The sequence below is a fragment of the Osmerus mordax genome, chromosome 27, assembly GCF_038355195.1.
Source record: "Osmerus mordax isolate fOsmMor3 chromosome 27, fOsmMor3.pri, whole genome shotgun sequence".
Taxonomy (NCBI): Eukaryota; Metazoa; Chordata; class Actinopteri; order Osmeriformes; family Osmeridae; genus Osmerus; species Osmerus mordax.
In genome coordinates, this window is record NC_090076.1 from 6,770,201 (window position 1) to 6,842,289 (window position 72,089).

Here is a 72,089-nt window from a genome sequence, read left to right on the forward strand (position 1 = left end):
TCCTACCACCGCGGTCATATGCATTTTAAAATGCTATCAAGCCATAAATAATTGTTCGAACAGTAGTTTGATTCATTGTGTCGACGTAACGTAGCGCTGCTGTGAGACATTCCACGCAGGAAGGGCCGTATTATGACTCGAGCTCGGAAACCCAAGTTCAGGGAGCGTGTGGAGAGAGAGCTCGTAACAGCCTGCGTTTACTGCCGAGTAGGAGAGTCGACTGTGCTCTGTCTCTCCATCACTCAAACCTTCGGGAGAGCTTTTCCCTCTGCATCAAAACCAACAAATTGGCTCTCCTCAAATCTGCACAACACGAAGACAATCAGAGCATTGAGATGCGTGCCAATCAAGTGAGCTTTCACGGGCAGGGGGAAAATCGATGGGAGCTAACCTGTGAGAGCAGAGAGGCTGACAGGCAGACATAATCTCTGCAGGAGTCTAGGCTTTGTGAGGATGAGAGGGGGTGAGGGTGGAGGGTTGAGTGAGGGTGTGCGTGTGTGTGTGGAAGGGGTGGGGGGGGGGTAACGTTGGTGGTTGGGGTGGGAGGAAGGTGAAGGGTGGAATGGGGGGTGTGTTAAAAGCTCTTAAGTTCTCAAGCTCTGCCCCTCCCTCCCCTCTCTCTCCCTCCCTCCCTCCTTCCCTTCCTCCCTCTCGCTTGCCTTTATTCCACGTGTCACCAGCCTGGTGTTTGTACAAAGCTGCTTTCATCTCATTTTAGTACGTGCGTGATTGTGAGTGACAAGGTGTGACTGCGGTATTCTGTGGTTCTCTTTGGTGAGGCACCGAGGCTGAGACAAAAAGCAGACAGGTGAGGCCGCCTCTTCCAAACGATCTTGTGATCGCACACTGACACACACTACAGATACACACACACTACTCACACCAACACAAACACAGAGTGCCGATGCACGCACACACAGACACACACACATTCACTCCTCAGATAAGACAGCGCTGCATCAGGGATCTGTGCTCACAAGACTGAGACCAGTCAAATCCTTTCAGAAACCCCACTGCTATTGATGCCAGCGGGAATCCAGCGAATGGCTGCTTGGATGTCTATACTGTATGTCTGATAGAACAACCAGGGCCTGTCACCGGTGATAAGGAGGGGTGTTTTATCTCCTCCCCAGGCCTTATCCTGATGAAAAGTAGTGATCTGGGGGAGCATGGTGACATTTCATAGACAGCCCCTGCTTAAGTTTCGGGCTCTATCTCTGGGCCCGTCGCCGTTTCACAGTTGGCCCTGGGTTTGTCCATTTCTCCCTCAGCTCGCGATGAATCCGATGACCTGAGAGGCGTCTTATAACTCTCCCATCCGAGCTCACTGGACAGACGCATGGGGTTCCTAATATCGGATTGGGTGAAATGAGGATTTGTGCGTACGTTGAGTGGAAGAGTTTAGCGTTTTTCGTGTTCCAAAACGGCAAGCCTTGCTCAAGGCTTGGCTGCATGCCAGCGTCGCTAGCTATCCGTCTTGTCATTCTCTGGTCCAGGGTTGTAGCGCGCGTGCGGGATCTTTGTCGTTCCTCACAGGCTACTTCCTGGATGGATCCATGAGGGAGTCTGATTTCAATTGGAGTGACACTTCATTTTCAAGCGTTGATTATAAAACATTTGCTTGTATTACTCAGAGAACCTAAAAGGTCTCCCACCAACATGAACGTGTTGATGTTCCTGTTCATGTTAAAAGAAGTTGTGTTTGGAGACTGAAAGGTTATCCTGTCTTTTCAATGATTCAGAAGATTCCTCGATGCTCTAAATAAACGCTCCCATCTGGCAAATGAAAGATAGAGACAGGGAGAGTGAGAGAGAGTTCAACAGAGAGAAATAGAGGGATAGGGGGAAATAGTTCAACAGAGAGAGAGAGGGAGAGGGGGAGAGCAACGACCTCTCTCCTCAGTTCCCCAGACACATGACCAAGCACAGCTGTAGCAATCAGGGGAGTTTGAAAATGTAATTTCTGGAAATAATGAACCAATTAAAATGAAATGCCACTCATAAAACAGACTTATCTTCCGGGCATTGGTTTTTGTAGTTTATTGTTTAAAAAACAGCCCTCTTCTGTAATTAAGGGTCTTAAACACACAGGGAAGAGGTCACACCCAAACTCAGAATCTCATCAGACTTTCGGAAACTCAATTAGGTCCAAGACCACACCCTGGTTCGTTGGCTGAACTCATCAGTATGAATACCACCCATTCGACTTTTCTTTCTTTCTTTGGCGTAGCTGGCAATGGGATGTTTAGGAAACGTGGCCATTGCCTGTGTCAGGGAAGTCAGAGGATGCTATTTCACACCCTGGAGGGAAGAGGGGAGGGAAGAGACAATGTGGAAATCCCTGTGACACCAGTTCAGAACTCCACCCTAGTTTTCACCTTGTCCGATTCAAACACATCTGTTTTGCACACCTGCACACATCTATGAGTTGGCTCACGCTCAAATTACCTCACTGAATCACAAACCGGGCAAATGAACAAGACTAAAGGGTGTTTCCCCTCATTTTTGGGAAGGGCCTCTGAGGTAAACTGCTGTGCAAGGTCCCATACGTTTGCACTGGCGTTTATGCCGAGATTGCAGCTTCCCATAGTACACAGTGTGTCTGCAAGTTCTGTCTGAGTCCATGCCCATAACACCATACACAAGTAAATCACACAGACTGTATAATAGCTTCTTACCGTCATCGTCCTACGGTGTTCCCGAACCTGAGCGGGAGGCCAGGAGTGCTTCTAAGGGAGTTTAAATTATTGAGTAGTAAAGAAAAAAAAAATCTAATTCAGAGTGATAAATGAAATTACATTAGGTTGGCGTCCTGGCCCCTGGTAGCTGGGCCTCGAAGGGGGTTCCACCAACAACAGCTCATCTGGCTGGGAAGTGTGATGAAAGTGTGTGCGTGTGTGTGTGTGTGTAGGAGGGGTACTTGTGAAGAGCCGGTCTTTGTACAGTATTTTGTTCTGTGTGTGTTTGTGTGAAGTGCCTGGATAGTGTGTGCATGTGTGTGCATGTGTGTGCATGTGCTCGGATGTGCACAAAATTCAATGTGTCTTCATCCAGTGTGTTGAAAATGCAGTAGTGTGTTTCCTGTGTCAACACAGTTCTTTTTTCATTCCATGTTTTGTAAATAAAATAAAAAACAAACAAAGTATGAGTTGGTAAAAAAAACACAACAACAGCACAACAAAGAATTGCAAAAATGATTCTTTAGTTGTTTTTTTCAGTTCTCTTTCGAATTCCTCAATGCCTAAAACCGTGGTTTAATTAAACCACACTGTTGTCACGCGGAACACAGATTACAGGGCTACATGATGACTGAGCCAGAATCCTCCTAAGCCTGTGCGTCTGAACCTCCGGGCCTTGTGGCAGAAACACCCCCCGCTCGCCTGCCCAAACCAGGCCTTCCCTCTCCTCTCTGAGGGGAACGCGTTTCTGTCAAACGACCTGTGATTTCAGCCCATTACAAATGGGCTGAAATCACAGGTTGTACTCACACAGACTAGAGGTTCCAAGTGCCATATTCACATCTGTACGCTTTCCCTATGTGTGTGTGTGTGTGTTTCTGTACCTGTCAGTGAGTGTATGTGTCGTGTGTGCGTGCGACCACTTACACAGTGTGTTGCAGAGGCCTCATCTTGTCCACCAGCGTGGGGTCTGTCCGCCTGCCCCTCAGAAAGCGCCGGAACACCGAGCCACTGCCTCCATCCATTATTCATCTCCTCACTTAGCTGTGGCGGCGAGGTTCATTTGCCCACCACTGGTTTGTTCAAAGAGAGGAGTTGTAAGGGGTTAATAAGACGATCTAATTGGATTCCTGAAGATGCGGGATCGGATTTACAGGGACGAGTCTGGCTGTGTAAACACAGTGCGCCCTGGTTGCAGATAAAAGATGTCCATCGCGCTTTCAACCACAATAGAGCGTGCGGCCCGAGCCAAGTCGCGTGTCGACGCCTGCCTCTTATATTAGAGTCAGTCCTGCCTCATTCACACACGGAGGCAGCTCTCCCTTTATAGTATGCCTTCATCTATCTATCCATCCATCCATCCCTTCATTTATGTATCAATCAATCCCTCCCTCCATCCATCTATCTTCCTTCAAACCCATATGTTTGCCTTGTTTTCCTTTTGTTAAACCTGTTGACTTACCAGAGTGCATGTTAACCCCTGGTCGTTGAGGATCTGCATAATAGCCTTGTTAGAGGATGCAGACAGAGACCGGGGCTGACAGTCTTAGACAGGCCAGGTCCTGGGCCGTGTGGCTCTAAAGAGCCATGTGTTATTAGAACGCCTTCCTGACGATAATCCCTGGTGCATCGCGCATTCGCCAAGCGGTTAGTGCTCAACTTTTTAAGCCCTAATTAAAAAAAGAGAAGACAAACTCATTCAGTGCCTCTACCCCCCAGGGAAGAGATCTGTCTTCTGTACCATTGTACATTGAACACACCTTGCAGCTCACTGTTGAATAATCTGGAATTAGAGGACGAATCCAGCAACTGTGAAGAGTGATAGTGATGCATTGCCTTTTCCATTCGGAGTTTATAAAGCTCTCTTTGAGGAGCTTGCGAGGTTGCTTCCATCTCAGACTATGAGGATTTATAAGAAAACCCAGGGAAGTGGAGTTACGGTAGGTAAGGTTGTTTTTCATTTTGAAAGTTTTTATTGTATTTGATGTTTTTTTCTGCCTTTCATTTCAGTCCAACCGGGTGACGCCACACATCTTTGGAATTGAAGCAACTAAACAGGCAGAGTGGTACTCAGCTCATACATTTGGCGGTGACATAACATGACCTGCGTTGTGCGAGAGAGAGGCAAGAGAGTGAGCGGAGAGGGAGAAAAGGAGAGGGAGAGAGAGAGGGGAAAAGAGTGAGAGAGAGAGAGAGTAGGAGAGGAGAGGAGGAGAGAGTGAGAGGGTAGAAGAAAGAGAGTGAGAGAGTGAGAGTGAGAGTGAGAGTGAGAGAGAGAGAGAGAGAGTGAGAGAGAGAGAGTGAGAGTGAGAGAGAGAGAGAAAGAGAGAGAGAGAGAATGAATATATATATATATATATATATATAGAGAGAGAGAGAGCTATATATATAGAGAGAGAGAGTAAAACAGAAGTTTTTTTTTTTTGTACCTAATCGAATTCTCGGCCACTGGCTTCAGCGGTGTTGTGTGTTTCAGAGGGACAACGAGCAGCTAACACGTTCTCAGTGATCTACACCTCACCCAGTCCTGTTCAGAACAGAAGGAAACAGTACGGGATTGTCACATTACCACTGGTGTTGCTCACAGTGCACCCAAGGCATCGCACTCGATGGCGACACCAAGCCGTCTGGACGCCCAGCGCTGTTTACCAGCCTTATCTTCCATCCCCAGCCCTCCTGAGAGCCTTATTAGGTATCAACACGGAGGTGACAGACACAGGGGACATGACGGTCACCTTGGCAACCCCATCATTCCGTCCCCAGATGGAGTTGACCCCGGCGGTGACGGCGTTCCTCGCCGTTCCGGATGGCGTCCGTGGAAACAGTGTCGGGACTTTGCTCGAGCGGATTAGGTCCTGGCCTCGGATCGTACGGGTTATTTCTTTAATCCTCGCCCAGCCGCTTGTGTTGCCTTCGTGGCCAGGCAAGCAAGACCACTCCACTACTTTAGGGAGCTGGACCAACTCATCATACAATTGCTTTTGCTAAATTGTTTCGTCACGCCACACGGTGTATATAACGCAATATTCCGGTTGAATAAAGTCCATTGTGTCGCTTTATAAGTAAGAAAGTATACTGCCCAGGAAAGGGTGTTAGAGAGCATACCGATTTCATATTAAACCCATAACTTAAGTTACTTTTTAGTAACAAACTATCTAGGGGAACATTTTACATTAAGTTACATTAACATGTAACCACACAGAAATACCTTTGGAAAAACTGATGTCAATAGGCATTGCTGTGTAGTTAAATCAGTATTAGGGCACAGGGTGGGAAGGGGTTTAGTGGGGTAAGTGGATGTTGTAAAGGGGAAGTTGAAGGTTATTTGACCTCCTGCTTTCGGCATTGCTATAGTTACATGGTAATTAGTTTAACAAAGTCAAATATCGCCCTATTTGGATATAAAGAGCATTATTCAATGTTTCTTTCTAGTTTGTGTGTAAGCCGATCGTACCAGTCATTAGCAATATAAAGCCTTAGTTGATGCTGCCAACCAATTAATGTTTTTGTTCAAACTGCCTTTCAACGATGAAAACCGCTCGTCTGCTGCATTCGATTTTGAATATCTGTTTGAGCCCATGCTTGACTAATGTGATTGTGACGGATGATACTACAGTAACGACCACTCTGTAAATGAACCAGTGCTACTCTCAACTTCTGTTCATTTCTGATCCGGCTCAGTCAGATGGTAGTTTTAGTTTAGGATCCAATCATTCGTGACAACGTTAAATGTGCAATCCGTCCCATAATATAATTAAAATACATATCTGACGTGAATGTGCACTGCACATCTACAAACTGCATTTGCAAGAAGCCCTCTCTCTTTTGTGTGTTGGATTTTTGTTTTTAAAAGTATCCAATATGTTGGTGGTGTAAATCGGACAATTCTCCACGAGTGTTTGTAATGACTGACAGGATTAATTGTCTTTTGTATAATTCATTATGGCTGCCTTCCACATGTCACGATGACTTATTAAAGCATATTTCTTACATGACAATCTCACCCCTGTGTTGCGCATAAGATAAAAATGTATATGTATTTTACTAAATTATTTCAAAGAGAATAGAACACAGAAGCACCAGAAACATACTGTACATTAATTTCTCCAAAGACCGTTTCAACTTGAGACTATCTGATGAGCCTAAAGGTAATTAGGAACTATTTTAATTTCATTTACGACGATATGCTCTGAGAATGGAGACCTGAAATGAACTCTGCACATTGGATGTTCAATGATGTGCCAATTATGCCTGCACTTAGCCTTGATTCATAATTGTGATTCAGTCATTGATGAAGCTGTACAGTCCGAAAACGGCTAATGGGAATGGTCACCATCTCATGAATGACTGTCTGCGTTCATATTCTTCATTATGGAGAGACCTTGTTATTTGGTTGTCATGAGTCATTCGCTAGGCTCCCTTCACACGACAGAAGCGGGCGACACGTTGATCCTACAGTCAAACACAGCGTAGAAAGAAAAAAAAACATGTATTTCACGTTTATGTTTTAGCTTGCATTGCACTTGCAGCTTTGGAGTCATTTTGTAAAACCAGGCAGACACATTAATCTAATCGGTGCAAAACCTCCCCTGTTCCTGCGCCGCACACAAAACAATCTACAATCTGTTCTCCCGATGGTGTCTGGGCCTGACTTATGCAGAACCCGGATCTTGCCAGAGTAATTTATGACTTTCTAGCGAGCTGGATGAATTTCCACCGTTCTGTGGTAAGCAGCAGAGAGAGGCTCTAACGCACCACACGCTTACACACCATTAACACGGCACATTGATGGTCTTGGACGTGCTGGAAGAGAAACGTCCTCAACCGTCACCCTACACTGTTATCTCTGTCTGAGACGGGTTCGAACACTAGGTTGAGCATACGTTTTAAGCCAACAATGTTCCCACAATACAGAAGCTCGGCTTTCATGCCCAGTAGAAGCTTGTCACATACAGCAATAGAACGCCAGCGGTAGCTAATTGTCGCTCCCGAAAACAAACAACATTCACTTAGCCAAAGCAAGCCCCCTTGTTGGTGTAAAGTCTCATGGGTAATTAATTGACATGTCTCTCATCCCTCATATCTTCCTCCCGTCATGTTACAGGGGAAGTCCTCTCGGCTTAGCACAGTTCTGGACACCCCCCAGTCAGAACTGTGTCTGTGGGTTCGTAGCTGTTCCAGGATGGCAGCGTCCCTCCCCTTCACGGTGGCTGAGGAGCAGGCGTCAGGGAAACGTGATTACCAGATGTGTTAACTGGAACTCAGCACAGAGGGGCTCCGAAACTCAGGCATGGTCGGGATTGGATCGGCGCCCAGATTTTCACAACACGGCGCACTGTTTGAAACGGTGGTCACTGACGGGCCAGATCTCAGCTTGTGCAGAGTTGTGTACGAGTCGTCTTTTTCCCTTTACAAGGTCATGCTCACGACCGTGTAACCACATAGCAATACCTGCGGTAACAACATGGTAGTTACGTGGGAACTACTATGTATTTACAAGTCCAAACGAGTGTAGAGGTACACGTTTTTGCACAAGTGAAACGTGGTATGAGGGAGTTTGGGCTCTCCAGGGGGAGGTACATTTTAACATTGATCTTGTTTTGGCGAAACACAACATTAAACTACCCCCATTACAACATTCACCTTCCCCTCACCCTACCCCTTTTATAATAACCCATTAACCCGCTAACACTTAATACTATACATTATATAATATACAAATTCTTATGCATCTACGTTTTGACCATATACTGCATATTGCTATGTGGTTACGTAGTAGTCTTAGAAGAGAGTGTTGCCGAAAACTGCCGACATTCCCTCTGAGATGCGTTACACACTATTTGTGTGATTGATTTGCTGCTGAATTCTGATACAAGACAAGACAAAACGGTTGTCTTGGTATCTTCGGTGATGAGAGCGGGCGAGTGTGAATCCCCCATCCATCACAGTTCATTAGCAATATTCTCTCCCTGTTCGTCCCCATGGACAGCGCATGTCAGAGACATCCCTCTCCACATTCATATTCATACAATTATCCCCTCATCCAAGACAGTACGCAGCAGTCGCTCAGACTGAGCACGCTCTAACTGCAGTAACGCCCCGATCATTCCCACACCCTCTTCCTCCATCTAGCTGTTTGATTTCTGAACGAAGGTCTGGTCCAGAAGAAGACATCATAAATGGTCTCATCAATGACGTTACATCATAGGCTTTGGATTAGTTCATGAGCTCTCTGGTGTAGATTGGTCATTTAGCCTTGAACGTTTGTGGCGCTCACGTTCATTTAGAAGCCAACAAGATCTTACTTTGAATGAAGAACAGTATTTACAGTGAGGCTCTTCGAGATAATGCTGCTATCGGCAGTTGCTGACCACCTGTTTTAGAACCAGCGACAGATGTTGTACAGGGGCCGATCCCGCTGAGGAACACATCAGTAGGCTTATCAAAATCTGCAATGACCTTTTTAACATGAGATGCATCCAGAGATATGCTATTTTCAAGACCGGATGAAAGCAGAGGAAAAGACCTCACGCCTCATATCGGAAATGGTCAATCTCTGCTCGGGCCATCTTGATAGCGACTGGTGCAAGAAAGAGAGGGAAGAGGGAAGGAAGGAAAGAAAGAAGGAAAGAAAGAAAGGAAACCACGAACAGACGGACAGACCCAGGCGAACGGATGGATGGATGGGCGGATATGGAGTGTGGGAGAGCTGGCAGGGTGAGAGAGAGACAGCAGAGAAGCAGGAGCTCTCTCTCTCTCTCGTGCTCCTGTGAACATCCAGATGAACCTGGTCTCGTCTGGCTGCGACAGGATTGGTAATAACAGGCACACTGAGGATCTCTGGGACGGCGAAGCAATAATAGCTATAGTAGAGACGGAGAGGGGGGAAAAAACCTTCACTTTGCACATTCTTTTTAATGGAGTTTACTCAAGTTACATCCCTTCCTGCACTGTAAGCAATTTCGCCGAGTCGATAAAAGCCAGAGTAAATTGTTTACTCGTCTTGCAGGTAAATCATTTCAGAATTGGCTTGGTATTAAGCCCTATCCCTAGGAGTCTGTAGTCGTGTTCTGGGTGATTACAGAACAAACCGCTACAACTCCTGGGCAGCATAAGGACCCTTATTACTTACACTAATTGACCCCTCTCTTACCCCCAGGACGGGCAATACCAGGATGAATGGGATTATGTTTTTGGATTACCCCCTTTTGCTAGTGCACAGGAGTACGATTGATCTATTTACAGGATGTGGCAAGCAGACAGACAGGCAGACAGACAGGCAGGCAGGCAGGCAGGCAGGAGTGCAGGCCGATGAAGGATATTCAGGACCTGAAGCATTGGGATGACTTTGTGTGTGGTCTGCTTACAGAAGGAAGGTCTCCTTTACAATGCCCAAACTGCTTTCAGTTACAGATGCAGAACAGGACAGGGACTGTAGAAGAGACCGTTCCATTCTGGAGAAGACACACTCAGCCTTGTGGACTCCTAGTGTGAGATGCCATGCTTCACCTCAGTAATGCCCAAAAATACACCGACATTCGCTTTAAAGTAGCCTTTTTCTCCTGCTCAATCTTGGTTTCCAACCTACGGTAGAAAAAACAACCTATTTTTCTCATTTCGATGTGTTATGATGTGATTGAGCGATAGCAGCGGTATTCAGAGGCTAAGGATGGGGGGTTGGGTAGGACAGAACTGGTTATCAGGCCATACATTCCTGCCCTGGATAAACATTTGTCTCGCTAGCTGTCCGTTAATAACAAACTGGGCTTGGTGAGCACTTTATCAGCCCAACGCCGAGGTCTTTATTCATGTGTCATCACTCCCCCACCTCGACGCACGCTGCTTCCTCCACCGCCCCCGGACTAAATCACCCTGTAAGTCACCAGGAGAGAGTGGAGCTCCACGGTAACATGTCCCCTTATAGAGGGAAAAAATTAATAAACAAAACACATGAGGAAGAAATGTGTGTGCATTACTCAACGAGGCACTCGTGCAACACAGAGACACACCAGAAAGGCCTTCTGTACGTGTTCTGCGTAAAACGCCACAGGCCCCCCTCAAAATAATTGCGACGCGGTGTCCATCGGTGCGAAGTGTTACACGAGTCGAGATGGAAATCAGCCGCGAACTGATAATTATTTAATCAGGATGCCTTGTTTTGCTCCTCCATCTTTAATGGTTCTGGGTGCTTGTTGTTGGCTGCTCGTCATGACAACTCAATCTCATCAGAGCGTGTGCGACTGAGGAATTACCTCAGAAATAAAAACACACACACGCGCGCTGCAGGGGCAACTGCATATGTCAATGCCTGTCTTCTCCTAGCTACCGAGACCACTGTTGCCTGACACACGGGCGTTCAGTGCTGGCGGAGGAACAGTATATGTTTGAGAGGAGGCTGTAGGAGGGCCAAAGGCGTCCTCAAAGCCTCCATGAGTCAAGCTGGTGAGCTGACTTCCCCCGGGGCACGTGACATCAACATTTCCCCCTGACATCCTGTTCATGGACAGGCTTGGACTTGGCCCCAACTTTAAATCTCTGGCAGCCAAACACTAAATGCTCAAGCAGGTGCTTGGGGGAATGGTAACTGACGAGTGTTCACGCTCACCAGCCCAACCTCTGGAGTGTTTTTAGCTCTATCGTTTGCAGTACTTGAGAAAGTGTTAATAGCGAGGACTGTCAGACTGTCTCTTCATATATATCTCTTCGTCCCTGTTTTGTCTATCATGTCATCCTCCGTCTTCAGTTTTTTAAATAAACTCTTTTTTACCTCAAAGTAACTTGAACGATAGACTGTAAATGATTTTCCTTGGCGAGAGACTGTTCTGGATTCCAAACACGGCACACTGTGTTATCATGGAGGACGAGATGCACAGTAAGTAATTAAGTCTTGAACCTCACAACACTGCACAAAGGATATCGAATGAAAATAAGAAAAAAAAAATATTCTTCAGAAAGCTGTTGCTTTATGAAAGTTCTTTCTTGACAGATATAAGTAGTAGGCCTACGTTTTCTAAAGGGAATGAAAATAAAACATGAAAAAGTGACCCAAACTGCTGATGCAAAGCACTTTTCCCCATCTGTCTTTCTTGAAATTGACAACTTCACAAACTTGCCACAGGAGCAAAACCTTTGACATTAGATTTCATTGCAAAGATTAATAACTTTTTAACTTGAACAAATAAAACCCAACAGTTTGCCAGTAAATGGAAAACAATACAAAATATTGTTCCCTGGCCACTGTCCAGAAAACCAAACATTATTTCTGTGTTTATTTAATACAGTGTATTATAGCTTCACAGGTTCTGTGTGGGTGCAGTACTCAATGGAAATGATGTCTGTGTTTCAGGAAACACACAAGCCAAGAGCAAAGACCAAGTAGAGGACACAGTTTGCCCACCTATCTATTTCTGCAGTTTTATATAGGTCTTGTAGTTGGTAATGTCAAACCACTGGAGGATAGAATGTCAGGCACAGTATATGAGCTGGAATCTTGCCGAAGGGGCCTGACGACTAATAAGGTCAGGAATAGCATCTGTATTGTGAAAATCAAATGCTACTTCGAAGGACATTTGCCAAACAAAAGCATAATACTTATTCTTTCTCGTTCCTCAAATGGCTGAAGATGACCAGCGCACTCAAAGGCAGCAGCCTTCACGAGAACGTCGGTTTTCGGTCCAAAGCCGAGGTTTCCATACCTTGACCTGTGAGCGATGTCATTGTCTCCCAAGCTACGACGAACGCTTTTTCCAGAGAGGATTCCTGCAGATAGCCGAGAGCTCACGGAGCTGCTCGTTACCGTAGAGATGTCAGGAGACGTCCCACACAGTCGGGGAGTCAGAGGGGTGTCCGGGGGTGGCACTGGGACATATTGGACTGGCCACCCCAAGGGCCACCCCAATATTGAATACACTTTCCCTGCTTTTTTCAGCCATGTGACTGGGAGGTCACATATTCTGACGACAGCTATCGAACTATGTACCCAGGTCCAGCTGTTAACCAGATGGGTGATCGTCTTTAGGCGATAAATAGCAAGGACAGATGAGTCACTTGAGATGATTTGGTTGGTGTGTCCGCTATCCCTGCTTTTTTCAACACGTCACATATTCTGACGACAGCCATCAAAATATGTGACTTCCTGTGCCCCCGTCGAGATGTGGACCAGATCGGTGACTGTCTTTCGTTTACACCTTGGACGATAAGCTAGACTACACCGTTCTTGTTTTATATAATGCTCACAAGAAAACAATTTCTTTCGTTGTCTTTGAGCTTTACAAATCCCCAAATGAGCGACGGTAAAAAAAACCTCCTTGACATTCAAGGAACAATAGGAGTACACCTCTTTTGAATGGACTGGGCCAGCCAGCCAGATAACAAAATACCACGCATAGCAAATCGGTGTGAAAAGGACTGTCCAGGCTAGTTCACAATGAAGAGAACAGGCCTCCTGCATCCCACCCCAGGGGACCGAATAACATTCCCATTAAGGATGCATCCCTGCTCGCACAGATAACTGTGGGCATATTTCCTGGTCGTCCTCGGGTCTTGTGGGGAAGAGAAGAAAACTGCATGTTCCTTCCTACTGATTAGCCCGAGACGCCCAGTGTAAAAAGGCTGTGCATATTATTCATACCATTTTACACCACACGTCATCCCAAATAACTGCTGCCCAGAGCGAGCTCCGCTGCTCGGCGCGTCGAGCCCCTCAGTGCAAACCTCTCTATCTCTCTCTGAATTTATTTGGTGGATTCTCTCCATTCGTATTATTGCGTTCTCTCTTTGTCTCTCTGTCTCTTTCCTTCTCGTTCTCTCTTTGTACCTCTCCGCCTCTCTCTCCTCCTCCCCTTTCCCCTCTCTATCTCTCTCTCTCTCACTCGCTCCTTTTCTCTTGTTTTCTTATTCATCTTTTTTTTCCCTCCCTTGCCTGCTATCCCTCTCCCACCCACGCAACAGCTTTCTGACATAACGTACATGCCGAGGCTGGGCTGTGCATACACACACATGCACAAACACACGCATGCGTGCAAACGCACACACACACACGCATGCGTGCAAACGCACACACACACACACACGCTTGCACAGACACGTAAACGATATCTCAATGTATTCACATAATGCACATACACGTTATGCTCCTGCATTACACGCAACATACTGTAGACATCGTACATCCCGTGATTGTGTACACGACAAAAACTTTTGTGAATGAGTCACCGTCCCCGGAAGGTTTGTATCATAACGAGTTCCGCAGGAAACCTGAAATACAGCTTAAAAACTGCTAGGTGTTCTGGGATCATTTTCCATTTTCGGCTTTCGAGCAACTCTTGAACCTGGCATTTCTGTGCCTCACCTGCAGAAGCTGTTGGTTGCAATTACACAGCAAACACAGGACGACAACGGAAAAAGCCGCCTGGTGACGGTGAATAAATAGATTTCTGTCACCTTGGTGAGCATTGTATCCCTGTGTCTGTCCTGTTGGCTTTAGCACAACATTTCCGAGCCCCAGACTAATCTAGGAGAAGGAACTCGATGAGCCTTTCTCCCTAAAGTATCTCCCACAAACCTGTCGCCTTCAAGGCTTTTCATCAGTCTCTTAGCATGTCTGGCACCATCCATCACCCGTTTGACCAAGACGCGAGAATAGCTCTGGCTGGCTAGAGGAATAGAGACAAAGTGCTCTTGTGTACAACAGTGTCGGTGTTGGAATTGTGCAATGCACTTGAGGATACAGTTATGGACTTTTTTTTGGGGACAAAACATTGTATTGATCTTGAGACACCCCAGGCTGTTTTTTCATGCGGTACTCCTGACAGAGAGGAAAGGAAGAAGCTGTGTTTGGTGGAGGAGTGGCAGGAGGCACGCAGAGACTTGACAGAACACAGCCACACGATCGAGAGGATGGCGTGAAGCAGATCACCTCTTTTTTCACCCTTTAACTTACGACACCGACACCATTTTTTCTTTAAACAAACTTTTCTTTTCTCCTACAGGAGTTTGAAACATAACAGGTCTCCAGCTCAAAACGCTTTCGCAAAACGCTCCCGTCAGTTTGAACAAACGAAAAGATATGCGGCGACGGTCAGTAAGTTTGTGTTGGTCGTGCTTAGTTTAGGGGTAGATTGTGGCGATTGTTTTCGTGCCTGAGAGTCCGGCACGTTCAGAAACTCTCTGACTTAGCAGTCTGCTCACACAGGCACAGGGCTCTCTTTAGGACAAACAGAGCAGTCTCTTTACTGATGGGAGCAGAGTCTAAGTGCATCCAATGTTTACGGCCCCTTAAATATTTCTCTCCTCGCACCAAAGCCCTCTCCTGCCCCACACTGGCATCTCTGTTTGGACCCTTTGTGTGCAATATTTGCACCTGTTCCAGCTCTCCTCTGGCTCTCTCTCTCGCTCTCTCTGCGACTCGTTCTCTTTTGCTCACTTTTTTCCTCTTTTTGGGGGCGTTCCTTCACCCTGCTTCTAGGTGCCTTTGAGAAAATCCACTGGCGACTCTGGTTATGCAAATTCCCCCAACAATTGTTTGTGCGAGGAGAGAACATATTGCTTGTTGTAGTGAGGAAGTGTTTGTTTCGTTCCCCTTGTTTCGTTCCCCTCTCTCTCTTTCTCTCTTTCTCTCTCTCTCTCTCTGGCTCTCTCTCTGTCCCTTTCTCTCTTTCTCTCTCTCTCTCCCCTCCTCTCTCTCTCTCTCTCTCTTCCCTCCTCTCTCGCTCTCTCTCTCTCACTCTCTCTCCCTCTGTCTGTATGTAAATGTATTCTGGTGCTCCCACAGGTTCAGCTGACTTTGTGTTTAGTATGGCTCTTATGATGCTATGTTAGGAGCAGCATCTGTTCTCTAGGGACCACTCCCAGTGGTTTGAACCTCCCTGGCATCTTTGCTGAGATTGGTGAAAATAAAGATACGGTTGCACTGCAGCGGGGAGACGAGAAAGTCCTGATCCAGAACCAGGGAAGACGATCAAATAAGAGAAGACAGGACAGTGGAGCTCAAAGCCTGGAAGCTGGAAGCTGGAATCTGAAGTGTGGATTCTGCCTCTCACAGCTTCTTATGGAAGGAGTCGACAGAAAAACTGGGAGACACAGAGCGAGCCAGAGATGCCACTAAAGAGTGTCAATAGATCATAACAATTGAATTAAAATGTCATTAGGGAAATCAGTACCTGCCACTTCTGCAGTGGGATTTGGTTAATTTACTGAATAACCATTCACTGAACGGTTTTCTGAAACTGTCTTCGAGGACGTTTTTTCAAGGATGGTTGGCTTTCTCTATGGGAACGAGGACAACTTCATAACACACTCTCCAGAACTAAAGCCTGAATTCAATTAACTCGGTCTTAGCAATATTGATATAGTGTACTGGACTGCTAAAGCAAACACTTCTGCATCTTCCTACCTTTGATATTGTACAATGGAGGGGACATCACATGGGAACTAATAAATAACAGGAAGTAGTACACTGTGTGTACTTTATTCATTCTTGTAGAGAAATTGCAGCCTTTGTCATTTAGAGGCCGATTGCTCCTTTACATTGTTCCGGAAGAGTTCAGACTATTCCTAAGGTTCCATGAACTATTCCTGTGCCATGAGACAGACAGTAAAAAAAAAAAAACATAATAAAAGATGGCATTGATGAGAACCCTAGCCTCTAAATAAGAACACACAGTACGGTACAAAGGGTCTTTAAGACGCAAAAAGAAACAAACCATAATAAAAGATGGCATTGATGAGAACCCTAGCCTGTAAATAAGAACACACAGTACGGTACAAAGGGTCTTTAAGATGCAAATGACTCTTCATATCTGAAACGTCACATCTTCATGTCCCATCCGCAAACCCACACCACCACCTGTCTGACCTGTCAGGATGACGCGATTCCTTCAGCACCAATGGGACGTTCCGTATCGGCTCAACACTCACCGCTCCCCTTTGGGCCCCTCCCGTCACAGAGTTGGCGAGAGCCGATGGCTCGGGATGGCACCCCATCCCGGGTATCTGCTGGGAGAGCATGTGTGGTGTCAAAACAACATGCTGCCCTGCGGGGCTGCCCTTTGAGACAGATGCAGCACACCCCATCTGGTCTGGTCAAAATCATATCAGGATCTCTTTGTCCGTCTGTGCTCTGTCTCCAGCAGTACTCCACCCCCACCCCCATCCCCCCAAGGTAATCAGTGTTTGAGTCACAACAACTCCATAACAACCCCAGCATGTTGTCTGCCTCAACAACAAAAAAAATCTGAAAAATGGCAGTACTCAGAGCAGCACTGTATTTACATCAAACCAATCGTTTGAGGAATCTGATATCATTGGGGGAGTCTCTGAAAAGGCTTGCTCAGTAGAAAGAAAAGTGTGCCTTATACGGAGGCCATCTTGCACAGAGATTCAGGAAATGGGAGTCAGGTGGCTGAGCGGTGAGGGAATCGGGCTAGTAATCCAAAGGTTGCCAGTTCGATTCCCGGTCATGCCAACTGACGTTGTGTCCTTGGGCAAGACACTTCACCCTGCTTGCCTCGGGGGAATGTCCCTGTATTTACTGTAAGTCGCTCTGGATAAGAGCGTCTGCTAAATGACTAAATGTAAATGGGACACCCTTACAATAACATTGACTCGCACTCACACATAAAAACATGATCATCGGTGACACCCTCCCCAACACTCACACCCCCCCCCCCCCACACACACACACACACCCTCAGAACGCACTTATTCAGCTTCATTACCAACATGTTGAACATTGTGAATGCCATGATGAGGTATTTCAGTCTTTGAGCCCACACAGAGATGTGATGTGGTGCACAGCAGCACTGTTGCAGCGAGCTGCCTGCATAGCCACAATAATGATGATCCCTGTATGACAGACCTGCAGTTCGCTGCCATAAGCAGCTCATTCTGCAATAAGATAATGGTGTCTGTGGAACGCAGAAGAGACTGAAGCAGACCTCTCCGATAGGACCAGAGGAGCGTCCGACAAGCCAGCAGATTTGGGGTCAAAGTCGTTTATCAGCTGCCTTCCGGCCGACCGACGCTCAACATTTCCTGTCAATGACCTATACAGCCCATTAACCCCAACGAAGGATTCCACAACGTCCTCCTGAAAACTGTTCTGTAACAGTGGCATGTTGGAACTGTTGTTTTGGTGCCATCTGTCCTTGACTTCTGCGGCGTTGTACATGAAAGAGAATCATGGTTTACATAGGCAACGCTTGTAAAGTATGGCTTCTGACCAAACTGGATTTTGCTGGCATATTAACATTCTCCTTAAACATGCACATGAACTTTTTAATCACTCAAGGAATAGCTATGCCCAGTTAATTGGTTTTCTAACAAGACTGGACACATTTGATATTGCTACAATTTTATTACCACAAATGAATTCAGTTCCCGCAAGGACAACTGTCTCGTAGCCAGAATTCTTCTGCTAAACTGCCTCATTTGGTTTGCCCAGTTTTCGCCCAGCAATATTACTCAACCAATCCCCTTCTCTGATGAACCAAGTCTCTGATGGCCACCGGTCATTTTAAGTATGCTTATTCCCATCTGACGTTTATCCTGTTTTAACTGGTAATAGGCAATCCAGGGGTAGGCATGTGGTCCTAATACTAATTCGCTGAGAGAATAGGGATTTCCAACGTGTCCAAAACCTCGCTTCTGATTGGCTAATCAAGACGTCTCCCGCGAATGCTTTAACACCGTTATCAGAAGCCGATCCTCAAAACCCCGAACTGAGAGCCTCTGCCAAGTCTTCCATGTTACTTTAATCACTCCTTTGCAAACACTGTGGATTCATAATTAACAAGGTGAAAGTCGTTTGGTTCATGAGGTTGAACATATGACTCATTTAGTTCCTTTAACCCAGAACATTAATTATCCTCTATTACAATTCAATGAATCACTTTGCTTAATTGACCGGAAAAGAAATGTTTTACAAATTATCGTTTGGTTCTGCTGAGTCAAAGTTGTATGCTTGGCCCACCCCAGTGTAACCTTTTCCAGTCAATAGACCATCCAGATTTTAACGGTTTCAAAGGGAAGTCGAATGTGGAAAAAACTGCACTTCAGCTCAACGTAGGCTGCAATCAATGAGCTTGTCTGCTTTCAAACAGTCTTATAGTTATCGGCGCAGAGTGCATTCTCACTAAGCACCCTTTCTGCGCATGAGAACATCATGTCACCCGCAGCAAAACGACCACAAACCGCACTTCACAACTGAACGACTCTCCTTAATTAGACTGCTGGTGCATTGTGTTCACACCATGGACCCCGGATTGCTCTGGGTCCTGGCTCGTTAACAGAGACAGTGGATAACCATATGGCCTAAATCAATTTGGCTTAGTTTTACCGTGGCCAGGCGCAAACCAAGTCAATAGAGTATTTATAAGACCTGAATGAAGAGCTTTCCATTGACATGGTCGTTAAGAGTGGCCGTTCTCCTGAGAGAGAGGTGTGGACTCACAATGTCTGATTCAGTAGTTAGCTAGTCGTAATGGTCCGGACTGTTTCAGACTGCTCTAGGATGACCTCTGGTAAAGACGAATCGAGACAAGGTAATTGTTTAATGTAATGACTCCCCAATGGTCCTAAAGTGGTCTGTTTTGTACCTCCTCCCCCACACATCGGTTTGATTGGTCCCTGGAATTACTGGGAACATTGATTCAGAGCAGAAACCAAACCCTAACCCACAACTCCTCAGCTTGAAGCAAATGAATCTTGGTGGTACTTCATTTCCGTTTTAGCACCCGGCTCATTACAGTTATTTTATTCTAATAACTCTAGTCCAAATATACCAAACAAGTCCAAATATCCCAAACTATCTTCCCAAATACGTTTTTTTCTGTTGTCAAAGCTGGCTCTGTTGTCAAACCTGCCTCAACATAGTTTTTGCTGCAGACTGACAAGTTTTAGACAGGAAACTAGGAAAAGTAGCACCCCATTTTTTTTGCTCATGTCAAAACAACCATAGACCTATCATTAAACCAAGAGCATTCCGGGTCACTCTACTGCGCATGACCAGACGACCCAGAAGTCCAACATGGCGCTGACCATATCTCGGTTTTGAGAGCTTCAATGCACATTTGAGCACTAACCATAGAAATGAAAGGAACGCCATCTTTAAACAGCTGTGATGCTCGGTCAACTTAATAATGGGTCTGTGGGATAAACAGAAACCAGACATAGCCTACCTGTCTGCTAGGGCATAGCGTTCCACCTTGTGCCTCACGCCACGGAAACAAAGATGACTGACTGATGAGCCAAATCTATCAGATCTGCTGGCTCGTTCAAACATCAGCTGTCGCTCCGTTCACAAGAAAGAGCCGTCGAACAGACTCTCTGCCCGAGGTTCATCGTCTCTCATGGCAATCTGTCTCAAACCAGGGAAAGGCTCCAGACATTCTCTCCCTGCTTCACTCATATTTACTTGCTTGGCTAAATCAACTTTACTTACTCCACACAGGCTCTCAGAGAAAAGGCTTGAACAAACAATTTGTCCATGATATTACGCAGAAATGATATGGACCAGCTTTCCAGACAAGGATTAAGCTTAGTCCTAAACTAGAAACTTTTTCAAGGGAGATCTTCAGAGAATGTTACTCTTACTTTAGGACTCAGCTTAATCCATATATGGGAAACTGGGCCATACAGCTGTTGTCTATTAATTACCATCCTCATCGGTTTTGCGGCATCTTACGAGTACCTTGCACTGGAGTTCTCTGCATGGTTTAAGTCTGCTAAATGTTGGAAGGTTTTTCAAAGCAAGCCTTCAGAGGTGTTATGCATGCACCCAGGCAAGGTACAGCCCCCAACCCTCCAGGCACCCTGACAACTGCTCATTATTCTGTTCAGCTATCATGCCCCAGACACCAAATGTGCTGCCCTGCCACTGTAATGAACCCTCTCGCACGATTTTCTTTCAATTTCAATTTTCTTTTCCATTCCTTTCAATTGCCTGATATCTGCGTCCACTGATTAAAGGCAATAACATGCCAACTTGTCAGGCCTTGTTTGTAAACCCACACACATTGCACACCTTCTGTACAGTACATGTTAGACTCGGCTGGCTATGTGTGAGGTGATGTCCGTGTCGACATACATGCAAACACAGGTGCACACACACAACCACACACACAAACAGGCACACACACACACAGGCACACACACACACAGACTCCTGGCCATTCATGAAACACACCATGTATATATATATATATCTGTCTGGTTTTCTTATCATGGCGTCGGTGCGTCTGGGCGGTGGTCAGCGACTGAGGGATCAGCGGGCACACAGATAGCGACGTTTTAAGGCCGCGACGATTGAGACGTCCTGGAACAGCGCCGAGTCGGCATGGTTCGCGCCCCCGAGGCCGGGACGCGAGAGACCGTGTCAAATCGGGTCTTTCACTTCAGGTTCTGAGAGGCGGTGTCGCGGGATTTCAGCGTTATCCGTTTTGAGAAGCAGAGAGCGCGTCTCTGGTGACTCAATGGGAGCTCATTTCTCTAATCCAATCCTCATAAACCCTCTCTTTGAAAGGCTACAAAACCTGCCCTTGTCTCCCTCCCCCCCCCCCCCCCCCCCCCCCCCTTGGCTGTTCCACCCCCCAGAGACACAGGATGGAGCGATGGGAACTAAGCGGCCATCTGTTTGAACCAAAGTTGTAAGGTTGGGGGGGGGGGGTCAATATGATTTGGATGACCACAACGACTTGGTTCAATGCTTCTCTTCTTCATAACCATTATTATTATATGGGATTTGAGACTAAATGTAAATCAAATAACTAAAATAATTCCCCAGTGTGTGAAGATAAATGAATATAGGCATAAATATTTTATTCTTTTCTTTTTTCCCCCTTTTTCTTTCAGTAGCCTGCTGACAGAGATGAACACACCGCGGTAAGCATGCCTTTTGACCATCCAATCACCCCAGCCCTCCTTAAGCCCCCCCCCCCCCCCCTATTCTCTCATCCCGACCAATGGGAAGTGGAATGGGCACGGCTCTGGAATGAATTGTCGTTTTGTCTGTAGACAGCAAAAGCGTGAAGCGACCTCACACATGCCGTTACAGTGGAATACAAGACGCATCTCCTGGCGCTCAGGACGCAGAAAGTAGAAGTGCGTTCGAATTCAATACAGAAACCAATCCGTGAGCAGATACAACGTCCAGCTATTTGACTGTCATCGGTTGCATCGAAAGACTTCATACAACTTATTTTTTTCCTGGGAAAAAAAGGATTCATCTGGAAGGTGGTCTACTGTATAAATGCCAGTTGTTCCAGCTCATTTGGATGGGCTGTGCGCATTTACCTGAATATACTGGATCTTACATCATAAAAGTCCTTTTCTGGTAGGAGCCTACGCGACGGAGTCGGTGAACCGGCCAGGTGGACGTCAGCAGCGGTTTCTCCAAGTTGCGGTGTGCGTAATTTATGACCGTATGCAAACCTTTTCTCACAGAACGATTTTCATCTCTTGCAAGTTTCCATAAATTATCCTCATTGAATATAACTTGACGGTCGTTAACCGGGACTGATGCCCGCAACTTCAGCATTGAGCTTAATTCTTCACTGCCTGCCGAATAAGGTGAAGTTTAATCAAATATAGGCTTTGTGGTCGCCGGTTATGGAATGCTTTACACGAATGAAAATAAATATTGATAATTACCAACACTTCTGTCTTTAATTTAGATGTATTTTATATAATTAGATACAATAATATTATTTATAACCTCAGTGGCAATTTAAAACATGTGCGCTAGAGATGTTTTTGTTTCTTTCTTTTCTTATTTTTTGCAGATCTGCAACATTTAATTAATGAGGAATTACCACGTTCCTAGTTGAGTAAAGAAATTAACACAGAGAACCCCCCAACATACACATACACACACACACACGCGCGCTTTTAAAAGGCTGCGTTCTCACCGTTCCGTGCATCTCTCCTATCCAGGGCTCGTCCAGAGTGCGGGGAGAATGAGGAGTCGTCGGGGCGGGGGGAAGCATGAGAGGCCGGTGTATCCCTGTTAGACTGGCGCCCCTCATGTTTCTATGGAATTGCGTAGCTCTAAGCCTCCTCCGGATCTGGGTGTTCGCCGCGCCCGGCCAGACGGCCGCCGGGCCTGGCTTCAGCGATGCCCTGGGACCCTACAGCTGGCTCCTCTCCGACAAAGGCCCCTTCCACCACTCGCAAGAGTTCGTGGACTTCACGGAACGCTACCAGCAAGGGTTCAGCACCAAGTATAAGATATACAGGTAAGTTAGGCAGCAGGGCAGGGCTGACCGGTCGTGGATGTGGTGGTGAGGCAGGGCTGTCTAAGCGTTGTGTGCCTTCAATAGGCACTGAGCCAGCACTACAGTGTGTTTGTGTGTGTGTATGCTACTGTGTGTGTGTGTATGCAAGCAAGTGCACTACTGTGTCTGTGTGCTACGTACGTGCGCTACAGTGTGTGTGTGTGTGTGTGTGTGTGTATGCTACTGTGTGTGTGTGTGTGTGTGTATGCAATCAAGTGCACTACTGTATCTGTGTGCTACGTACGTGCGCTACAGTGTGTGTGTGTGTGTGTATGCTACTGTGTGTGTGTGTGTGTGTGTGTACGCAAGCAAATGCACTTCTGTGTCTGTGTGTGCTACGTATGTGCGCCACAGTGTGTGTGTGTGTTTGCGCTACAGGGAGTGTATGTGCCACGTGAGTGTGCGCGTCATGTGCTGCAGGTGTGCGTTTTGACGCTGCGTTGCGAGGGTCATGTTCTGATGGCAGGGTGGCAGCTCTGAGGGGTTGTGACGGCCGCCTGGCTCTTGGCAGACGGTGGCGGGGACGCCGCCAGGGCCCCAGATGGAGAATGTTCTGCCTCTCTGGTCCCTCAGACATCACACCTCTTTCTCTCTCTCTCTTTCTGTCACCCTCGCTCCCTCTCGCTCTCCGTCTCTCGCTCTCCGTCTCTCGCTGTCTCACTCTGGCTCTCTCGCTCCCTCGATTTTTCTGTCTATCTCTTTATGTCCCTCCCTCCCTCTCCCTTTCCATCTCTCCACCCCTCTCCGTGTCAATCGACATCCCTCTCTCTACCCCTCTTTCCCCCTCTTCCTTTCTGTCTACCTCCCCCCCCCCCCCCCCCCCCCCCCACCACCTCTCTCTCACCCCGTCATGTTCTGCAGTGCTCTGGGAATGACCAGGGAAAGGGAGGGAATCAGAGACCAGACGAGCAGGAGAAGACGACCCAGGTTGCTACCTCAGTGTTTTAACCCCCCCTACTGGTGACATGCAGCAGAGCGCTCCCCCCCCCCCCTTCACCTCCCCTCCCCCCCACGCCCCCTCCCCTCGACCCCTCCGCCCGGCCCTGTGGAAGTCAAACCCCTGGTCCTTGTAGGACAATGTCTTTAACGTACCCCCACTGTGGCTGTTACCCGTGCCAGCCTCTCCATGCCTGTTTTCACAGTCGATGAGCGAAAAGAATTGCACCGCACATTGTTTTAGTCATCCTGCGACAGGAAATTTCGAGTAAATCCTCGTTCCCCCCCCTGTTTTCCCACTCGATTTTTTTGTTATGAGCTGTGTGGTGCAGGATGTTTCTGTTAGTCACTCAGCCGAGATCAGGTTCTGCTCTAGCCTGGGGAGGGATTGTTTGCTGTTAACAAGCCAAAACTCCTCAGTGCTGCATGAGGGACAGTTAAGGTGTTTTCGAATGGAATAACCCCACGGAACCCGTCCTACTAGACCGACGCAGAGACAGGGAATCGACCCCACGACCTCTCGATCCAGAGGCAAATGCTTCCAGCCGCTGAGCTACGCCCACGCGTGTGTTCGAGTCGGCGCCTGGATGTCCTCCGCAGCTCGTTGGCACAGGGCGTGCCTGGGTCGGCCTCTCCCCCAGGCAAGAGGGGGAAAGGCCCTCCAGGACGGTGTCAGCGGGGGCCCTGCCTCCAGCACTGTTGTCAGGGAGCTCATAGACCAGAGGGCTTATGCTTCCTGACAAGTGTGTGATAGGGTGTTATGTAGAGCTGAGGTCCATGGCAGGGTGTCCTCCAGAGTGGTGTGTGTGTGTGTGTGTGCGCGTGCCTGTGAGTGTGTGTTGGCTTGTACCATGCGTGCGTATGTGTGTGTGCTCCGTGTGGGCTCCGTGTGCCTATGTGCTCTGTGTGTGTGCTCTGTGTGTGTGTGTGCTCTGTGTGTGTGTGTTCTTTGTGTGTGTGTGACTTCCAGCAGCCCCATGCAGAGGTCTCTACTGGAGGATGCACTCAGTGTGGGGCAGGAAAGAAGCTCTTCAATAAGGAGATTGACGGCTCCAGAGCAGTGGCTGTTTGTGAGACCCGTGAGTGCGGCACGAATTAGCCGTGTGTGTGTGTGCGCGCGTGTGTTCACGCACGTGTGTGTACATGTTTGGGCATTCGTCCGTGCGTGTTTGTGTGTGTGTGTGTGTGTGTGGGGGGGGGGGGGGGATTAATATATATATTGATATATTGAATGTGTGGGACGAGAATTAATCTATTGACCGGATCAATTAGAAGGTTCTGCAGTATAACCAGCAGTTGATCTGTGATTCTATCGGCCACTAATATCGAATTGAGCCCGACTAGAAGTAGTTTGTGTCGACCTGGTCAATGAAAGTATGTGAAGCGTATACATCCTGAAGTGAGACTTGCTTTAAACCTCTGTACTGTGTTCTGATGAATTAAAATATGGTTCTAATGGTGTCGCTGGCCTAGTTCTAATAGGATCACACTCACTTCAATATTTGAACTAACAGATCCCTAACTTTGTCTCATTCCTCCCTCTCCCCCCCCCCCCCCTTTCCTCCCTTGCTCGTTCTGTGCCTCCCTCTTCTCAAACAGGATCCGAACTTGCTCAATTAGAAAAGTTGACATGTGATCTTTTGAATATGCAGTTCCTCTCGCTCCAAGCTGGCGTGGGTGAACGTATGCTGGTTGCTGTTTACTTCGCTTCTTTGAAGTAGTCCCAATCAAAATACTTTTTTTTCCGTTTGTGGCTGCAACATTTCAAATTCATCTGATGGCTCGTACTCATTCAGATGAGTCACCGTCACGTTAAATTACACTCCGGCAGAAAAAGAAGAGAGGCCAATGAAGACCTTCCTCCATAAAAAAAAAAGGCTGTTTACTGTACCGCTAGCTGGCAAGGTCTCGCAAATAAACGTTGTCAAGCAGGATGGAGCGAAGCATGAAGGTGTATACTCCACTCTATGGATCTCATGTAGAGAGGTCCTTGAAGTAACTTTGATCCAAACAAACTGTTTGTTATTTTGGTATCTGGGGTAAACCAGCCTACCAGATTGCTCTCATTCCTCCCGCGCCCCATGTGTTGGTTGTTGCTTGCCGACTGTGAGCCCTGAAAATCTTCTTTATACAACTGCACGATAGAGAGATTTTGAACCGGGCAAAAAAAAGAAATAAGGAATCCTTCCAACTCATGCTACATTAAACCCAAACGTGGTGGAGATAGCCATGCTGAACTGATTGTCACGGTCCTCACCTCGGTGGTGATCACGAGGTCGAACCTTCGAGGCACGGGAGTGGTGTGAGATCATGGAGGTGGTTGTTTTCACCTGGGGCTGAGTGCTGACTTGTTATGGAGGGTTTCTGCTCGGTAGCTGGGCTCCTCAGAGAGAGGCTGTTTGACGGACAGAGAGGGGCCCAGGCCTGGTTGCTGATTGCCCCCCGTAGCTGGTTCCTCCTCCGTGATTCAATGTTGGCCCCTCAGGCCTGGTAGGGGGCCTGACAGGTAGCTGTACAAGGGACCCCTGCTGCTCCGCGCAGCGCCTCGCCTCAGAGAGGAAGGCCAGGGGTGGATCACACCGGCAACTGTGCTAGCCGACCCTGTTCTGCTTGTGTGCGTGTGTGTGTGTGTGTGTGTGTGTGGGGGGGGGTGTTAGTTGGGTGTGTGTAGTTGTGGGTGTGTATGTGAGGTTAGGTGTGTGTGTTATGGTTGTGTGTGCGTGAGTTTGGTTGTGTGTGTTGTAGTTACCGGCGGCTCCATCCATAACTGTCCATCAGCGGCACCCGGCGAGGCTGAGTCCGTCACAGTTAAGCTCTCTCTCTCTCTCTCTCTCTCTCTCTCTCTCTCTCCTTTCCTCTCTCTCTCTGCCTCTCTTTTTTTTGCTCTCTCTCTCCCCCTCTCTCTATCTCTATCTCTACCTCCCGCTCGTCCTCTCACGCTCTGTCCTCATGGCAGGGGAAACACTAATGGTCCCTCGTTACGGTGGAACGCCAACATGAAACGGGCCCTAATGAGCTGAATCCTGCAAGGGGATTTCAGTTTTGTTTTTTCTCAGGGGGGTGTTCTCATTGGTGGGAGTTTGATTGACAGCGAGTCTGGACTCGGGGGGAGGAAGTTGTACCGGGGCTAGGGCAACAACACAATTAGTGTTTGCTGCGTGTGTAGTTTCTGTGTTTTTATTTTTTCCCCCCCGCTTGTTCACCCGTGGGTGTGTACGTGCCTGGCTCTGAAAAACCAGCCTTATTGCCTGCCTTTCGAGATTTCAAACACATGCAACGTCCACCTTCTAATGTACTCATATACCAGGTGGAGAGGCTCCTACTGACCCCCACGTCTCCATAACAGGTTTGGCCTCGGGCCCTTAGCTCTTGGCCCCTGGCTCCTCCTCGTTATACATTTACATAGTCATTTAGCAGACGCTCTTATCCAGAGCGACTTACAGTAAGTACAGGGACATTCCCCCGAGGCAAGTAGGGTGAAGTGCCTTGCCCAAGGACACAACGTCAGTTGGCATGACTGGGAATCGAACTGGATTACTGGCCCGATTCCCTAACCGCTCAGCCACCTGACTCCTGTCGTTATAGTCCTTATCTGGGCCGGGCGATCTACGCATCGGATCCGCAGCAGAGACCGTGTGCGTGGAGCAGATAAAGACAGCTGGCGTGCGGCGACACCAGGCTGAATATCAAGCACCTTTATCAGAGACCTTTCCCTTTCAGCTGCTAGGAACCAGCGGGCCCCCAGCCATGATTACAGACCGTCCGTCCGCCAGCAAGTCAAAGTGTCTCCAAATAACCCCAGATTGCACCATTATGTAAAATGGGGGGGGGGGGGGAGGGAAGGAAAAGGCAATGTTTCTGTTGGATTCGTTTCTGTTTTTTTTTGGTGAAATATTTTTTATTCTTCAGCAGCACGGGCGCAATTCTCCCAGCTTGGAAGAAGCAGCATGAGAGCGTTCATCTTTTTGAAAACGGTGCGGAACATTCCGATAAGACAGGAGAGGTGGTGCAGTCGGGGTACTTTCCACCCAGCGTGGACTGAATGTGCAGACGGCTCTCATCAGGAGAGGCAAGCCCCGGCCGGTCCACTTTTCGATTGGAACAATAAGACCCAATTTCGTACTTTTTCAAAACACGGAACCCAGTAGGGACATGGAAAACGTACACAGTTATGCTAGATGCTACAATCCTCGGGAAGTCTATTATTGCAATTCTTCTTATGCTATTCACACCAAGGAAACATTACTGCAGCTGCATGTTGTGAGGACAGCATGTCGTGTTTTTCACATGGATAAGAAAACTGCTCTGCCTTTCATCTGCATTTATTTTGTCAGTAGCTAAAGCTACTGTGCCAGAGGTAGTTTGGCTAGCTCGCTTGCTAACTGGGGTTGGTGTCTTACAGCGAGTGACCTGCTGTGTGTTGAAACAACCTCCCAAGCCCCCGTCCTCCTCTCCTCTCTCTGACTAAGATGGAGGTGTTTCCTAATGGAGGCTTACCTTTATTCCCTGTGTGTGTGATTGTGTGTGTGCGTGTGCGTGTGTGTGTGACTTTGCAGGGAGTTTGGACGCTGGAAGGTGAACAGCCTGGCTCTGGAGAGGCAGGAGAACAATGGTCTGGCGCTGCCCTTGGACCCAGAGTTCCTCCACACCATCAGGCAGCTGGGCAGGAGGCCCAGCCTTGCCGCCATCACAGATGCCATCATCAGGAAGTACGGGACCCACTTCCTGCTGTCTGCCACCCTGGGAGGTAGGTTCCAGGGACCCACTTCCTGTCCCAGCTACTCTGGATGTAACTCACTTCCTGTCCCAGCCACCCTGGATAGTACCTCACTTCCTATCCCAGCCACCCTGGATAGTACCTCACTCCCTAAATCTCCCTAAGACTGAACTCACTTCCTGTCTAAACCATCCTGGAAGGTACCTCACTTTATATCTAAACCATCCTGGAAGGTACCTCACTTCCTATCTAAACCATCCTGGAAGGCACCTCACTTCCTGTATAAACCATCCTGGAAGGTACCTCACTTCCTGTCTAAACCATCCTGGAAGGCACCTTACTTCCTATCTAAACCATCCTGGAAGGTACCTCACTTCCTATCTCAGCCAACCTGGATAGTACTTCACTTCCAGTCTAAGTCCCCCTTGGAGGTACCCCACTTCCTGCTATTAGCCACACTGGGAGGTCAATTCCAGCGGTGAATGATTCCTAGGAAGATGGAGCGTTCTGTAGCCCAGGCCTGAATGTGTTCGGCATCCCCCTGTCTGTTCTGTTAGACTCTACACGAGCAACTCTCTGTCTCCACTCTGCTGTTTGTCGCTGGCTAACATCACAGTCCTGGTGCTCACCGTGAACGCTGATCTGTTTGTTTATGTGTGTGTGTGTGTATGTGCGGTGTGCTTGCGTGGGCCCGTACGTACGTGTGCTGCCACGGGTGTGTGCGTGCATGTTTGCGTGTGTGTGTGCGCGTGTGGACCCAGGGGAGGAGTCTCTAATGATCTTCGTGGACAAGCGGAGGTTGAGCAGGACGGCCGAAGTGAGCGAGGCCAACAACACGGCAGTGAGTCTGGAGGCTCTTCACCAGCTGGCGGCCTCCTACTTCATCGACAGGGAGAGCACCCTGCGCAAGCTGCACCACATCCAGATAGCCTCCACCGCCATCAAGGTAAACGACCCCCCCCCCCAACACACTCACACACACACTGGCACACTGACACACCAAGCGTAAACACACGCAGGCGCACCACACCCAAAGTAAACACATCAACCAGATGGAATTGTTGACCGTATAATCAGAAGTACCGAACACACCCCAGCTCCCCCCCCCTTTCTGTAAAGTGCGTGTCTGCTAGCTGGGCGACGAGAGTAGGACTGTTTGCATGAGAGAATAGTCATGTAAATACCCCCCCCCCCCCAATCTCTCATCTCCAGTTCCTCTCCGCTGTGTTCATTCATCACTCTGTCAGCCGCTATCACACGGAAAGGAGTTTTAGCATCTTAGCGTGCCCTTTGCGCCCCCAAGGGCTGCTGTTTTCCTCTGCGGAGGCTGTCTGAGTCTCCCAGAATGAAGGCCATCTCCGGACCTGTCCTAATGACAATATTAACGTTGTGGCATTCAGGTCACGCCGCAGAGCGTGTCTCTTTCGGAAGTGGAGTTTGTGCTGTGCAGAGACCGGCCCGCTGGATGGGGAAAGGCCGTCAGGGTCGTGGACAGCGGTTCGAAAGAGATTCTTTTGATCTCGTGAGAGAGGAGGGTCGAAAATCTCGACGTTGACGAGCTCCTGTTCCGAATGCGGTGGAGAGGGTGGAGCAAGACGGGGAGGACGTTTCTAAAAGGACGGTGAAAAAGTTTGGCGTCCATTTTGATTGTTCTCTCCGATGGCGTGGGTCTTGAGTTATCAACTTTCACTCGCACTTTCCGAGCTGCCCGCTATTTTTCACGGACCTACTGGGCTATCGTCCCAGCTGCGGGCCCTCTGTCGTCCCATAGCACCATATATTCTCTAAAGTGAATTGGCAACAGCACGCGTGGCTCCTTTGGCAGTGTGCTCTAGGCCAAAGTGCTGCTAAAACCGTCCTGATTGAGACGAATAGAGAGACTGTCCTCTCAGTCCTCCTGTTTGTGAGGCAGTTTCAGGTGAATGATGTGAAATATTCACGGCATCAGCAGCCTTTAATTCAGAACATGGATTTTTACCTCACCCCGATGAAGACGGATGTCAAAACAAAGCTGCTCTTAAGAGGAGCCGGTGGACTCCGGGCTTTAAGAGATAACATGTTTTCAAGATGAGAAAAGTGGGTTCGGCACACATAGCAGGGCAGCCCCTGTGACAAATAGGCTAAAGCAAAATGAAGTAGATAAAAAAAAACAGGGGCCGAGGAAGCATGCTGGTAGTAGTATCACACATCAGTGTGATGAATCATCTACTCCATTTCATAATTTTCGTCGAGAGCTCGCCCCATTTGTCAGCCATTTTGGATATGAGTTAAGGTGTCGGGAGCTAATGAAGAGAAGACTTATGAAGCGAACTGGGCCTGCTGTCCCTAATAAACGAGCCTTTAGCCTATCAGGGAGTGCGGAAAGCAGACAGGAAATGCTAAGAGGACATAAATCAGTCTGTGTACCCTTGATTTACAACTCCGACTTATCTGTATGGAGGTTCTGTTACGATTAGCCGGAATAATATCTAGATTCTGGTTGGTAAGGAGCAAAATGAGTAGTTGACCTAATTTGTCGGGCTTAACCAGTGCTCAGCCAGTCATGGCATGGCGATGATTCATTTGTATGAAAACAAAGGATATTTTTTTTTCTTCTCAGCATTAGCATTTTTAAAACAGGGATACGTACAGCGGGGAGAAATGACGAGGGCAAGAGCCTCTGTGCGTATCTGAGACAGGTTTGACTGGATAGAAAAACAAAGCTGTTTCTCTCCTCGGACCCTGTGCCTTGATGAATATTTGAACTTTGGACATATTGTGGCGTCTTCATTATTTAAAAAGGAAGTCGAGCAGCAGCATCACGTTATCTTTGACCTTTGGGTGTGAACTCAAGAGGATGCTCTCATGAAAACTAAAGTATGTATATATATATATATATATATATATATATATATATATATATATATATATATATATATATATATATATATATACACATACACAGCATATATCCAAAAAACGTGTTTGTTGTTGTGGATATACAGGACAAATCCTTCGGGAACTGACCAGGCTGCGTTGTGGTACAGTGTGTAAACAGAGCAGGAGAGAGCTGCAGCTGGACTCTTGTCAGTGAAGCTTCAGTTGAAAGCAGTCTAACCGCTTGGCAGGCCTTACGCCTCCTTTAGCGCTGACCCCGTGCTATCCCACCAACACCGAGCACAGCAAGGAAACCACGGATCAAAGTCTCTCTGCCTTACGCTAGCGGTGGATACATTGGACTGAAGAATACACACACACACACACACATTCCTCTTTGAAAAGACTGAAAACCAGAGCTACATCCATGGAAGGAACTCTCGCGTCTCCTGAAGTTTGCCTTCTGCTCCCCCGTAGTGTTTTGTGGCCGTCCGTTTCCCTTTCGGGGCAATTTAATCTCATTCTGATGCCAGTTGACTCCTTCCTCTTATTATCGTTTTTCTTCTTTTTCTCCTCCTTCTTCTTCTTCAGTGGATAAGCCAGGTCCCAGCTTGGGTTGACATTAGAGTGTAAGCCAGTGCAACAAAGTGGGTTTAAAACATCTGCCGCAATCCTCAAAGAACGTATAAACATTCAGAAGCACATCTCGAATGCAAATATGGATTTGTTCATCGACTGTGCCAATGAGATTTGAAAAAAGAGAGAAAGGGTAAGGAGAAAAAAAAGAAGCATTTTAAATAAGCTCTGATTTCTAAGAAATATTATTGGTGTTCCGTGAATGTTAAAAATGCTTCCAAAGTAGAGCTATGAATACCCGTTGAAATTCAAACGATGCACCACCGTTGGTAAGTTAGTGCCTTCTCTGCTACTTTTGGGGCAAGATATTCGTAAGTGCAGTAAACTGTGTCTGTGCTTCTTAATTAGTGCTAAAGTAAATATATTATTTATATCAAGAGAAGGGAATTTAAATATGATTTAACTTTACAGCAATTTCCATTAATCTGGCTGTGTGAAAAATCTGCTACAGCAGAGCATTTAAAACATTTATGGAATGATCCTTCTCTGTCATTTGAAACCAATACCGTTTAGTTCTAGATTTAAAACAAGAGTAGGCTTTTAAGCCCTTTGGTTTGTTGGGCCTCTCTTAAAAGAACAACATTATTTGCCAGTACTGGATAAACCATGCATACTTTATATGCAGTGAGAGAGTCAGTAAACACATGTACAGTGGAAGCACGGAGGACTGATCTTGCATGCTAGTCACGTCTCATCTCCAACCAATACAAACTGCTTATTTCAGGAGAGCCTTTGAGGGCCATTACCAGTTCCATTAAATGCAGCTGTTGGAGTTTTGGACACAGTCAGCATAATGTAATTGCGCTCCATTATGGCATATTAATACACAGCCCCGTAACCACATCCATCTCATTTACATTTTATGTTTTAGGGTGTCTAGCAGTCTTTTAATGATTTTTCCAAAAGCCTCATCCTAGAAAAAAAAAATACAACTTGTGAGTTTTTTTGTGTTGAGTTTTTTTGTGATTGAAAAGAGTAAGTCAAGGAACCCTGTTTTGCTCCACTGGGCGCTCTTTGCAGATGGGCTCATTGCTATGCATAGAAAACACATCTTTAGATTTGCATTCGGTCAATTTTCCCTTTAAGTTGGACATCTGTCTGGTTTAGAAATTAATCTGCCGATCCCAGTAGGGGCTTCTCAATTTTTAATTAATTGTGTCGACACATCAATACGAATAATAGAAATAAAATTCCTACATTAAGCCCGTCTCTCTCTCTCTCTCTCTCTCTCTCTCAGTCTCTCTTTATGTTGTCTCTTACTCTCTTTCTCCCTGTCTCTCTCTCCACATCTCTCCCTCAAACTTTCTCCCTCTCTCTGTCTTTATCTGTCTCTAATTTTCTTCCCTCCAGCCTCTCATAGCCTTTCTACCCTAACCACCAGCCAATTTCACAGCCACTAAAACCTTGGCATAACTTATGCTCGAAGGATAAAACACCTTATCTTAAAAAAAGTGTGCACACTTAATTATTTGTAAGATATTGTGAAAAACACAGAATAGTCCTGAATAGATTTTCTTTCTTTCTTTCCTGAAGTCACCCTTCATATGACCTCAAACAAAATGTCAAATGCAACTTTTCTGCACACAGTGGGAAGAGCAATTCTGTTTAATGCTGGTTAGAAATCCCAGGTCCCCATTAATCCACTATGGTGATGTGCTAACTTTTATTAGGCCTTTGGGAAAATATTAAAAGAAGCCACTGTGGGGTTTGAAATAATTTCTAAGTGACAGGGAGGGAGATTGTACTGCCTGTGGGCTGGCAGTTTATCTTCGGAGGTGCCAGTGAAGCCTGGATACTCACCGAATCTAAATCAGGCTTTTTGTCAGGGATGATTGAGCGGTGATTGTGAACAATCTAACTGTCCTCTTGAAGAAGAGAGCATAGATCCTCTCCCTGGTTTTGTGTGTCAGCGGGAATTCAGAGAACTGTCTGTGAAAGATTTTTTTTACTACTTGTCACAGAGGACTGTGTTTTAACCCAGCCATTTCCTTACGTTTGTTATTTTTTCATGTTATTCCATCGGCCGACTCTTTCCTGGGTTCGGGTGCGGTTAGTTACCCTGCTATTGTGCTGTATGTCATCATCATCCTGAAAGCCCTTTTGACCCCTAAGCTTCTTACTCTTCTCTTTAGCTCCATGTAGGTCATCTGGCAGATGTTTTGAAATGGAGTTCTTCTGGGAACACAAGACTATAGGATCCATTTGGTAACTGGCAGCACATCCGTGGGTGCTGGCAAAAATAAACCCTGGGTGTGCCAGTCCTTGGTTAATATCTCCCTGTATTGTGGGATTTTGACCTTTTCAGATTCCCCGAGTGGTCAGAGTTTTGTATCCATGGACACCGGAGACATGTTTCTATTAATGAGTCACCTTGTCAATTTCCCCAAGCGTCCAAAAATCTTTAAGGAGTTGCTTTAAAAAAAAAAAAATCAACGGCTAATAACGTCTCAGAACATCCATCACGACCTCGACGTTCCTTCCTCGCCTATCCCTTTTACGGCCTTATTCGCTCAATGGTTTGTACACACGTGCAATAATGTGTGTCATTTTTCTTTTCGTACCCTGGAGATGTAAGGCGGTGAAGCTATTGTTATTTTTGTTTTCATATGACATGCAGACCGTGTTTCTGCAAATTTAATGACTTTAGTGGGGTCCGCTCACAGTGTGAGGATTATTGCCATGTGCCTCTCTCTCTCTCTCCTCTAGGTGACGGAAACAAGGACGGGTCCCCTTGGCTGCAGTAACTATGACAACCTCGACTCTGTCAGTTCTGTTCTGGTTCAGAGCCCCGAAAACAAGATTCATTTGCAAGGTTGGCCATCTATAATTGAACCCTTCCAGAAAATGTGATGGAATTGTCACAGATTTTTTATTCTCTGGCTGGCTCCCTTTAAGGGAGGCAAGAGGATGTCAGAAAGAATTTAGCTTCAATCCGTCTTTCATTGGCTGTTGAACCACAGGGTTCCAAGAGAATCAAAGACAGTGATGTTAAAAAATGTAGAAACCTGTCAGAGGAATGAAATTTACCTCCTGTAGCAATCTGGCCTGTAACAAGGCAGAAACACTGCCAAACTTCATACATATACATTATTGTATTCAACCATCTGTTCCCGCAGCTCAGATGTAGGAATGTATATGTATGCAGAGAACATTGATGCAGTTACCGGAACTCATAGGGTGTACTTCAACACAAAGAGGGTCGTCATGTGTAGTAGAATAGGAATAAATACAATTTGATGTGATGTTATGTCAACCGGAATGGGATTAGTAAGATATCCTTTTCCTGTCTTCCTCCTCCCCTCCCGTCCCATCTCCTCTCCCCCCTCCCATCCCATCTCCTCTCCCCCCTCCCGTCCCATCTCCTCTCCTCCCGTCCCATCCCCTCTCCCCCCTCCCATCTCCTCTCCTCCCGTCCCATCCCCCCTCCCATCCCCTCTCCCCCCTCCCGTCCCATCCCCTCTCCCCCCTCCCATCTCATCTCCTCTCCTCCCGTCCCATCCCCCCTCCCATCCCCTCTCCCCCCTCACGTCCCATCCCCTCTCCCCCCTCCCGTCCCATCCCCTCTCCCCCCTCCCGTCCCATCCCCTCCCATCCCATCCCCTCTCCCCCCTCCCCTCCCATCTCCTCTCCCCCCTCCCGTCCCATCCCATCTCCTCCCCTCCCGTCCCATCTCCTCTCCCCCCTCCCGTCCCGTCCCATCTCCTCTCCCCCCTCCCGTCCCATCCCCTCTCCCCCCTCCCGTCCCATCTCCTCCCCTCCCGTCCCATCCCCTCTCCCCCCTCCCATCTCCTCTCCTCCCGTCCCATCCCCCCTCCCATCCCCTCTCCCCCCTCACGTCCCATCCCCTCTCCCCCCTCCCGTCCCATCCCCTCTCCCCTCTCCTCTCCTCCCCTCCCATCCTCCCCCCTCCCCTCCCATCTCCTCTCCCCCCTCCCGTCCCATCCCATCTCTTCCCGTCCCATCCCCTCTCCCCCCTCCCGTCCCATCCCCTCTCCCCCTCCTCTTCCCAGGCCTGCAGGCCATCCTCCCAGAGTACCTGAGGGCCAGGTTCGTGCAGGCTGCTCTCAGCTACATCGGCTGTAACGAGGAGGGTCAGTTTGTGTGTCGGGACAGTGACTGCTGGTGCCAGTGCAGCCCAGGGTTCCCCCAGTGCAACTGTCCAGACGTGGACCTCCGAGCGATGGAAGCCAGTTTGCTGACAGTGAGGGAAACCTGGAACATGGCCAACAGTGACTTTGAGGAGTCCGGTAAGCTGCCTGACATCACTTCCTGTTCACGACGATAGTTCTTTTTTTTTTTGGTTTAGCTGCAGTTCTATGGGTGTATGTGAAGCCCTCTGTGACTTTGCTTGCAAAGAGAGCTGTCCAAATACAATTAGATTTGATACTCACAACAATGTGTAATGAAAACAACCCCATCTCAGCTGTGATAATTGGATTTGATTGGATATGTGTTTATTTAATTGTTTTCCCCTATAAATGGTGGCTAACCTTCACAGTTTGCTGACATTCAGGCTGGGTTGTTGCCTGGCCTGCGGCCTTCACAGAAGCTCACCTCTCTTTGTTGACACCGGCGACGCAGAGCCGGCCCTCACTCGAGTCGCTTGTCCTAAACGAACCCCCTTGATCCCACCCGACCGCCAGCATTGTTGCTGTGAGCTTCAGTAATTACGTCGCTACGGTAGTTCTTGTCATTCCGCTGGTGAGTGTGGTGCAGGGTCTGGCAGAATGGGTGTATTGCAGTGCAGGAGAGCCATTAAAAGAGAAGCATCGTTGCCCTGTTGTTTTCTGCGGCCGATAAGCCCATAATGGAGGGAAGAGGCCGGGGCTACAGAGATGAGGTGTCATTGTCACGGTGGTGAAATAACGCTCTGGTTCTGGCAGGAGCGGACTGTGTTTCTTTATTTATTTACCATTTTCGTTTTGTTTTAGTTGTTTGTTTTTTTTCTGGGAATTGCGCCAGCCTAAAGGGTCTTGACTCAGGATGCAATGGAGCACTGTAATTCCACCGAACGCAACAGCAGGAGGCTGATTTTGAAAGACGCAAACAATCTTTACCGAGCACATCATGAAATCGAATTATGAAAAGACAACAAACAAGCCCGTGGACACGCGTCAAGGCATATTGATTTATTACTTGGTAAAACAACAAGAAATCCTGCATTAAACATGGTTTATTTTATTCAAGGTTAGCACAGTTCTTGTTTTTATTTTTCCTTGTGTCACCGGTGAATAATGAGAAAATATCACACTTGGTTAGATATTTTAATGCTGGACTGAAATATTAAAGTGCACATTTCATTACTTTCATTAAATGATTGTTTCAGTGTTTTAATTTCCCAGCTGTATGTAATGCACCTTGACAATCTGTCAGGAAACCTATTGACTCTAAATAGGTTTTGAAATCAGAAGTCATCAGTATCACTGTTGTTCATCGTAAACATCACAGTCATGTTGTTATTAAGGAGGAGCTCGTATTGATCACTCTGATATGAGTGTCCTCGCGATAAGATGTTATCGACCGTGGTGAAAACAGATTTGGTTTTATTGCGGTCATGCAAACGAGTCTCATTAGCTCCACTAGCCTTCTGGTAACGGTGTCTTCTCCTTAGTTTGTGTGCCTGGATGATAGGCTGCTCTCACACAGAGAGATGGGCCTCCTCTGCCAAGCTCTGGCTAAGCTCTTGGCATCTCCTGCGACGAACCAACCCAAATTGGGTTCCGCCTCCATCCATTACCATATGCATCACACAATATCACCTCCAACCTGTCCTAAGGGGATGCGGGGCCCAGTCTAGTGTGCTCTCCCTGCAAGGTGATACGAACGTGCTCCGACGCGCTCGGCCAAAAGGAACAGGCGGACGATAGATAACGAAGCGGGCGGTCGGGGATGATGCGGAACCGGGCTTTAACCTCGTCTGCCTTTCCAGATGAGTTCCAGAACTTTGTGCGGAGGCTCCCCACGTTCTACGCCCTCAATTCGTCTGCCGTCCAGTACTTCTGGAAGATGGAGCCGGCCGTCCACCAGCGCTACAGGCAGTTGGAGCTCGCGGCGCGCCAGCTCGTCAGCAAAGCCCGCCGCCTCGTCAACAAACTCTTCACCCTCAGCAAGAGGTGTCGGATGCAGCCCAAAGTCCTGGTGCTGAGAGAGAGGTGAGACTTGTGCCTGTCTGCGCAGCGCTGAACTTCTAAACGCACTCCCGCTTAGCTTCTGTTACTGAGACGAGTCTTCCTGCACGGGTTTAGACAGGGTGGCTTTGAAGGAAGTCGACCTTTCAGGGGTGATTTTATCCGTGATACCTTCCGGGTTATGCCATACCCAAGTAACAAACACCGACCCTCTGGCCGTGGTATCTATGAGAGATATGATTTGAGTAATTGGACCAGTCCTGTGAGTTTGGCTTACATCCCAAAGAAACTTCCTCTAGCAATGCTCTAACTGGTCCAAAATGTGTTGGTCTGACATGTGCACCCCCTCAGGAGGTTATTGGCGGGGAGACAGATAACACTTTCAAAACTCAGCGTTGCTTTTGAATGTTCTTGTTCTGCAGAGTTCAAAGGCTGTCAATCAGAGCACATGAGCGCTGCTCCAATCTCACAAACCCCCTCGTCGAGTTAAAACTGCTGTGCTTGTCATTTCTTAGAATGAAAATAAGTTTGATAAATTGTTACACTTGGTGAAATGAGACCGGATTGTTCGTTGGGGGAAAAACCATCCGACTTTAACAAGCATAGATGTCTGATTAATATGCCTAGACTTCGTTTCGTACATTCGACACACTGAGATCGCCTTCCTTCCATCATTTAATCTGCTTGTGTTTCCCCGGCCCTGTTTTAAAAGGCATGAGCTTGATTTGCATTAACATTGTCAGACACAGTGCACACAGAACAAGAGTTTCAAATGTGTTAGTTTCACACACAGGGAGAAGGCAATCACAGCATGTGATAGGGCAGTACAAGGCAGTGAGACAGGATGTGAACTCAGTACAAGGCAGTGAGGCAGGAAGTGAACTCAGTACATGGCCGTGAGACAGGAAGTGAACTCCTGTGTGTAGTTCCTCTTCCTTAAACTACAGTGGATTTGGCATTCACACACTGTATAGTAAATCTCCAACAGTCAGTGTTGTCTATTTTCCTTTGCAGATTGTATGATGGTAATCTGAACTGACGGATCCCTGCTTTCAGATGCGCTGACATTTTGTATTCAGCTCCCATTTTGAATTACCCTCCCCTATATGCTGTATCAGTGTAATTATTTTTATTACATAGTGAAAATTACTTTCTGAAAACTGGATTCCAGCCACACAGACATCTCTTATGTCTGCCTCTGTGAACCATACAGACAGCGAGACAGCTCCTCTCCCCCTGCCTCTCTTCCCTCCTCTCCCCCTGCCTCTCTTCCCTCTCCCCCCCCTGCCTCTCTTCCCTCTTCTCCTCCTGCCTCACTTCCCTCCTTTTTCTTCAAGCCTCCCCCTCCTCTTCTCCTCTCCTCCTGCCTCTCCCTCCTGCCTCTCTCTCCTCTTCTCCTCTCCTCCTGCCTCTCCCTCCTGCCTCTCTCTCCTCTCCTCCTGCCTCTCCCTCCTGCCTCTCCCTCCTGCCTCTCTCTCCTCCTCTTCTCCTCTCCTGCCTCTCCCTCCTGCCTCTCTCTCCTCTCCTCTTCGCCTCTCCCTCCTGCCTCTCCCTCCTGCCTCTCTCTTTCTCCTCTCCAGGGGAATGTACATATCCTGCCTCTATGGCGTACGCTGAGGTGGTGGGAGAGCGGCTAAGCTGGCGCAGAGCGCTGTTTTCATCGACCAGATGAGAGACGGCCCATGCCCGTGTAGACTCCAGCCCCGAGTCAAGCAGATAGAGATATTTCAGAACCAACAACTTAACCGAGATTAGCATACAGTCCTGTGGATCTTGGTGGTCACGTGTTAATAACAGCCTGCCAGTAAGGAATTGTTTATCTATGATTTTGGCTGTAAGCTGTTTTAACGTCGGGTTCATTCGTGTTTTGGACTTTTCCTGAGCCCCACACATCCACACTGATGAACTGCTGTTTATGTTGCTAACGTGTAGAGATAGGTCTTTCCAAAATTGTGTCCGAATTATTACTATACAGTAAATATGAGAGAGAGTAAAGTCGAGTAGAGTAGAGATGGGGAATATATAAATAAACAGTATTAATATTTTCTGTTCTCTTTGCCACAGGCCTTTCAGCTACTGGCTGAACTACATCCTCTCCATCATGTACTGCAGCGAAAACAACCACATCGGCTCCTACATGGAGGAGACGCGGAGCTGCTCCTGCCCCTTCGACCACCCGTCCTGCCAGGGGGTCCTGCCCTGCTCCGTGGGCGAGGGCACCGCCTGCGCCTCCTGCTCCTACGAGAACCGCTCGCGCTGCGCCACCTGCAACCCCGGCTACATGCTGAGCCAGGGCCTGTGCCGCAACGAGGTGCCCGACTCCACGGACCACTACATCGGCTTCGAGACGGACCTGCAGGACCTGGAGCTGCGCTACCTGCTCCAGAAGAGGGACGGCCGCATCGGCGTCCACGGCATCTTCGTCAGCAACGACGTGCGCCTCAATAGCTGGTTCGATCCGTCGTGGAGGAAGAGGATGCTGCTGACGCTCAAGAGCAACAAGTACAAGTCCAGCCACGTCCACATGCTGCTGGGCGTGTCCATGCAGGTGTGCCTCACCAAGAACAGCACCCTGGAGCCAGTGCTGTCCGTGTACATCAACCCGTTCGGGGGCAGCCACTCGGAGAGCTGGATCATGCCCATAGACCAGGACGACTACCCGGACTGGGAGAGGACTAAACTAGACATTCCCCTGGACTGTTACAACTGGACGTTGACTTTGGGGAACAAGTGGAAGACGTTTTTCGAGACCGTCCACTTTTACCTGCGGAGTCGCATCAAGGCTCCCTCGACCAATGGGAACGGTTCGGTGTACTACGAACCGCTGGAGTTCCTGGAGCCCGGGAGGAACCTGGGCTACATGAAGATCAACAGCATCCAGGTGTTCGGCTACAGCATGCACTTTGACCCGGAAGCCATCCAGGACCTGATCCTGCAGCTGGACTACCCGTACACCCAGGGCTCCCAGGACTCGGCCCTGCTGCAGCTGCTGGAGATCAGGGACCGAGTCAACCGGCTGTCCCCTCCGGGGCCCCAGAGGCTGGACCTGTTCTCCTGCCTCCTGCGGCACAGGCTCAAACTGTCAACCACAGATGTCGTCAGAATCCAGGCAGCTTTGCAGACTTTCAGTGCCAAACAGCCCAACTCAATGGAATATGAGACCACCAAATTATGTAGCTAGTAAGGGGGCCCCGGCGTCCAGCTTCACATGTTTTGGTCGCTCACGCGGACTTGATTCAAGTTGAGAGCGTTTCTGGAGGAGGAGGAGGAGGAAGGGGGGGGTGGCAACTTTGTGCGTTGGGATTCCTGTACAATTAGCTTTCATGCATTTTGTAGAACATGATGAAGTATAAGTGCCGTTCGACGGTCATTTTTGTCTACTCTCTCTAGGTTAATAACACTGATCCTGCACTCAATCCCTGTTATGAACATCAATATTGTATCATCTCGGATACGCTGCCTGTTTCTTGATGAAGTCTCAGCCAGTCTGGAAGAATGACAGCATGTCTTCATCTATAGGTCCACCACTTAGTTTCTTGCATAACATAGAGAATATGCTTTTGTGTTCACCATGTTAATTTAACTGCACTTTTCACGCCATGAATTCGATCAATTGGAAGGTCAAGCTCTCTATTTTTCAGACGTCTGAACTAGCCTATGGATTATTATTTTTTACTTTTTTTGTACAATTAGAGATACTACTTCAATTGTTCAGAAATAGAACAGCGTGATCACAATGGCTATGTACTGGGTCAATTATGTTACATGTGCTTTTATTTTTATAATACAATCGTTTGTGAAAAGTTATAAAACAATGTCTATAAAATGTATATAACAGTGTGAATTTGTAAGATACACTAAATAAAATTCATTTTTATGTGCTGTCTGTAAATATGTAACATAGTCTACTATATAAACACCTTACATGATTTAAAAATAGATTTGAGCTGTTTATTGTCATATCTATATTTAATCATCATGAATATTTCTCAATCTAAACTGAATTAACCTCAAACTAAACTATAGAATGTCTGACAACTCAAATAAATACAGCATTAAAAAGAGATGGTGAGATTTTGGTGAGTGGGTTGAGACAATGGCTTTATGCACAATTAGCTTGCATGCACAAAATGAAATAAGAGATAACAAAAAAAAAAACATTCAAATTCTACCATTAAAGGTATTAAGTCTCTTTTAGAAAATACCACGGTGACATGCTACCCAGACATCATCTTTGTAAGAGACTTTGTTTTCAGTCCTTCAGTGCATTAGATGGATTTTATCTTCCATCTGTAATTTAAAAGCTCGACTTCCGATCCAGACATTCTCTGGAACGTTTCCTTGAGTGAACCGTGCAATTCATCTTTGTAAGAGGTTTCGACAACAGCCAACACTGCCTGACAACAGAATAATACATTAAAGCTAAAGGAAAGCCTGGAGCATGTCGCACCGGTGTGTTTGGCATAAAATAGCCGGTGAACTTGTTCTTCAGCTAATGACTTTTCCCCTTGGATATCCTTGAAAGCGATCCAGCCAGTTCACCCCAGGATACTAACTGTGAAATAACACAGAGTGGCATTGGAGAAACTTTTGATGGTCACTAAGAAATAACTTTATTCAGGTGGTTGCACCGCTAACCTCCTTTCAGTCATTTAAAACGGCAGGTTTTGTGTCTGTCGACGCAGGGACGCATAATTCCAAACTAAGCGTCGCGGCGAAATGATGTGCTTAACGAGATTAGCGCAAAATGAAAGCGTTGGGAATGCCTCACACGGCGATGTGGGTGAAATGTCTTTGCACCGCACACGGAGCCCAGTCACTGAGCCACACACTACAGAGAATTTCGATAATCCCATTATCAAGGGGTAGGTGTATTCATTAGCAAGAGTGACGTGCGCATACAGTATGCGATCAGGTCTCCCTGCCCTTCCCAGCGATCCAAGAGCAGCGCGCAGGATTGAGCCGAACATGGCTTCATAGTGGGTCAGCGAGGTCTACCAAATCTAGTTTGCGATGACAGAAAGAGAATCACCTGGCTTCGGCACGCTCTGTCTTTTACATTTACCTTGATGGATGACTGCAGGAGACAGAGAGAAAGGCACCACATCAAAGCCCATTATCTCAGACGTTCTCTCTCCGGCTCGCCGTCTGTTGTGATCGGAGGAGTGTTATGTCTCACTCTGGGCCCTTGAAATAAGGGTGTTTCGCCTGAGGGTGCTGCGGAGTTCCTCGATTCCCTCAGTGGAAGTGGAGACAAGGCAGAGGCTGAGGCCAGGGAGAGGCCAGGGGGTGGAGGCTGGGCAGAGGCTGGGCAGAAGCCAGGGAGAGGCCGGGTAGAGGCTGGGTGGAGGTCGGGTGAAGGCTGGGTCGAAAGTAGAGGCCGGATGGAGGCTGAGTGGAAGCTGGGTGGAGGTCAGGTAGAGGCGGAGACGAGGCTGGGTTGAGGGTGGAGGCCGGATGGAGGCTGGGTGGAAGTTGGGTGGAGGTCAGGTAGAGGCGGAGACGAGGCTGGGTTGAGGGTGGAGGCCGGATGGAGGCTGGGTGGAAGTTGGGTGGAGGTCAGGTAGAGGCGGAGACGAGGCTGGGTTGAGGGTGGAGGCCTGATGGAGGCTGGGTGGAAGTTGGGCGGAGGCCAGGTAGAGGCCATGTTGAGGCTGTGTGGAGGCCGGGTAGAGGCTGGGCGGAGCTAGTCACTAAATAAGCTTCCATCTGTTCCTTAGACTTCCATTCCCGTGTAATAACAGCCTGGCGACAACTGATGGCTGTGCTTTTCAATCCGTCCAGCAGCTCCAAGCTCCACTGCCCAGTCCCCCAGCAGAGACGCAAGTGACAAACAACCGAACGCTGTGAGCTGTCACAAACAGAGCCTTGTGACTTCCTGCGCCCCTTTCTACTTATTTAAAAACGACTGTTGTGAGGTCTGCTTTTGAAAATGTGCTCGGAAATGATCCCAAGCCTCCCTTCATTTCTTTGCCATCCTGCAGTGATCAACTGCAACATTCATTGTAAAAAGAAAGAAACGTTCCTGTCTGTGCGTTATACGTTTGTGTTGTTCAGCCTTTGTTTTGCCTCCTCAGATCAGTTTTAGTGCTCCCAACAGAATAATCTGTGTATCCTTCCCCAACATGATCTTCATAGTTCACCACACAACAGCAATCCGGAACAATTCTCCAACGTAACACCTCCGCCCCCCCCCCCCCCCCCTCCCCCGCCCGACGCGAAAAAAGTAATATCAGAACTCGTATAAGACTTAATGGTGTCACTAAAACATTACGTTCATGCATGAAAGTGAAATAGCACTGACGAAGTCGGTGGGTGAAGGTGACATTATTACAAGTCTCATTCCTCTGAGGCAACGTTCCCAGAGAGACAGTACAGTAGATGTGTGGTCAGGCAAGGTGTCCCTGCAGTAAAGACCCATCTCTTCCTGGACAGACTCGCTCAGGTACTCGTAGACTTTCACAAGGTCTGCGGGTGGAACAGTTTGGAAGGTAATTGACATTCCCCTGGCCTACCTACGATGTACTTGAGCTGAATATTTTGAGTACAAATGTTTAGGTGCATAAATTACATTTATGCACATTAGGTTTGGCTGCCAGAGGGGGTAAGTGAAACTAATTTAGTGGCAATAAAACTAAATTAATGGAGTACAGGCTTCGGAGCACATAAAGACCTAATTCCTACTGAAAGTAACATTAACATGGAGAGTATGTAATTGTGAAAAGGGGCCTATAAAAATAGTGATTTGGTTGGCCAATTATAAATCACTCACTCAAGTTCCAATCAAGCGTGATATTTCTGTCGGATCAGAAGAGGCAACGATTGTGTGAAATCATCTTTTCCTCCCCGAAATATGTTTTTATAATGAGAAAGAGATTTCTTTCTAGAGTTTGTCAAGATGTTATTGAACTTTTCTGACTTTGGTAACAGTTTAGAGTACTGTGTCTCAGGGGCCCCAGGGCTGTTTCCGAGGTTCTTAGCTTGCGTAAAGACGCTTGGTTCACCTGGAAGCAAAACTGTCACGAGGTGATGGAACACCGAGCATGCAAGCATCTCTCCACTTTCTTTTATTATTAAAACAAAAGACCAACAAAAAATAAACACTTGAAGAACACATCAGCACTCCAACAAAAAAATGAATCTAGAGACACACTACTAGAACGCAATGGCCCTTATTTTTCAACTCCACCAAACATACTTTCCCCATGTTCCCTGTCCCCAACACTGAACTCTACAGCTTGCCCTATCGCCCAACCTACTTACGCATGCCGAAAAAGAATATTTGTGCCCATTTCTGTTCCATTTGCTTATGATAAGAGGGAAAGCCAAGCTTTCCTCGGGGGAGCAGAGAGTCTCATTTGAAAAATCGCCCGGACGTGCTCGTAGGTTGCCAACCTCCATTTTTGATGCAGTGGCTCATTTTGAGCGCGTCCTCAGAGCAGCGACACACTCCCACAAGAGGCCTGGCCACGTTACCCAGGCAATTATCAGGGCCTTCTCCAACACCTGCCCCCTCCTCCCCCCAACTGTGTCTCTCAGGCTACACTCACGGGCAAGGTGCAATTAAAGTGGACATTACGTTTTCTTTTCTTTTTTGTACTGCCCACGAGAGCTGGGCTGTGGGACGCTAACTGTATATTAGCATCCGAGAAGGAACCACACACAAGGTCCTGCATGTGGCTGTGATTCCGTTTGTTACATTAGATTGTACTCTACCATCCGCTGTGGGAGAAATGTGTTTGCGACGTCAGGTACCGCTTGCCCCCCCTCCCACACACACACCGCACACACACACAAGCAGGCGGAACTGTCCGTGTTGGAGCACAGAAAAAAAGGTGGATACGGTAGAAGCACGTTAGATGTGAACATGGTGAATGCAGCAAAGGGACCTGGGAGATAAAGAACAACCGAGCATGATTAGTGATTTACATTTAGCAGACGCTCTTATCCAGAGCGACTTACAGTAAGTACAGGGACATTCTCCCCGCGGAAAGTAGGGTGAAGTGCCTTGCCCAAGGACACAACGTCATTTGGCACGGCCGGGAATCGAACCAACAACCTTCTGATTAATAGACTGACTCCCTAACCGCTCAGCCATCTGACCCCCCATTGATTCATGTCATCTCGGCTCATCACATCATCCTGACATCAACCACTGCACCTCATCATCTGACTCAGAATGTCTCCTTCTGGTCGTGCATGAAGCATGACTCCAAATTATTCCAGAGATGAGGGTGAATAATGGGAGAAAGGAATAGACTGAGAGATGACTATCATTTTCCATGACACATAAAAGGATGCGTTCTCAGAATGTTGGAAGCTTCCCAGAGATACCAGTGTCACCGTTGTGTCCCGGGCACGGTCCCATGTCGCCCTGAGTCACAACAAGCTTGACCGGCCTGGATGACATCGCTTTAATTGTGTTTGAAGTCGAGGAGGCACCACAAAGCACACTGGGCTTAATCCAGTGCGATGAGATGTTGCTGTATGAAAACTCAATACCCCCAGTCTGCCTCTCTGAGGGACTGGCAGGCAAGTTCAGTGTCGAGAGAAAATAATTGTTTGTTTTGTACGATAGCGCTCCTCGAAGAGCCGAACGCGGCAGATGAGGTGGAGACGGATTCTTCTGACAGCCTCCGCAGTCTCCATGTTTTGCGGTGGCTTTGCGGATTCTCCTGCGTTCGTGTTCCTTTTCCTGGACTCGCCGTGCCTTTGCCGTGATTGGCAGTTGGCACTGCGAGGTGTCGCCACTGACTCCAAACAGAGTGACATCGTGCTGTTTGTCACCGAGCACCCCTGTAGTCATCAGGCCCAGGTCTCAGAGTCCTTCAGGGCACTGGCTCATTTTTAATGGCTTTCCACTCAGGTTCGGTCTCAGGATCTTCCTGTCTCTCTCTCTCTCTCTCTCCCGCTCCTTTCCTCCCTCCCACTCTCGTTCCTTCTCCCTTTATCTTCCTCTCTCTCCCTCTCTCCTAACCTCTTACCATCTCCTTTCCCACTCTTTGCATTTGTCTCTTCTCTCTCTCTCTTTCTCTCGCTCCCACTCTCTCTCTCTCTCTCCCACCTTTTTCTTACCTCTCTCTGTCGACCACTTTCGGTGTCGCTCACCCACTCCCGTTCCCTCTCCACTTCCTTTATATATGTTGTGACTCACGGGCACTCCCTCATTATTCGCTCCCTGATACCTGCCAGTGTTAATGAGTAGAGGGACTGGAGTTGGGTGTAGGAGCGCCTGGATTAATGGGTGTGCTTCGGCGGGGGAAGTTTGGGAATAGTGTGTGCTCTCACAGTTCATTACTGTGGATATATGACATTTTGGAGCGTAGAGACAAGGCTTAATGATACAGCATGATAAACATTCGAGACTGCACTGGGAAGCGCTGGAGAGCGTTGGAGCCGGGAGGGATGTCAATAATGACAGGTCTTTTTTTTCTTCACGCTGTTATATTTGTGTTATGTAACATGGCCCTTGTCCACCTCTTCATGAATTGATCAAGAGCACCTTTGGTCATAAAAGTACAGAGTATCTATCTTGACTGAGAATCCATTTGTTTTTTGTTTTGTTTGCCTGTAGGGTGCAATTCTGAATGCATTATCATTGATTCATTCAAGCAAACAGAGACTGGATAAAAAAGGGTTTGCAGAAATGCGTTCATTGATCTTCCCTGGAACTTGACAGTGTAAAAAAAGAGACATTTCTTACTTGATGCATTTCGATTCTTGCACAAGAAGGCCATGTTTCGACCACACTGGCTCTCACCTTATCAAAGAGTCAGCAAACCAACTCTGAATCCTAAAAAACACAGCTCTCTTTTGGGGACAGAACACGCCATCTGGAAGCAGGACATTCAGTATTTATCACGCCTCAAATGAACAGTGTCAACACGCAGGCGCGCAGCACTGCACAACAGCTACTCCACTCCGGCCTAACAACCTGTGCCACAAAGACCTATATTGGAGCAAGAGACAAATTATCCTTTGATTTGAAATGGACCGTTTCCTTAAATACCTGCATTCCTAACGAGCCTCCCCCGCCCCCCCCCCCCCCACCCCCCACCCCTCCCCCCTACTTGTCTCTGTATTAGCGTCCAGGGACATGGTGGCGAGCCGTCCGGCTGCCTGGCTTGCTGAGTGATTAACTAAAGCTTGAGGCTGACAGGCCTACCCCTGTGGAGGCAGGTGGGGGACTAATGTAGGCCTCTGTTTAACAAGGCCGGGGGAGGGAAGAGAGAGAGGGGGGAGGGAGGGAGGGAGGGAGAGGGAGTTATATAGAGGGAGCGAGGGAGACGATGGAGCCGGAGGGGAAGGGGTTGGTGGAAGGCAGTGAGTGAGACGGAGATGAAGGACGAGACGGCCGCGCGTTTGGAAGAGTCGGAGGAGATGTGACAAGCTAGTTGCGCGGGAGAGGCTTCCGTGCGAGGCTGCTGTGGGGTGCGGACCAGGACGGGGGCCCCGTAACTACCGCTGCAGCCTGACAGACGAGCTCCTGGTTGATGCCTCACGTCTAAGGTGCTGCAGCGGAGACAGGACGGGATGTTTATCGGCCGTTTCTGTTCCAATCTGCTCTCCTTCACCTGCGCAGCCACGCTAGGAACAGGCACGGTTAGATTTTTCCCGAAAGGCTTAAGCTAGTTATTGTTTTCCATGGCTAAGATGGATGTTGTTTCCAGCAAGTTGACAGTTAGGGTTGGGATTTAACAAGGTGCTGAGTATAACCAAGTGCTGAGTATAGCTTTTCTTGACTGATTCTCGTGTGAACAGGAAATTAAGTGTCAATAAATAATTACATATATATATATATATATATATATATATATATATATTTAGCGATTCCTTAACACTAGGGATACAATCAGTGTGGATCTGTTCCAAACACAGTCGTTTTTTCCGATGAACACATTTCAGAAACACCCTCTCAGCAATTATCACAATGTGTCTATTTAGAGACAGGTGTGAAAGACTCAGAGAAATCAATTCAGGAGGATGAATTGTACTATTCTTAGGACGCTTGTTTAACTAATGTCAGCTTTGTCTACCAAAAGTAAATTGGCCTACCATTAATTTTAATAGAGCTGACTTTTCCATTCCGCATGTTAAATTACAATTAAAATAACATAACTCTACGAAGAAAGTGCCTTAGACAAAAAGAATATGCAGCACACTGAGATGAATTGGTAGCTTGACAGATGAAGATACATTTTGTATCGATCTAGCAAGCTTATTAATCCAAAGCGACGTACAAATAGTGCAAATAGAAACAATAAAAAAGGATCAGTAATGCATGGTCTACAGTATTTTAGTGGTTAAATTAAACACAGTCTGTATTTCCTAGCCATACTGCTGTAACCAAGTTACCGCATCTCAGCTACCAGACACAGTAAACAAGCTAGCAGACAAGTGCTTTTGACACGAGGGTCCTGAATTAATGGTGTTTGTTGTGTTGCTGTGTAGACTGAATCCGAACCTTAATGTGACTTTAGCACCTTCTCACCTGGCTGTCCATGATGGTCACTGGTCTGACTGAAGGGGTTACCAAATAATTTACAAAATGCTGATATCCCCGTGATCAAATGTCAAATTGGGAGGGGGGTTAGTTTTGGTATGATTATGGCACCTCATTAGTTTGATCTATTTCTACAGTATATATACTCACTGCATACACACTGCCAATTCTGACATATTCAATCGCCGCATCTCTTCCTTTTTCTCGAACTTATAATATAAAAATAAATAAAATAAAATGTTCCAATAAGAAATGCTCGGCTCAGCATTTTGTCACCCCATTAGCACATTCCCTGGTGCTGTCACCGAACAGGGAGCTCCTGCAGTGACACACAGACATGTTGTAGAGCCAGTGGGTTTGTTGTTGGTCGGTTGGGAGAAGGTCAGATTAAACTGATATTCCAGACAAAGGGACAGGTTAGCTCACTAGCTATGCCGAGCCATTTCACTCTCCAAAATATATGGTTTTACTAGTTGGAAAGACATACTATTGTGTGCACAAGGATGACATCCTTGTGGGACTTACAGTAGACAGGGAAGAGAGTTTAAGGAGTTATCATATGCATATATATATGGTATAAGAATATATATGGTATATATGCATGCATTTATACTGTCATGAGATGAGATATACATACATCTTTATTGTGTGTTGGACGTATGCCAGTTACAATACCCCAGAGAGAGAAACATAAACAGGTGGAATTATCGCCTGGACTCATCTAACCCCCCCCCCGAGAGAAAAGAAAAGAGAAGCGAATGCAGAAATCACCCTTGCTTTCTTTCTGCTGTTCATTCTTGACCCACTTTGTACACCCGGAGCCACTTGAACTGACTGTTGTTAGTTTTACTCGCGGTGTTCGTTTTATTGTTGGTCGAGGAGCTCGCAAACTCACACACATCCCAGTTCTTTTCGATTGCTCTCTACATCTGTTCCCCTACCTCTCCACCCTCCTCCCGCTATTCTGCTCTCCCTGCTTAAAATGCAATCAGCAATTCTCCTTTTTCTGCTCGGAAACAAGAACTGTACAGGCAAGGAGCAACAACTTCAGAAAACGCCTTATGGGAGCTGCTCAGAGGAGGGTGTGGAGCTGATGGTGGGCTCACCAGAGGGGATCAAAATACTGCAACCTGTCACTTTCCATCGCTGCAGTTCTCCCCGCAATGGGCTTTGAAGTCACCTCAGAAGTGTTAAATCACAGTTAATTAGCATAATAGACACGTTAACGGAGGCAACCCGCACGTATCACAACACGCAAACAAGGATAGGCAGGAAGGGGGAAAATGAAGGTGTTGAGGCGAGAGAGAGAGAGAGAGAGAGAGAGAGAGAGAGAGAGAGAGAGAGAGAGAGAGAGAGAGAGGGAGAGAGAGAATCTCACAACCATAGAAGTGTGTGGCTATGTGTTGGTACTGTGGAATATTCATTACAAAAACACCTACATCTAAACTGCTTCGAGAGAGAGGTGTTTTTTTTCTCCGGGCTTCACCACATCAATGGTTGTGCCCCGTACAAAGACTGACATATATGCCTTCACACAATGCAGCCAATTATTTTTCCCTTCCTGAAAAAAAGCGCTGCCGTGCTGATTCTCAAATACTAACACATTCAGCATACAGCCTTTGATGAGTGATTTCCCCAACTTCACTTAAAGTAATTCTGGGCATGAAAAATGGGGCCCTCTTTTGTGTTTGAGATTCCACAATCCACTCACAATCCACTTAATCCATCCATGCATATGCTCTGGTACATTTAGCACAGATAAATTCAAAGAACAATTCTGCCTGTTTACCATTTCCTCTACCCCTTACAAAGGGGAATACCTGGAAGTGAAATATGCAAAGTAGAGGTTATGTTTCAAAAAATATAATAAGAAAGTGTATGGTTCGAAGACCATAGGAGATGAAGAGTGACAAAACAGAGACAGCACTCTGAAGAAGCCAGTTTCTTCCCTTACGCTGTGAACGTGTTCAATACAAAAGTGCTGGCACACATCTAAACACCGTTCCTCAACACAAATACCTCCGAATTACCCTCCTCAACAAGTCATGCTTAACACAGTTAAACGGTGACACGCACACGCCAGTGAAAGTGAAGCCCCTTGAGCGCCGCGCGGTGTTTCCAGCTCTTGAACATAATCAGGGCCCGGGGAATGAGCCTGACTAATCACCTCTCCGATGGAGGGTCCTTGAGAAGACATCATCGTTAGTTGATTTGTTTAGGCTGAGCCTCATTGCCGTTGCTGTGAAGAGGGCCCCCCCTCCAGAACCGGGACGTCTCATCTCTCGACGTCTCTCTGCAGTATATCACTTTTTCTGCGTCTTTCTCGCACTCTCTCTCTCTTCTGTCTCTCTCTCCTGTCCCTCTCTTCTCTCTCGACGGCTCTCTCCCTTCTCTCTGTGTCTCTTTTCGATCTCCCTTCATCTCTCTTCGCGGCAGTCTTTGTTGACTTTCGGGCATTAAATTCATGATACATGCTTAGCACGCGGGCACCAATGCACACGCAGTACACGTGCTGTTCTGTAATGATTCGCTGTCCAACATTCGGTGTTTGCTGATGATACCCTGTTAGCGTGACTCTTGATTGATATCACAGAGGTAACATTCAAATGTGGCCTGAGGCCACGCTGGAACATATCTCCATGCTCAGCTCCTAAAACATATTTGTCATTCCTCAGTTAGATCAAAGACACGGCACAGCTTCAGTCCTTGTCTTCGCAAACGCATTTAAGCATCGTCAACAAGGCATTGTTGCCTGTGAATATTCCCTTCTTTCCGTGACTGTGAAGACAAGGCTAAAAGAGAGTCAGTCTACCGGCAGCCAAGACTGAACAATTAGAGGTGGAAAACAATGACAAGCTGTCTTTGTGTTCCCGGCACCCTCTCTGCGCAGCGTGAGACACTGACTGGCTGGTTTAGTAGAACTAAATGTGGAATTTGTGGAGTCTTTAAATGAGTGCGTCGGGGAAGCAGAGTTCTGTTTGTCCTGCTGTGTGGCTTCCAATCCTCCTTGTTAAGACATTGTAAGCTTTTGTACATGGCGAGCAGGTGCTGAATATTTATGAGTTGTTTAAAAAAAACAAGTGGACTCGACTCTTGAAACTATACTTGGCATAAGAGGATGAACGCTCATTAATTTCATTCGTTTCGAAATCGAGGCCCACTTGAAAGGATTCAGAATAGACACACGTCACATTTTGACGGACAGAACGTGGCGCCCTGGTGTCATCCCGCAATGCAGAGAAGACTGAGATAATGGGAGAAGGCGTGAGAGGAGGCCTGGACACAGCAGTCATCTCACCGCTGAAGAGGCTTCTCAAAGAGCCCGGGCACCGTTGCCTATGGTTCAGCTCCTGGTCGCCACCACTCACTTTGTCAATCTTCTCACCCGTCCCCCTCGAGGAAAAGAAGAGGCGGTCTGGCTCGTTCCATTCATGGTCTATGATGACATCGTCAGCATGAGAGGAAGAGAGGAAAAGCTGGGAGGAAGGGGAGAGCGAGGGATTTAGGGGAGAGAGGGAGAGAGCCAACTGTCTGATCTCAGTCTTTTGAGTCGTTTCTAAAATGGGTGCCAGTCTTCTTAGCAGCCTGAATGAATTGCGACACGAGATTTGACAAGTCAATAATGGGCCCTACCAAAAGATAAGGTTCGACCAAAAAATAAATGAACTGACATGGATGCTTTGAAATGTGACGGGGTGGCATTTTTCACGTGTTTCATCAAAGCTGGGTCATGAATAAAACACTGTCACAAAACAGCCATTTAGTCCAGTTACCCAAAGCCGCTCATCATCTTAGGTAACCTTTCCCTCTGGAACGCACACCGTTATGTTTCTTTGGTTTATGATTTCTTTTCTTGCCTTGCAAGCAGTTGAAAGCAGTTTCTACACATTCATCGTTAGGTAAGACACAATACAAGTTCTAACCCCCAGACTAGCTTGGAAAGGAGAACCGGAGGAGGTCACAGTTGGTACGTCAGCTTTTCATGGTCATTGTGTCAGCATTTACAACATGGTTTTGTACAGGAGGGATGTAAATAAAATTAAACGACATGATTGCAGACAAAGACAAACACGATGGAACAGCAGCCATAATAAGCGGTACAATAACGACACCGCTCAGACGCAGATAGTGATCTCTTACCATCATTCTTTATCCGACGTACAGAGTCATACATATTTAACAGGAATTAAATTAGCAATGAATTGGGCTATTTACCAATCATTTGTGTCTTGAAGAATTATTACAAAGCACTAAACACAACGTACCTCGCGAGAGACTCTGTCCTCTGGGGCCTAATTATTGTAAACAATGTACTGTATTGAAACATTTCCTTTTCACTCTTGCTTTGTGGAGCACAGCTTTGGGGAATGCATCCCCAAGAACCCCAGCCTGCACCGCGCCACCGTTTGGAACAGCCGTTGTTTTCCTGATAGATCACAACCGTGAATAGTACAGCAACCATATGAACCCACCGCTAAGTTGCTTTCATCCTTTTCGAACGACCTAACGTATTGAATTTAACTAGGGCAACCAACACCAGCACAGCTGTCGCTGAGTCTTAAATACATTACTGGATGAATGTATATACAGTCTGTGATTCATGCGGTTGTCAGGCTGGATGTGCACTTAGTGCCACTAAGTTGCTTCATGTGCACACATGGCAAGGATAGTTTAGTTGTTTGTTAAAGGGTCTGGATCCACTGGTCCAAGTTATGAACGATTTTGATTGATATAACTCGACAGCCAGTGCAACATTTCCACTCATTTCACTAGATAATAAAGTAAAACAAACATGGCGTCAAGACATAATCTGTCAAGCCCACCTCCAAAAAACACACAGAACGCGCACTCCCCCCTCCAAATGAACAAAAAGTCATTAATTGCTCCAACCAAAACCCCCTGGGATAACAGACAGGGAGCAGAGATGACAGGAAAATGGAATTCTGAGAGGTTGTCTGTTCTTGTTTGCAGTGTTGTTGTGTACCCTCTAATGAAAATCCCTGAATTGGAGCTAAATTGAAGAAAAGTAATTCATTTCTGTCCTGTGCCCGGATGAGCCATCACACTTTATTAGGGTCATATATCTCAGGGATGCTGAGCTTGATCAAAAACCAATCCGGTTTCAGAACTTGACAAGAGACAAGTCACTCAAAATCAACATGGAAATCTAAGTGAAAGATCATTTCAATCTCAAAGGCTGAGAAAGAAATCTAACACAAAGGGAGGTTAAAGCCTTTATAAAAAGGTAAAATAAAACCCAATTGGGTCTTTTAGTCACTTAACTGTGCCGTAGTAGATTTGTTGGCCATTTCACTTAGTTCTATTTTGGGATTTGCCAGTTGTTGTAGGTTTAGGAATTGAGAATGTTCCGCTAGAACAATCTTAACTGAATAATTATGTTTGGTAGTGCGAACACTGTTGCTTGGAAAGGTCAGACTGAAAGGAGAGACTGTCAGACAACTGGAGTGCAACACCCACCTCTAACCACAACGCAAGCCACTAGCAGAAAAATGACTTGTGGAACTTTCACAGGTCGCTAATCCACTGTTAACTGGAGAGAGTGAGGAAAGGGAACGCTGAGCTAGGCTAACTTTTAAGGTTTATTAAGTTGCCTATTGCGTGTGGGGCTGCAAACTTCGAAACACTGGCAAGATTGTCGGGAATAGAGTTATAAGGCCTCTTGTTAGATACAACTTTGAAGGTGTTTGTGCTGAAGTTGAATGCCTATAACATGCACCCATGACAGTGAGAGAGACAAACAATGCAAGATGGAGTTACAGAAACACAGCAATGGAAAAGAGGGTTCAAAGCAGAGGCGTTGTTAGACATAACACTACTGGGGCACAGGCCCCTATTCATATCTTTTTTTTTTTCTTCCAAGCTTGCTGCGCACAATGCACTACTAGGCTATAGAACCTCCCCTTGCTTTACCCACTATACAAGAGTTCAGGGACGCAAGTTTGATATCAGCTTTAGCAGGGACATCAATAGTTAATGCGAGCGCGCACCTTTTTTCGCATTCCTTTGAGTGCAAATACTGTTTTAGCTTCATGTAATATTGTTTTTATGTTTTAGTCAAAATAAGATGATCGGTAGGCCTACCATTTAGAATCTATCTTTAGTTTTGTAATGTTTTCTTAGCCTACCTCAATTCTGACTTGTGTGCGGGGTCAGACAACTCGACTTCTGTGTGCTGTGCTGGCTGCAGTGGCTATTCGGCAAGCTCAGAAGACCGCGCTGAAATGGAATTCTGCGTGCATCGGTTTACTTTTACAAGCGTTGATTGGGATATTGCGTTTATTTTTTCCGGGATCATCAATCTAAATTAATGCACTGACTAATAACTTAAATTGTTAAAACTCAAACTTTAGATTTATACTGGGCACGTGCCGCAGTAAAAAGGGTCTAATGACGCAGCTGGTTCAAAGCATGAACCTGATGTAAGAGTTAGCAAATCTAAAAAATGTGTTTTTAACATAGTTCAAATTCTAATATTCATATTCTTTACTCGGGTAAAGAAGACAGAGAAGAAAATATGTGTATGTCACGTTTGTGCACGTGTCAGCATATTTGGAGCTCGTGGCAGAGTGGGGACACTTTCACAGTTGGGTTTCATTCCATTATTGGTGCCTCAAACCATGACAAATACTTTTATGTTTAATGCACTGTTTGCTGTTTTCATCAGAGAAGTGAAAGCATTTATTTTCTTGCTTGATGTGCAGTCATCTTTTGACAAACGAATGAATAAAACCACATAGACTGTATGGATTTGCATATTATTTTTATAGCCGATGGAAGAAAAGGTTGATGTTATGCTGTCGTCCCAGAAAGTTACATTTAACCCTGTGTTGATTCATAACTATGCTGTATGTTTTCCTTGCTTCTTCATAGTCAACAGTAGATCATATTGCCTTTTCTGCAGACTTGTGGATCTGCCTCAAGAGCCTCACTGCCTCTGTTAGAAAGCACCGTATAATATTTATTGGCCATTTATTTAAACAATTTCCATGCTGTATGAATAATTGCCCGTGTGTCAACGTGATTTGTGTCTGTTTGACGGTCTCAGGAGAAAAGCAGCACTGTAGTTATGCCTGTAAAACATCTCTGTGTTACCGTGGAGTGCGCTTTCCCTAGAGAGTCGTCGTGCACCCAAATAAAAATTCTGTCATTGCTTGAGTTGAGTCGTACGTTCCCGTCCTAGGTATTTATGGCGACGCTGTCTCGTTGAGTTGCTTGGCTTTGAGGTGGCTTCTCATTGTCAAGGAAATATATCTTTCGAAAGACAAATCTTACTTTCTAATATGATAACTTTTGGAAATCTCAAGATGGCGCAGATCAGTTCTAAGACAACGGCTCACATTTCAAACTGTGTTTCATCCGCTGTGTGACTGGTAAATTAAATTTGATCTGTCGACTGATTCCTTTACACTTGCGTTACCAAGCTGAGGTCTGAAATTACTGGCTGATGTGAATAAAGATGTAATCGTCATAGAGAACATCTAAAAGACATCTGATATCAGATAAAACCCTCAGTTCTTCTTGGTACCAATGTGTGACCTTTTCAGAGGATGTAAAAACCCTGCTCTCTTCCTCCTGATAGACGATCACTTAGCTGCATTTGATGCGGAAGAGGCACACGCCAGGTCAGGGTGATGAATAGCACCAGTTCTGGTAGGAACCAATGGGAGGCCATTGGTTTAAAATAAGAACGTGGCCATTTTCAGACTGGGTAATTATCCACGTCTCCAAACTGAAGACGGTAAGGTCAGAACGTGTGTGGAGTTGTCTCAGAACAGCAGGCACCCTGTAATTTGAGCTCCATTATTTCAAAGGGAGAATATTTCTTTGGGACAAATTCATCTCCCCTGTAAAGTAAATTGAATCCACAGAGGGGAGGACGAAGTCTGAAACAGTGAGTCGTTCGATAGCATCAGAGCGTCTGAGGTCCCTGTACGGGTGACAGTCTGAGATGCGGGTCAAACCGGAGAGAAATCGAGCGAGTCGCTGTGCATCCCTAGACCACTTTAAGCAGCACGTTGAAAATGCATCTGGTGTCCTCATTACAGAGCCATGTCTCACACTCTTCATTCTCAGCTTGATTCTACCCACCAAAACATGTATTTTAACGTCCATAACTAACAGTATTCGGTATCCTGTTTACAAGAGGAAGGGGACTGATGTATGAGCTTAGATTGACTGCTAGCGAACAGCATAATATCGTTGTACTCCTGCGTGATGGATGGCCATGCCACTTTAGTGCATGATGTATTGACATTACCATATCCTGTAGGATATTGATTAGTTATTGATGAATGAAGTCAGTGCAAACACGCTTCGATAGTGAAGGAAGTCATCATTCAATCCAGCCTCAGGCAGGGATGTTTCCCTCGGCCCTATCGATGTCGAGGGGTCTTTTTAACATTCCAGGGCCGTGCATCACGTTCCCCCAACTGCCTTTCTCATAATCTCCTACTAACAGTGTGTCATTTATGTATTCACCTGTTTCAGAAATACCGTTTGAATCAGTCTAATGACAGAAGGAATTCTGAAAGGGGGCGTTGAGAATTCCGCCGAGCGCCGCCACAATATTACTTGACCTTTGAACAGAAATAATTGTGGAATCAGCATATTCAAGTACACCTCTTGGGTTTTTATTGAGCGTCAGTCAGACAGCCAGCGAGACGCGCATAATCACTCTTCTATTTTTACTTTGGGCAAATACTGCAGCAAAGGGAAGGTAAAGTTTCATTAAAACCAAAATGTCATTACTTTCACTTTCAATTTGTAATCCTCCCTGGAAATACGCCGTAATTTATTTGTTCATATGACATTTATTTAAATTAAGCTCAAAGGGAGTTTGTTCAATCACTCTCAGGAAATACTCGAATAAATCCAAACTGTTTCAAGGAGGTCGTTTTTTTTATATATATTTTTTACCCACAATCCTTCAGCTAGTGGCCGTCAAACATGTGACAGTTGTGCAGCTCACTCCTGGATGATTTCTGGAATAAGTCACTCACTCATACACCGTCTCCGCTGCCTGCACTCGCACATAGAACACACCTGTCAGAGATGGTGGACCGACAGTGTGACACGCCGGCATCCGGTGACACTCACCTCCCCGTGAAATCAGTGCAGGGCCGATTGGCCGTGGAGAGATCCTTGTGTCAGGGCCTCAGTCGAGGTCTGGGGAGGAGAAGCAGAGGGAAGGAAGACACCGGAAAAGATAACCGAGAAAGTTTGCTTTTAATTAGGAACAAGGGAGTCAGGTGGCTGAGCGGTGAGGGAATCGGGCTAGTAATCCGAAGGTTGCCAGTTCGATTCCCGGTCATGCCAACTGACGTTGTGTCCTTGGGCAAGGCACTTCACCCTACTTGCCTCGGGGGAATGTCCCTGTACTTACTGTAAGTCGCTCTGGATAAGAGCGTCTGCTAAATGACTAAATGTAAATGGAACAAAGGCCCAGTCCTCTTGACGTTAATGAGATGAAGACAGACCGGAGAACAGTATACTTTACCTGATGAGGAATTTTAGCTGGCAGCACGCTAGCACAGAAGTGCCCTCGGTTCATTGTACCTAGTTGTCACTGCCAGTTCAGAGTTCCCACTCTGCTAACAAACCTTGTTGTCCATCTGGTCTGTGCCAGCAGCTGTCCCCGGCCCTCGCAAGCCTCACCAGAAGAATTAGACAAACTTTATTGCCTCAAAACAAATGGGGGCTTCAAGCGGTGTCTCCCATGAAAGATGGGGACCTCCAGAAGTATATTTCTTCCGGACATTACAGGTGCCATGATGAATGGAGAGGGGCCGAGGAAGGAGAGTGTTTTCAGAGCACGGACGTTTCCGGGCTGATACTCATCTGGTCCGGCAGAGGAGACATGGTCGTCCGCTCGGCCAGATAGACACACTGACCTCACTGTGACCTCTGGGAAAGGACTGTGGGAGAAACTGAAGGAGTCGCCAATGACAACATGAAGCTAACAATCGATAATGTGATGTTACACGATAACAATTATGTAATTAAAATAATTATCAACAAATTATTATAATATAATAATGTTCTAATATAATTGTCATCATAATATTTGATCTCTTCATTTGGATGAAAACATATATAATGGATGATTTGAAATAAGAAAAAAAAATAGATGGGTGATAACAAAAAAATGTATCAACTAATTGAGATTAAACAACTGCAATGGTAATGTGATATATTACGTTTTATAAGGTAATCATAATACAAACTTGATCTACTGATTGGGATTAAATCTATCTAATAGATAATGTGATATCTTGGTACTATAAAATAATCATCTACAGTATATACTTGATTTTGTAAATGGGATTAAACCCATGCAATGTGTAATGAAGTGATATAATAATGTAGCCTAGTACTTATTGGGATTACATTTAATTAAACTGTATGTGAATGGTAATTTCTTGCATTTCTCCCAGAGGAGCAGATCTCCACTGTGGGAAATGTGCTTTATGAGTTATTGTTAATCGTCCAGGGGAACTCTCATCTACGAATTTGTGTCTCCAAGTATTCATCGTGTTGCTGTGCGGTTGCCATTGTGTCTGATGAAAAACAGACCGTGATTTAATTGTTTACAGTATAGCACAGTTGTATTCCGAAAAAAACATAATGGTTTCAGCTCAAAATGACTGGGTGTGAATCTTTGTCCATCGTGGTCTTGTATCGAATTCACATTATCAAATCAGAGGAAAAATGTAAGGAAACCTCTCCTCGTTAGGTCTGCAGTCGAGAACAACTAAACCGCCTCAAATGACTCATTGTTCAAACATTAAAGTTTTATGGGTAATTACTAGCTTTAACAGCTTCTTTAATGGCTTTATTTTAAGGCTGTTAAAGTCGTCTCAGCAAGCGAAAACATTGATGTTGAAGTTAATTTCCATTGGGATCTGAACACAATCTCTCGGCAGCATGGAGGACATTCACTCATGTTGTCATGCCAGTTGGTAGAGGTCAATGCAGAGGGGTCTCCCCCCTACCAGGATCCCTCAGCGAGCGCGGAGAAACAGATTAAGATCCTCCGTATTGATAAACCATCACTGACAATGCAAACTACCCGCTGGGACCACATGACATGTTCCCTTTGACTGAAGACTCTTTCAGCCAGGCAGATAAAGTTTAATTATAGTACACAATGGCGGTCGTTGGAGCCGGTCCACAACACCGCAGAGGTCTCTTCATGCGAGTCAGTTCACGGCACAGATACAGTGGACTTCAATACAGACACACAAGAGATTCAATGTACTTAAGGGCAGGGGTGGGCTTTTGTTGGCAATAATGTGAGCGGGTCGTAATGTGCTCCAACAATAGGGGTCTGTGCAGCGGGGTGGAAGCGAGGTGCTGTGGAGGCGGGTTCCAGAGCGTGAAGCCGGGGGAGGACTCACCATCCATGGCAAACTAGGCTACCGTCTCCACATATGTCACCCTATACAGTGTCTGATCATATACGTAGCTTGTGATGGGCCAGATTTGCAGAAACTCTCTCTCTCTCTCCGCCTGCGCTCTCCCCCAACCTCTTGCTTCCGACAACGGGGTTATGCATGTGTTTTCCCTCTAGCGAAGCAGTTGGCCCCGTGAGCCCAAACATGTGTTTGCGAGAACAACTCCATTGCACTCGTGTTACCGCGACACCACATAAATCACCCAGCCTCCCTGACGCCACGAACACAACGCAGGCCTTGCCCCGCGCCTGGGGAAAGCTTTGCCCGTAAATCCGCCGTGCGCTCGCGAAACGAAGGAAGGAGGGAAAAAAAGAAAGAGGAGAATCCTTGGGTCAGCTCTTTGGGTCTTTGGGGACAATCAGGGAAGCGAAAAGCTGCCATCGCGGCAGACAATTTGATCATGTGCTGGCGGAGCTGGGCTCTCCATTACCTGACAGAAATAGGCTTCTCCCTGGAGGGCTCAGTCCTCATTGAACAAAGGAGGTGGGGATGGTAATTACATCTTGGGCGAACCCCAAATCGCTTCTCATTAGTCGGTTTTTCCATCGTGGCGTCCGTAGCCCGAAAACGTCGCTCTCAGCCTCATTGAGGGCCACGTTGAGATGGGACATGTTGTTTGGGGATATGTGGCCTGATTTAGTAGCCCTTAATTGCGCGTTACCGTGTTGGTTTTGGCCCGAGCTCAATCACTCTCCTGTTGGGCCGTTGTGTTCAGGAAGGGAACGTTTGCTCGCCTAGCTTGGCTTCCTGCATTCTCGTTGTTCTCCTCTTCAATCCTCTCTGCTGCCTTTCTCTCTCTCTCCCTCGCTCGCTCGCTCGCTCTCTCTCTCTCTCTTTCCACCCCCCCTTCCATCTCTTTCGATCTGTCCGTCCCTCTCTTCCTCTTTCCTCCATCTCTCTTCTTCTTCTCTCCTCTCTCTCTCTCTTCCTCTCTCTCTCTCTCTCCCCCTTTTTTGGAAAGAGAGTCAGCTCCTTGCTCATCCGTGGGCACAACTCCCTTGACGACAGAAATTAAACTCAAATCCTCCCACCTCATTGAACTTTAATTAAATAATTGAAAAGCTATTTCAATGTTGTGGCTTACCTCAACTTAAACATTGCTGCTGAAGGTAATTTACCTTTCACAGATGGATGCTAGACAGCCGATCTTATACAGATTCCTCACCCATGCTTCCAATGGCAACATGCCGCAGGATTCTTAGAGAGGCCCACAGCCAAAGAGGTTACAAATGGAATGGAAGATACAGTAGAATGAACAAAATATTATTATTTAATATTCCTACCAAAGTAGACCCGATTCCTGGTGTTTGGCAGAAGACAAGCCGTAGAGGCTTACATCACAAAATGCACACACGCATACATGCGCCAACACATTCAATTCCCACACACATCACACACATCCACACGACACACCCGCACGACGGACCGCACGCGTTCACATAAACACATGCACAGGACATACCACAAACCCAGACACGCACGCACACGCGCTCCTGTCGAAAGACACCCACCTGCCCTGGCCTCCGCAGGCTGCTGACCCGCGTCCGACTGCGACATGTCAGCCCAGCCGAGCGGCAAGAGCCCGGGGCAGAGCCGCTCAGCTCTCTCCGTACGCATTCGTCCAGTCACTCACGTCCCATCGGGAAGACGAAAATAACACGCGACGAAGGGAGAGTGAAAGTGATTGGTGTGCGGAAGGGTGTTTTATTTCCTTTGACGTGGAGGACATATGCAAACAGTTTGTTTGCCGGAGTTTGCTGTCACAGACAATCCCGTCCGTTCTTTGCCCTGACTGACTACTTGGGGTTCAAAGCGGAACGACTCAGCGTGCATGGCCAGTTTGGGCTGAATCACATCAGCACGGTGTTTGTGCGGATGCTGAATGTTCTTGCTCGGTGTGTTCTCTGAGGGAGCAGGTGGACAATGGCTGTCACAATGAAGCGGGGCTGGCCGTGTGGTCTGGGTTCTGGAGCGGAGAAGAGAAGAGAGAGGTTTGGAAATTTGTTGTTGGAGGTCTGCGTGCATGGAAATAGTTGAAATAAATGCACTTGTGAAATTTTGAGCACTGGATAGTTTGTAACAAGTTTAGAAAAGGAGAAAAGAAAAATAATGGAAAATGAAATAACAAGTAGAGTTTACTGGGGGGTCAAAGTCATGGAGTTTCTTTGACATGTTATTTCCTCTGTTGTTCTGCTTCCTTATTTTCTTCCCAATATTTTTCTTTTTTACTCCAACCATAACAATAACCCTAACCATCTACAAACCTTCTTTGCTGTGATAAACCGAACCCGGACCACAAGTGCAATTCTGAACCCCAATTTGAGGGATTCTGCACTCGCTAACACTTTTATAAGTGACAGAACTAGTGACCTCCTTGCGGTTCATTAGTCACAAACGTGTTACCTGAGGAAATACACTCCTAAAGAATGGATCTGTCCGATGGCAAAAAAAACTGGGGAAATAGCAACTCCCATCTGCCTGGCAGATAGCGTCATTAGCAGGAAGTGTGTCAGCTTCATCTTTCAGCCGCTGATTGATGAGGAGGCAGGGGTTCACTAGAGTTTCCTTCCTCTTCCCCCGGACGGGCAGACGCGTCTGGGAGAGTGAAGCCTGCCTCGTTGTCGGACTGACAGCTTCCACACGGAGGGAACAGACTCCATGCAATAATGATGAGCCAGGAACTAACTGAACAGTGGGCAATCGGTCCTGGGGTGGACTCCTCGACAACTCAACAAAGGCTTCCGTATCTTCCTCCACGTCCACGCTTTCTCTTTCCCAAGTTGCCCTTTATTTTATTACGCTCTCCGCCTCAGCATGCGACACAAAACAAAGCACTTTACTATCGAAGTGAGCGATTCAATATTTCTCCTCCATCTCCTTTGTTCCTCGCATCATGGTGTCATTACGATGCGTAAACAGTCTTTCATCCCTGAGTTTCAGCCTGTTGGCTGTGTTGGACGTGATGCTCTCCCCCACCTGATGTGAAGTAGGCAGAGTACCTTACAACAGCAATCCATTACTGAGGAGGACTGTCTACGGGGATCTGGTCCACGCTGTAAAGACTTCCTGTTAGAGTCTCACCAATCGGTGGCTTTATTGTGTAATCCCATCTCACATGGAAACGACAACAGTCTTTGTGCATGTACCTTGTTGTGCAGTACAGTACCCTCATGGGATGTGACATCAAGGTTGGGTTTAAACATTTAGATGTGTGCTGAATAAATTATTGATTCGAACTGATGTTGTCAGTGTTTTCTATAGAAGATATGTCTATTACTGTAAAGACGCTGGGCCTACTGTAAACCATCTTGAGTGTAATAATAAGGATGAGTTTCATGATAAATCCTCTTTTCTCTGCCGGATTATCTCTTGTTTTGCCCCCAAACTCCAATTAGAGGGATGGAGTGTTTCCCAGCAGGTGTGTGTGTTTGTCTGTGTGTGTGTGTTTGTGTATGTGCATGTGCTTGCACTTGCAAGTGAATGAGTGTGTGCTATAGTGTTGGCAGGTGTGTGTGTGTGTGTGTGTGTGGGGCCACAGATGTCTCGCAGGCAACAGCAGGTGTCCTTGTGGCCTGAGAGCATAATTCAGCCTTACTCTCCAGGTGCAGCCTCTGACATCATCTCTCAGGATCCTTCATTCGCAGCGAGACTAATAAGTTTAGTATTCTATACCTGGCTGTCCTGTGCCGCAAAGGTTTTAAAAGTACACATTTTAAAAGTGAAATTTGCAATTCGAAAAGGTCATGAATCCTTATTATTATAATATTCCGGTCTGGTAGACACAGTTACACGAACGCTTTTATTTACTCAAACCGCTGAGCTGAATTGTCAGAATAATAATGCTAATGCAAAACCACAGTGCTCATCATTCAACACCTCTTCATCAAAAGCACCTCGTGCGTTCAGGTGTAGCAGATCGCTCATCTCTCAAATCGAAAAACAGAACAATTACGCATTCATTAGCAAGCCAGTGTTAGTTTTGACTATTGAGTCTTTGCGACGGTGAAGCAGATAGGCATGTTAATTATAGTACCACCCCCTGAACCACACAGTGGACAGAAAAGCCGTACACCTGGAGAACACTCAAGAGGGAACTGTCAAACTGGGCAACTCACCTGCCAGACCGAAATGAAAAGATGTCTTCCAGAATATTACTGTAAAGTTCTCCACAAACAGGAGAGCCTGGATGCGAACGCGATCCATATTGAATGAACGGGGACAGGAGGAGGGGCCTCCTAGCATCACGAAGGTCGCAGGTGAGCACCAAAAACTGGGACGCACAACTGACCAATCCGATTGAGTGTTGCGCAACCGCTGTTCAGCCCATTGACTACGTCGAATTTGACTCAAGGTTTGTACCTCACAGTAGCCACATTCTCGGTCGAAATATCACACAGGCTATTGATCCCAGGCCACAATACGGAACAATATGACGATATGATGTTAGGCTACGGTATGTAACGGGGTTTCCATGTCGCTTTGGCAACAATGAGTTTAACTGTCCCACTGGATCCATGGGAAAAAAAACAGGTGAATGACAATTTGGGAAAAACAACGCGTCTCTCTCTCTCTCTCTCTCTCTCTCTCTCTCTCTCTCTCATCGTTTTGACTGCGTCTGTTTCTGAAGTGTGTGCAGTAGGATGAGCGTTAGTGTTTAACAGACAGAGAAGCTTTCACACAGCTGTTGCCGCGCTCTGTAGATCTGGACAGATATGTCACCGGGTATCTGATGCAAAGCGGATGAAAAGTGTCCTGTGAAGGCAATCGTTTGAATGAATCGAGCCTGTGGCAGTGTTCTGTAGTTCCTTCTGAGCATACGAAAGGTGTTCAAGAGTTGATATTTGTTATTTTGCCCAATTGCTCAAAGGCTTCTCTCACTAACCCTACAGATAGGCATCTTTTGTCTTGCTTCAGCGTCGCATGATTGCTCCGGTTCAGGGTCATTACTCGCCATTTAGAGTGTAGCTACTGCACTGCCCCAATTATTTTATGTATGAGGAGACAAGCAATATATATATAAGAGTATGAATCCGTTATTTCATGCTAGATTTAAGCAGAACATTCAGCTCATTCTGGGAAGTCAAATTTCCAATTCAGTATTGCCTCTGCTTTTAAGAACCATCATCATCTGCTCAATTGGAAAGCAATATCACACTCACAAACACTTACTCTCTCTCTCTCTCTCTCTCTCTCTCTCTCTCTCTCTCTCTCTCTCTCTCTCTCTCTCTCTCTCTCTCTCTGTCTCTGTCTCTGTCTCTCTCTCTCTATCTTTCTCTCACTCTCTCTCACACTCCCAAACACTTACTCTATCTCACTCACACACTCACAAACACTTCTGTCTCTCTCTCTCACACACACACACAAACACACAGACCAGAGATAGTTTATCAGAAAACTTATATTTATTCCTTGGCACTTACACAAATGCATGGTCCCTAACAATGTGACAACCTATAATGAATAGTGAGAAGTTGCTTTGATAAACGTAAATGTGTATTTATTGATTCTAAACAAGATGTCCTGAAAGTGACTGTACTGTAAGAAACCACCTTGCTATGGGTGGAATACAGTTTTTATCGATTGCTAACACACAAAAATGGTATGTGTAAGCCATCCCCACAAAACCATTTTGCCAAATCCCAGCAGAAAGACCATGTACCCCAATCTTTACACACAATTGACCCTTTTTGACAAATTTCTCAGGTTCATTCACACTTCTTTGCAAAAGTCTAAACACACCTCTTACTTTAAGACACAATTATCACCATTATGTCATTCAGAATGCAAATGCTGTATAATGTAAATAGAAAATAAACAGCCTGTAAGAAGGACAATTGCAGTAATTGTGAGTTTTATGACATGTCAAACTCATGAGGTGGAACATATCTAAAATTCAGGGACATGTTATAGTCAATGGTTCTTGAAAACCTTTTTATAATAATGTTTTCAAATCCGCCCATCAGTGTCTAAAGGGTATTCAGAAGGTTGAATTTATTTGAGGGCTTTGTGTGTATTTTGAATGCAAAGTTAGGTTTATACGAAAGATAATATGGTTTTGACTACAGTGTTTGATTTTGGGTCAAAAGTCAAGGGTTTGGCCAAAACAGTGTAAGTATGAAGATGTGTGTTTAGAGTTTGGAGAAAACAGAGTACACATTCAAGAAATGTGTCAAGCAATTGAGAAAAACTGTAAACACAATTTCATTTTACAATTTGAACAATACATAAAAGGGAAGGGTGCCAAAAAGGTGATGGAGAAATCAAAACATTCCTGTCCTGATATGGCATCTTTCCTCAGCTGCGTACAGACTTACGTAAACGTGAAGATACTGTCACAGCCAGGAACTACAGATAATTTTTTTTTTTTTTTTTTTTTGGGGGGGGGGGGGGGGGGGGACAACGATAGTGCCATCAAAGCGTTCGTTTCGTTTCTCAACTTGGAGGCGTAGTCCATTTGGATATGGAATCAATTCAAATGACAGGTGACAGCCAAACAATAGCCACGGAGGAGGGCAATATTTACTCGCCCGTCTCTGTTTTGCTCCACCGCTGATAGCCAAACAGAACGTTCACGTTCTGCTATGAACGGGAAGGAGGTAGGTATTGAAGGCATCGACTGCGCCTGTATACTCTGCAAACATGACATTTACAGATTTCCGGTCTGCATGGTTTCACAAGGGGTTACGGAGACCTACGCAACAGCCTGCCATCGGACGTTTGATGCCCAAGTGCAGCGGAGCGTTGAACTTGAACGGGGAACCTTTTCTGAGTGAGCTCTGTGTTGACTTGGCCTTTAAGGCTTGCCTGCGGGGTGGTGAGGGAAGGAAGGAGGGCGGTGGGGGGGGGGGGGGTAGGGGCAGGTAGGGAACAGGACTGACGTCCCCTCCACCTGGAATGAGATTAAAGGAGATTAGTAACTGGCCATCAACATCCAGATCCTTAAAGAGATTCTAGAAAATCTAGTGACTAGTAAAGGTTTCTCAGCCTGTTGCTGTGTGATGAAGAGGAGATAGGAGGAGTGGAGGAAAGAAGACAGGAGAGGAGAGGAGACAGGAGAGGAGAGAAGGAAAGAAGACAGGAGAGGAGAGGAGACAGGAGAGGAGAGGAGACAGGAGAGGAGAGGAGGAAAGAAGACAGGAGAGGAGACAGGAGAGGAGAGGAGGAAAGAAGACAGGAGAGGGGGGAGGGGAGGGGAGGGGAGAGGAGGGGAGGGGAAGTCTGGCAGAGTCTTTGATGTCCTTCCAGGGTGGCAGCCCTCTCCTCTCCTCTCCTGGCCTTTCATGCCACCCAGGAAGGCCTCCCAGGCCAGAGGTTAGCGCAGCATCTGGAGGGCTGGACTAGAGCGGACACGTGTAGGCAAGCGCATGGTCATGGGTCTGGGCATGCATACTGATGATCCCCTACAGGGGGTGAGTGGGAGACCCCAGAGGTCATGATGCCAGGGTTACACATTGTTATACTGTATGGTCCCAGGGCAAAGATAATGAGGGTGGATTTCCACTTAGCAATTCCTGTTTCCTGTAAAATGCAGCTGATTGGGTCTAGGGTTCATGATATTAGAAAAAACACATTACTAAGAAAGTTTTACAGAGGAAGAAATAGTATGTTGAACACACAATGGCTATGTTTTTTTGTCGTTTCTTTTCTAGCTTGAGAAACTTTTTTATTTCAATAGAGTTTGAAGAGTTTGCAGAAAATTCTTGAGATAGACAATTTGGTGCCCTTCACAGTGATTTAAGAGCCTTCTGATGTTCGTGATTGATTGTTCTTCCACTTTTTCTTCTTCTTCTGATGTGTTTGCTTGTGTTTGCTCGTGTCGAGATCCATCAATCAGTCAAAGCGCAGACCCAGACATGTTCCCTGGGATGTGAGTCACAGTGAAGACACATTAGCTATCACGAGAAAACCGAGTGGAAAAAAAATAACAGTCCTCTCAAAGCACTCCTCGCAGCACTCTGCTTTCCACCGAAAGAAAAAGCAAGAGAGAAAAGAAAGAAAGAGAGAGAGAGCGTGGAAACAGATACAGAGTGCACTCTCACTCGGAGGGATAAAGGGATGAATTTCACTGGGGTAGATGTATTTGGGACAGTGCCTAGTCAGGAGATCTCAGTCGGTGGCAGCCAAGCACAAGATCTGTTGATGCCGAAAAAAAAGAAAAAAAAAACTCCTGCTCCTGTGGACCAAGCCAAGGTCGGCGTCGACTCTGTCCTCCTCTGTTGTGACCGCTGCTGCAGTGGCTGGCCTGTTTCACGCTGAGAAAGTCCATCTATCCCAGGCTCAAGTCGTCACAGCATTGTCAGCTTAATAAGTATTATGGTCTGTCAGAATGGCTCAATGCCGCCTTTGATGGGCTGGGGGATTTGTCTCTGTATTTTGGACCCGGCTCGCTCCAAGTTCTGTTGGACTGTGCTCTTTTTTCAAATCAGCACGGACCATCCGTGGCTTAACAGGAAATAGTTATTAAACTCCGGGAGAAAATAACAAACGCTGAGTCGCGGTTGGAACACATTAACGAGTTGGAAAATATCCGACAAGACAGAGTTGTTGAAGGCGGCCTTGGGCTTGTGCGAGACAGGCTTTTCGTGCAGTCGGTTTCCACGCTGTAACCTTTGTGGTTGCTCTAATTCACCGACGACCTTGTGAAGTGTGCCTGCCAATCTGTGTCACTGCCAGGGGACTCCTCCGAGGGGTGGCGTCTCTCCATGGGTCAGGCCAAAGCTACCACGCTCGCTGTCAAAGGAGATCGAGGTTCCCAACCACCTTGGGTCATTATGAATGTTACATAAAGATATTATGAGGCACCTCATTAGAATTCGGCCCACAGTACTGGTTCATTAGTGTGTCTTACTGTGTCGGTAGAGTTCCAGGAACAGGAAGTCTTTGTTAGGTCCAAATATGGTAAAGACTTTTACGGGTGGTATTGTATCGTGCCGTTTTATAAGACATAATTTCCCGTTGAACAGGATTTGTCAACTCTTCTCTATGCACACGCATTTCTTTCCATCCCCTCATCCTTCTCGGTTTCATACTTCCAACCGTTCATCATTCTGTCCCCCCCCCCCGCCCCCCATCCTTCTATCCCCTCATCCTTACATCCCACACCCTTCCCCCCCTCATCCATCCCCCCCCCCTCAGTCTCTCCCCCCACCATGAGAGACAAATGAACTCTTCCACCAGGCCCTGGCCCCCACAAGCAGCCGGCTCACTCCCGGTCGTAAACCTCCGACTGAGCTTGTTGTTGGTGTCATGTCTCTTAGATGCAGTTTTTTTACGACAGGGCAGTTTTTAAGTGTCTCAGCGGTGCCTCCAGCTCAGTCTAAGTCTTGGCAGCCTGGGTTTTATGCAAATTCCCCAAACTAAAATCCAGTGGAGTGTGCCAGAGAGGTAAATCACACAGCATTTTTTTTTTTTATCTCCCTGTCATTACAGTGTGGCAGATGTATAATGATCCATTATAATGATAAATTTGCAACAATATCTCTGCGCCTTTACAAGCAGGGTATTATCTGCATGAAAAAGCTTGTCTTGGACGAGATGCTTGTTAGAAACCAAAACAGTGAGATGAGAGATTCGGAGGGGGGTAGGACAAAAGGGAGAGAGAGGGAGAGAGAGAGAGAGAGAGAGAGAGGGGTGGGGGGGGGGGAGGGAGAGAGAGAGAGAGAGAGAGAGAGAGAGAGAAGGGGGGGAGGGAGGGGGAGAGAGAGAGGGGGGGGGAGGGAGGGAGGAGGGAGGGAGGGAGGGAGGGAGGGAGGGAGGGAGGGAGGGAGGGAGGGAGGGAGGGAGGTGAGGGAGGGAGGGAGGGAGGGGAGGGAGGGAGGGAGAGATAGAGAGAGAGAGAGAGAGAGAGAGAGAGAGAGAGAGAGAGAGAGAGGGAAAAACCGTTGCTAACAGTGAGGATCATTCCGGAGTGTTCAGCACGTTGGTGTCTCTGCCGGCGTGCCATTGTCTCCGGAACTGCCTCTGACATCGATGACATCACAATGTGACCCCCCAGAGCGTCGTCACTCACTTGAAGAAGAGGTTGTTGTGATGTTAGCCTTAAGGAACCATGGCTGAAAAAACCTTTCAAAGTCTTGCTGCTTCAGGCATGAAACAGCCCTGTGATCCACCTGCTTCAGGCAGACCGGGTGTCCTGGAGAAGGACAAGACAGGGTGAGATGACAGTGGTCCCTCAGTCTCCTTGAGTATGAGAGGGTTATTTGATGTCTGGATCTAAAAAGAAAGACCTGTATTCATTATTTACACAGGGCTGAAAGAGACAGTGTCGCACCTTGAGGTATTTCACTGATCTATTTGTGTCTCTGATATGATAATCAGGTTTTGATCCATATGGAAATCACGTCGCCAACACCCCATTCCGTGTCAAAAGAAATGCCTTATCCTCCTAATGCAGCCCAAACATGCATAATCCATAAGACACGCTAACAGCAAATTAAGGACATTAATCACAGGGATGAAAGGACACCGGGTCATTTCCACATAAGTCAGAGGGGGGGGGGTGGGACATGAGTGTTGACTGCTGCAGGTCCACGGTTCAACTCTCTCACGTCTCCCGCGTCCTCCGGGCTAATGCTAGCACCGCAAACTGATATGTGAAATCGTACTTTCGACTCACATTTGACTTTGGCTCAGACAGGACCAGCCACACACACACGCACACGCACCCAGACCCACACGTTGACGCACACAAACACAGCAATCTATTTCTAGCTAACTTTGAGACTTGGTAGTTCCTGGTGTTTATGTTCAGACTGAGTGATGGCCTTCCTGCCCCAGTCTGTAAGGTTCACCTCAATCTCCTTTTGAGACACTCACAGAATGACTCGTCATTTGGCGTTGTGACAGATTTATTCATGGAGAGCTTCCTGTTTTTATGACATCCATTATCAAG

The 72,089-nt window shown here is 46.8% G+C and overlaps 1 protein-coding gene across 1 annotated transcript; it reads left to right on the forward strand.

Moving 5' to 3' along the window:
• The first annotated feature begins 22,658 nt into the window (after nucleotides 1–22,658).
• On the forward strand, nucleotides 22,659–41,461 carry LOC136936840 (BMP/retinoic acid-inducible neural-specific protein 3-like). The gene is made up of 7 exons (XM_067230491.1): nucleotides 22,659–22,909; nucleotides 28,441–28,631; nucleotides 29,363–29,547; nucleotides 34,800–34,905; nucleotides 36,104–36,340; nucleotides 38,023–38,245; nucleotides 40,286–41,461. Exons 1-7 carry the CDS (start codon nucleotides 22,659–22,661, stop codon nucleotides 41,400–41,402), a joined length of 2,310 nt encoding a protein of 769 aa, XP_067086592.1. The 3' UTR covers nucleotides 41,403–41,461.
• The last annotated feature ends 30,628 nt before the right edge of the window (nucleotides 41,462–72,089 follow it).

What these genes read in the sequence shown, in the direction of transcription:
- LOC136936840 (XM_067230491.1), top strand. Translation starts at nt 22,659, where the DNA reads ATGAGAGGCCGGTGTATCCCTGTTAGACTGGCGCCCCTCATGTTTCTA. An exon ending in TAGCCTCCACCGCCATCAAG is followed by an intron (nt 29,548 to 34,799) that starts GTAAACGACCCC and finishes TCTCTCCTCTAG; the next exon opens with GTGACGGAAACAAGGACGGG. An exon ending in AAACAAGATTCATTTGCAAG is followed by an intron (nt 34,906 to 36,103) that starts GTTGGCCATCTA and finishes TCCTCTTCCCAG; the next exon opens with GCCTGCAGGCCATCCTCCCA.